The sequence below is a fragment of the Ascaphus truei genome, unplaced genomic scaffold (genome assembly GCF_040206685.1).
Source record: "Ascaphus truei isolate aAscTru1 unplaced genomic scaffold, aAscTru1.hap1 HAP1_SCAFFOLD_1331, whole genome shotgun sequence".
In the NCBI taxonomy this organism is placed as follows: domain Eukaryota; kingdom Metazoa; phylum Chordata; class Amphibia; order Anura; family Ascaphidae; genus Ascaphus; species Ascaphus truei.
In genome coordinates, this window is record NW_027454209.1 from 9511 (window position 1) to 81599 (window position 72089).

At 43.1% G+C, this 72089-nt stretch overlaps 3 long non-coding RNA genes across 3 annotated transcripts; all 3 read left to right on the top strand.

Annotated features, from left to right (window-relative positions):
- The first annotated feature begins 9458 nt into the window (after window positions 1–9458).
- On the top strand, window positions 9459–13734 carry LOC142475686 (uncharacterized). The gene is made up of 3 exons (XR_012791079.1): window positions 9459–9561; window positions 12505–12624; window positions 13645–13734. It is a non-coding gene; the product is annotated as an uncharacterized LOC142475686 (long non-coding RNA).
- Window positions 13735–16557: 2823 nt separating this feature from the next.
- On the top strand, window positions 16558–20285 carry LOC142475687 (uncharacterized). Its single transcript, XR_012791080.1, has 3 exons — window positions 16558–16631; window positions 19030–19149; window positions 20170–20285. It is a non-coding gene; the product is annotated as an uncharacterized LOC142475687 (long non-coding RNA).
- Window positions 20286–23051: 2766 nt separating this feature from the next.
- On the top strand, window positions 23052–47171 carry LOC142475688 (uncharacterized). The gene is made up of 7 exons (XR_012791081.1): window positions 23052–23156; window positions 25548–25667; window positions 26688–26783; window positions 28228–28331; window positions 29541–29651; window positions 32044–32163; window positions 46128–47171. It is a non-coding gene; the product is annotated as an uncharacterized LOC142475688 (long non-coding RNA).
- The last annotated feature ends 24918 nt before the right edge of the window (window positions 47172–72089 follow it).

Here is a 72089-nt window from a genome sequence, read left to right on the forward strand (position 1 = left end):
TGACATCATGAGCGCTATCCTGAGTGTCATAGAATGCTGAAATATATCCAAAGCTATGTATCCAATAAATTGAGCAGAAAGAGATAGGGGAAACTGTCCAAGCATTGCTGGAGTCAGAGGTAATATGGACCGCAGCCAGTTTGTTCAACTATCTGGGCTGTGGAAATACCAGATGGGTAGTGTAGGGTGGCTGTGCACTGTAGAACCCTAAACACAGTAGTGCCACTGTTGGTCGCTGTCATCGCTGACGTAGTTACTTTGGTGGAACATATGCTGTGAAGTATGTATATACAATTATACCAAGGTACAAAAATAGGAGAATGAGAAAAGGAACATAGAGTAGTACGTCTTTGGCTAAGAGAAGAAGAAACCACTTGATTGTCTCTCTCTCTCTCTCTCTCTTTTTATATATATATAAAAATATAAAAAAGTGTAAAATGGGGGGGTTTGCGAGGTGTGAAATAGGCCTTGCAACACTACCATTTGAGTAAAAGTTGTGCCCTAAAAAAAATGTCATGGTAGGTGTGCTATGGGGTAGGGAGGGGGGCCTGATCCTTGCATTTGTCCTGGGCCCCAAGATTTCTGCTGGCGGCCCTACTGACAAGGGATTCCTCAAATTGGGCCCAGCAGAAGCTACTTCCCAAGCAAGCAATTGCCTTTTTATATTATTTGTTCTGCTTTTTACTATTATCAGTATATATATGTAACATCGCCAAAAGAAGGGTCGTGCGGTCACTGCTGTATTTCATCTCCTGTCTGCACCGCTGATAAGAGGCATAGAGGAATTTGTGAGGGCGGACCCTCGCTCTCGCAGAGGGGAGGGGTTTGATGTCTGTCTGTGTGTGTGTGTGTGAGAGGGAGAGAGAGAGTGTGTGTGTAAGAGGGAGAGTGTGTGTGTGTGTGTGTGTGTGTGTGTGTGTGTGTGTGTGTGTGTGTGTGTGTGTGTGTGTCACCCACCCTGTTTCCCTCTGTCTCACTTTCTGTCGCCCTCTGTCTCACTTTCTGTCACCCTCTGTCTCACTTTCTGTCACCCTCTGTTTCCCCCTGTCACCCTCTGTCTCACCCTGTCACCCTCTGTCTCACCCTGTCACCCTGTGTCACACCATGTCACCCATTTTCTCCCTGTCAACCTCTGTATCTCTCGGTATCACCCTGTCATTCTCTGTCTCACCCTGTCACCCTCTGCCTCACCCTGTCACCCTCTGCCTCACCCTATCTCACACACTCTCTGTGTCTCACACACTCTCTGTGTCTCACACACTCTCTGTGTCTCACACACTCTCTGTGTCACACACACACGTACACTCTCTCTGTGTCACACACACACTCTTAACAAGGACTAATTGTAGTATAATGTAATACAATAAATAAACATGTCAAAAACGAATGTTGTTCTTACTAGGAATTTATTCAATTTTTTTTAAAGCGGGCCTGGGGCGGGGCTAGGTGATGAGTAGATTTTTTTGTTCAGCGAGTAGATTTTTGGGTGATTTGTCAACCACAATATATATATATATATATGTAAGGGGGCCACTCCCGGCTTCCCTGATGTTCCTTTGCCCCTTGCCTTACCCCTGTGGCAGTGGGGGAAGGGGATGGCGACTTTTCCCAGTTGGCGCCGCTATCTGTGCCGGCGCCGTCGGGGGCCCTGATGCTCGAGCATGCGCAGATAGCCACAGCGGCCATGTTGTGTTTGGTGCGAGGTTCGCGCAATACGCAGAGGTTGGCAAGGGTAGTGGTGGCCATTACAAGTGTACAGGAGATCTGGTAGGTTGCGCAGGTGCAGTTATGTGTAGCGGTGGCCACTACAGCTTTGCACAGGTGCAGTAGAGACCGCGCACACAGTCCCCATAGGAAAGAGGTTCTGAGTGGACTACATCCCCCAGCAGCCTCTGGTGAATGCCCTATGTTCCCTGTCACCTGCAACCAACCAGCCACTGAGACTTGCAGATTCTCTGCAGCAGGGAATTTGATACATTGTTTTGTGCAGTCAGGAAGCAGACTGGGAAGCACGTGAGTGAGTGAGACTTAGGGGACAAAGGGGGAAAGAAGGTGGGCAGAGAGCTGCGAGATTCTGCCCTAGGCCAGAAATCCCCAGGCTAGAGTTGAGGCCCTGACTTCCCACTAGTGAGGGTGGGTGGTCACAGGGACAGGCCCTAGTACAGGAACCTGTCACTTTAGAGAGAGAGAGAAGTGAAGGAAGCAGAGACTGTCGCAGCACCATTACAGAGGTTTAGGATCAGACCTCTTCAAGCACAGCAGCAACCAACCGGGTGGGATCGCCCTGGAAGGTAACCCTGACGTATCTTCACCGTCGGATCCTTTGCGAAGTCTGTTTGCAGGTCCTAGCGCTGGAGCGCTCGGCAGGTAACATCCATAAGTGCACCAACTATAAATCAGTACATAGTGGCTGTGCAGTCACACACACACATACCTTACTTTGGGGGTGGGGTTGTGGTGTGGGGAGTTGGACATGGTGTGGGTACACGGTGAGGGGTTGCATCCTGCGAGACACGTGAGTTACTGTGTCTCCTAGAAGAGAGACACTTAATGTATGACATGCATAGTTATGTTACTGTTAGAAAAGTCACTGTTCTTTTATATGCTGTGTGCGTGATATTATATTATTGTCCTGTGAGGAACAACTCCCGCTCTGCTTGGAGCCATCACAGGTGGAGGCGCTGCACCATATAGTATTGTTCAGGAGGATACACCCCAGGCTCTTATTGGCAGAGGCTCAGGCCTCCTGTGAGCCTCACAGGTAAAGCACCACACTGGGTAATACATATAGCTCCCCTCACATGCACCCTATCTGCGATTGGGTGGGGGAATATGGGTTACATATATATATATATATAAATATATATATATATATAGTACCGACACACTTTATTCGAGTGTGGCCGGTACCGCAAGCCGGGAGATTTCCCGGCTTGCTAGTGGCCGCCCCTCGGCGTGCCGCGCGTCATAGACGCGCGGTCACGTGTCTTCGGGAGCGTGCGCCCCCTGCACGCGCGTCCAGGGGCTCCCCGAGGGAGCCCTGGTGTCCCGCGATCGCGGGACAGCGGCAGGGGGTTCCGGGGGACCCGGCGGACCCGGCAGCGGTAGGGAGAGCGCCCCGATCGGAGGGCGCTCTTCCGCTGCTTCGGCGCGCGCCCGTCACTCTCGGGCGCGCGCCAGGCTACTGCTGCGGCCAAGAACGGGCAAATGCTCGAATAAACTTGGCCGCAGCAGTATATATATATATATATATATATACAGTGGTTGACAAATCACCAAAAAATCTACTCGCCACACAAAAAAATCTACTCGCCACCTAGTACCAAACGTGTGCTGCTTGGGCCAATATTTACTCGCCCGGGGGTTAAATCCACTCGCCCGGGGCGAGCAAATGTATAGGTTTGTCGAACACTGTGTATATATATATATATATATATATATATATATATATATATATATATATATATATATATATATATATATATATATATATATATATATATATATATATATATACTTATTATTAGGCTATAACTGCAGCACTGATTATTGTGCTACCTAGTTCTTGTTGGTTCTTAATAGATTGCTATGAGGGATATTGTTATATGCACTTATGATATAATACACCTCATTTAGCAATCAGGACGCCACACTCCATATATTTTAGCACCCTCCCCATCAGTTACATATGTTGCTGGTACCATGGTTTTTTACCTCACTACTTCTTATCGGGACTCACACTGGTACTGTCATTTAGCGCATGAATATTTATTTTGTTCTAACAAAATTAACACAGTATAGGAAAATATGCATTTGTCAGAGGGAAAGGCCAATAATCTGGAGTCAGGTCACCCTAATGTATATTAAAAATAAACACAGGCCTGTCTGATACTCCCTGATATTATAAAGTAAAGAGGCCACTCTATAATAAATATTTACACAGGCCTTTTTAAGTCTGTCCCTAATAATCTGTAATCAGGAGGTCATTATAAATGTTAAAACAGTAGTGGTACTGTGATATTAAAGTGACAATCCCATACAAGTTTAATTCAGCCCAAATCCACACAATAATGTTAATAAATGCATTATAAATATCACATGACCATATGTATACTGGCTTAGTTCATGGCTGTGTTATTACATCATTACATGTGTAATTAAATCCGTGACATTCTCAGGCTCCCCCCTTCTGTGACAATCATACAGCCGGGCCGTTACATTGCAACACACTAATCCCGCCCCTAGTGACATCACGTAATCAGTAACCAGTCAGAGAAGCTAGCAGGCAAAGAACTACATTTCCCACAATGCACCTCGTGGAGTGTGGCTAGCAGCTACACCTTCTCTCACTAGTTTGTCTCCTGCGAGCTTCCGTACACAGCGTCTTGTTAGAGTGGGGCGTGGACATGTGTAAACTTCAATGGTGGGAAAATGAGACAGTTTTAGCTGCTAGCTGAGCAGTGGTACAGCGCTCTGTAGAAGGCGCTCTCAGTCGGGTGAGTGATTTTTCAATGTGTGTGTTTATTTTATTTCATTTCTCATTTTACTTTCACTTTAAGTACTGCATGCTTATTTTTTTCTGTGGGCATTTAGGGATTTAAGTGCTCTGTGAGCCGAGTCCTCCATTGAAGGAGGAGCTATGAGGCCAACCTATCACAGCTACTGTACCATCTTCAGTTGCTTTCAGTATACTGATTAATCCACGGCACAGAATATGCAACTTCAAATACATCTATCAACTGTCTATATGTTAAGCCCCCGGACAAGCATTTGCTTGTTAGTTATACACTAGTTTCATACAAGCACTTCACACAGGGGGCTTCAACTTAGGTAGTACTTGACCGGCCGGTCTGAGTGTTCTCATTTCCATATATTTCTTGCCTCTACACTTTATTTACATACTTTGTACTTATTACTGCAGTGTAGCATTTTTCCCCACACCTTAAGGTTCAGTTTATAACAGCTTTGTAGGTCACCACTGCTCCTCATTTTAACCATTTATGTGTATGTGATTAATAAACCTTTATTGATACAATTTGTGTATGTTAGAGTGCTATTCAGGGGATTCTTTTTTTCTGTGTTAGTTTTCATATATATGTGTGTGTGTGTGTGTGTGTGTGTGTGTGTGTGTGTGTGTATATATGTATATATTTATGTATATATATTTGTGTGTGTGTGACCTTGGGCAAGTCACTTCATATCCTCTGTGCCTCAGGCACCAATGTCATAGATTGTAAGCTCTATGGGGCAGGGACTTGTGTCTGCAAAATGTCTCTGTATAGCGCTACGTAAAACTAGCAGCGCTTTAAAAGAACATGCTGTTATTATTATTATATATAAATGTGTATGTATTTATTTATATAGCACTATTAATGTATATAGCGTTTCACAGTAGTAATACATGTGAAAATCCTATAAATAACAAATACAAATATCAGGTCATGGGAATAAGTGATTTGGACATAAAAGTAACATTTCGGAAGTGTGGACAACTAATACATCTTGTAGATTGCCTTTACAGTGTGATGTCATTGATTCAGTAGATTGTGTGCAGACCAGGACTGCAGTACAGTGTCACTCACATGGATGACTTGCGTGGTAGAAGCTCAAGAACAAGGATGTCAAACTCCAGTCCTCGAGGGCAGCAAACAGGCCAGGTTTTCAGGATATCCCTACTGAAAACCTGGCCTGTTTGGGACCCTCGAGGACTGGAGTTTGACATGCATGCTCTAGAAGGAGCACAGCTGTGGGTGGGAGGTGGATTTGCTTTGCATCAAATGGTTTGGAGCAAGGTTTATTGTATGTATTATCATAATAACAATGCAATGCTTAACTTTTATTTTAGGAGGGATGACTGCAGAACAGAAGTGAATATTGAAGCCATGTGTTCCTTTTCTTGCAAAAGAGAAAATTTGAAGGACAGTTGAACAGAATGAAAATTACTACACAGAGACAGATAAGCAATGTGTATATTTCTCATTTACCATTTAGTATTTGTCGTTTTATTGACTCCACACAATCCGGCTGCTACGGGTTTCACATTGAACATTTTCATCTCTACTCTACCCCTTCCTGTGATCTGAACCATGCAAGTTTTCATTGATTCAATACATCATGAGTAGAGTGTGGCTACAGTATGAAGTAAAGACCCAAGGACCACATCTACTACCATTCATAACAAGAACATGTGCAGTAGCGCACAGCTGCAGTTCTATGTGATTGTTATGAAAGGTTGAGGTGGTTCAATTCTATGAATCTGGAGTGGGATGGATCCTGTTTGCATCACATGGTTTCATCTAGGCCAGTAGATTATATAACTCTCAGTACAGGTTACACATGGCATCAGTATTAGTGATGTAAAGAGGAGGAAAGCTTCAATGTGGAGAACAAAGCCAAGTAATGTTGAAGTTACTCCTTTTACCATTTACTTGGTCAGTCTGTACTGTCTACTCCCCACACAGCTGCTAAGGGTCTTCCATTTTAAATACTTTCACCTCCTATTCTGCACTGCTTTGCTGCCCATTATTTAGAGATGCGTTCCAGTCATGTTTACCACTCTGAATCTCTCTGCAGTCATTGATTCAGCACATCATGGGTAGAGCATGGCTACAGATACAGAAAGCTTTTATTATTTTACCGGCTGATCATCCATAATATTGCATTAAAACATAGAATATCACTTAATTTCCAAAAGATTCAGTGATGCTGATAATGCAGAATCTCACAACATTTCCCATCATAATGCCATAATGCACCAGAGGAAGAAATAATCCTTGCTATATCTGTACATTGTGTGACGTATTACCTCCATGACCATTGAGAGCAAGTACATCTTCTGTATAGAGCGGCTGTGTTATGATGCAGTTATTGATCATCATTGACATAATCACAAGAATCTTATGCAAAGGGAAATTGTCCGCAGCGAAGTGAGATGTGTGCCTGTTTTAAGTCCTCCAGCTTAACGCCCCTACACCTCCCACTACACAGACATACTTACTTATGCATACACTGACATCTGGCATACCTACACACACCCCAGGGCCACTTCCTTCCCCTGATGTCAGGGAGAGGATTGGCATGCAGAGTGCAGTAAGTCTCCACGTTACTCTGGCCAACAGTCTTGGCCTACCCCCAGCATCTGTCACCCACAACATCTGTTCCCTCCTTGTAAAGTGCTGAACTATCTCACCTGGGTCAGTGCTATAGCTGATCACAGTGCCCGATCATGATGTCACTGTGACAGGCAGCAGTGCAGATTGACCGGTCAATCAATGCAGTGCCGCACCATATGCACTAAATGAGATTTCCGTGCCCCCTGTCAGGTTACTCCCTGGGCAGTGACCCTGCTCACCCCCTCCCCTAGTTCCACCTCTGACCACAATTATCTCTCTTGGAGAGTGTAGCAAATTGGTGTTGGTGGAATCTCACCTCTGCCATGCATGGTCACAATCTGGGCACAGGACCCAAATAGTGGGCAATGTGGCACTTCTTACAGTAGAGAATAAGTAACTATATTCTTTACTTGTGTATTAAGGACCTTATTTGCATTAAAATTCAGTCCCCATGGGACCAAGACTTTCTGGCTTACTGAACAAAGTGGAATTGTTTCGTAGAGGGTGGAGAATTGTATTTTATCTGAAATTACCCCCTCTGCACAAAATACAAACAATTATACACATACATGTACCTTGTGGAAGTTGTTGCCCTCTATCTTCCTGTGGTCTCTCCCTGTTTCTCACCGTGCCTCCTCCCATTTCCTTGCACCTCTGCGTCTCCGCATATATCCCTATACTCAGAGCCGGCTCCGGTCAGTGACATGGGATGCCCAAATATGAGCATATCCATACATGGGCATCCATGCCACTGACCGGAGCCCACTCTGTTGCGGATATGGAGAGAGACTGGGAGATTTACATCCCCTTATAATTCATATGGTGCATAGTACCGGCACGTATTGTTTTACCGTTACTGTGTACCTTCCTACTTTCACACTGGTACAGTATGTGCTGCAGTGGGACTGAGAGGGATATATTGGTAACACATAGTTATTGTTGGGGGAATTCAATCCATTTTGAAAATAGTAATGCAATGTTTTATACTTTTTTTTTTGCAGTAATGAAGAATGAAAAAGTTCTGTTAAAATTGAATTGGAGGTGAACTGGAATCATCATCAACTCTGCACCAGTGTGAATTGATGTTCTTTAATGTTCTGATAAGGTACATGCAACATCTCTTCCTCAACCCCTACACCACTCTCTGCCTCTTGCCTCTCTCTCTCCACCTCCCTGCTAAGCGTATTAACCCATCTAATGTAATCCACATTCCATGTCTCACTTTACTCTTCACTTCTCACGTGCCCTCTGGAATGTCTGCTCTCTGACTAACAAGGTCTATTTGTACATGACCTCTTCTGCTCTCATCATCCACCACTTCTCATTCCCCTCACCCCTGTCCTACTCGATACCTCAGCTTAATTGAACTCTCTCCTCTGACATCTACCCTTATCTCTAACCTCTCCTCACTTTCTGCTTAAACTAACTATCTTGTTAACTTTTACAATGCTATCAACTCCTCCTCCTCCCTCCTCCCTCCTCCATTATATATTTATATGCCCCTTCTAGGCTCTGACACACTCATCCCTCTAAGGCCATGATTATCATGGGCACATGCTTGGTCATCCACAGTGCGTGCGAGCGATGCAGAGCCGCCTCGGACCTCACTGCAGGGATTGCTGCATACCCCAGCATCTGTCACCCACAAACAATACACACACTAATACTCCCCACAATACACACTATAATACCTCCTCAATACTAATCTCTCCAATAATATTATAGCTCCAAACACAATATACACAACACCCTTACACAAGATACACAATCTAGTACTCTCCTCTGCACCTCTACACACAATATAATACTCCCACACACACAATATACACACTACCCTCCTACCCCCATAAAATACAACCAATAATACACACACACTTTGTGGATGTTGGGACCAGCTCCCGGCATGCACCAGTGAAAGAGAGAGGCCAGCAGAAGCTCGGAAGAACTCCCTCTCTCCATCCGTGCCTCCCTCCGTTTCCCATCTTCTCCCTGTCTCTCTCCCTCCCTTTCCTTGCATCTCCCTGCGTCTTTACGTATACCCAGTCAGTGACGGCTCTGGTCACGTGATGCCTTAATATGGGCTTATCCATATATGTTCATCCACGTCACTAATGTGAAGCCCGCACTGTTGCGGAGCTGGTACTTACGACGCGCACTTATTGTTTTATCAGTACTGCGTACCTGACTCTACCGGCCTACTTTCAACACTAGTACAATAAGTGCTTCACTACGAGTGAGTGGGGAATATTGGCATCACACAGTCACTGTTGAATATGCCATTCAATCCATTTTGAAAATAGTAATGCAATGTGGTTTTGTTTTGTTTGCTTTTTGCAGTAATGAAGAATGTTATAAGTTATATTAAAATTAAATTGGAGGGGAACTGGATTCAGCATTTCATCATGAACTCTGCACTTGTGAGAATTTACCTTCTTGAATGCCCTGAGAGGTACACTACCGACACACTTTATTGAAGTGTGGTCGGTACCGCAAGCCGGGAAATCTCCCGGCTTGCTAGTGGCCGCCCCTCGGCGTGCCGCGCGTCATAGACGCGCGGTCACGCGTCATCGGGAGCGTGCGCCCCCTGCACGCGTGTCCAGGGGCTCCCCGAGGGAGCCCTGGTGTCCCGCGATCGCGGGACAGCGGCAGGGGGTTCCGGCGGACCCGGCAGCGGTAGGGAGAGCGCCCCGATCGGAGGGCGCTCTTCCGCTGCTCCGGCGTGCGCCTGTCACACTCGGGCGCGCGCCAGGCTACTGCTGCGGCACAGAACGGGCAAATGCTCGAATAAACTGTGCCGCAGCAGTACACGCAACTTTAAGACTATAATCTGCTGTGCAAGCTTTCGTGCTATACCTCCCCCTCAGGTTTTGATTTATACATTTGCTCCCTCAAGTCATGTCCTCTAATATTTGAAAGCTCTCTCCTAGCATTTTCTCTCTACCACAGAACGTCATCCCAATGTAACCTCTCTCTTGTTCTCTCTGCTTGCTGTTTCCTCACTTTTCTGTTAAACTTTTCTAATTTCTCTAACTTCCACACTCCTGCTTTTATCCACATGTTCTCCTCTTTCCTTCCCCTACCTTTGCATGTGTCTACACACTGCACCATTTGTACAGACCTCTATTGCAGCTATTTCTGCACTGCTCAATGAAAAGCACTCATGTACATCCTATTCTCTGCGCCCCCTCTCTCTCTGCGCCCCCTCTCTCTCTGCGCCCCCTCTCTCTCTGCGCCCCCTCTCTCTCTGCGCCCCCTCTCTCTCTGCGCCCCCTCTCTCTCTGCGCCCCCTCTCTCTCTGCGCCCCCTCTCTCTCTGCGCTCCCTCTCTCTCTGCGCCCCCTCTCTCTCTGCGCCCCCTCTCTCTCTGCGCCCCCTCTCTCTCTGCGCCCCCTCTCTCTCTGCGCCCCCTCTCTCTCTGCGCCCCCTCTCTCTCTGCGCCTATCTGTCTCATTCTCTCTACGTCCCTCTCTCTCTACATAGAGCTATCTCTGTCTCTCTCTACACCTATCTCTGTGTCTCCTTCTATGTTTGCTGATGTGTGGGATATCTCTTATAATCTTGAACCTGCTCATATACACATCGGGTCTCCCTGCCTCTGCCTCCCTGCTAAGAGTGTTAACCTATCTAATGTAATCCACATTCCTTTCCTTTCTTTTCTCTTCCCTTCTCCTATGCCCTCTGGAATGTCCGTTCTCTGACTAACAAGGCTCTAGTTGTACATGACCTCTTCTGCTCTCATCATTCACAATCAGTCATTCCCCTCACCCCATCTTACCTGTCCCACTGATTTTCCTCTGCTTAATTAAACTCTCCTCTGACATCTACTCTAACCTCTCTGCTCTCTCTCTCTCTTTCTGCTTAAACTGACAATCTTATTAACTCTTACAATGCTATCCTCTATATGCCCCTTCAAGCTCTGACACACACGTCCCTCTAACCCACACCCTTGGCTAAATTCCCAAACATGTTCATCACACTTCCACTCACTGTTCTTAATGCCTATGAAGGAAATCTCACACTTGATGTTTGATTTTTCTACAGTAAAAATGTCTCCAGTCCTGTATAAAGCTGCTCTCTGGGGCCAAACCACACTACTTTTTTTTCCACATTCATCAACACACAAATTTAATTTACGCTGTCTTTTTTCCCCTGTATTTGACTCCCTCCACTAACCTTCTTCTCACACTTGCCATCCTTCCTTCACTTCTCCTCAAGCATTTGACTACTTCAGAGGCAAGGTGGATGCCACCCACAAGGAGATTCCTTCTGTCCCTTCCCCCTTCTCTCCTTCTACCTAATTCTCCTTCTGCATTTGACTCCTTTTCTTCTCTTACAGAGCTGGAAGCTAATCATCTTCTCTTCTCCCTCTACCACATGCCCTCTAGATCGTATCCCCTCACACCTTACTGCATCTCTTAGTCCCCACTCTCACCCACATCTTCAAGTCCTCCCTATTCTCTGGCTCTTTACCCTCTTACTTTAAGCCTGTAGTGGTCACCCTTTTCTCAGAAACAACCTACACCCTATGTGCCTTACTAACTACCGCCCTATATCCCTCCTGCTGTTTGTCTCCTAATTGCTAGAATGTCAACATTCTTAAATCACATGCCCTCCTGGATCCTTTACAACCTGCCTTTCGTACAGCTCGTTCTACAGACTGTGCTTAAAGCAAATTCCCAAGGTCACTTTTCCCTACTAATCCTACTTGATCTATCTGCTGCGTTTGATGCTCTCAATCACTCTCCTCCTTCATATTCTAAACTCTCTCTTGGTATCCGTAACACAGTTCTATCCTGGTTTTCATCATAACTTTCCTGTCACACATTCTCCATCTCTGTTGCTAACATGTCTTCGTCTTCTATTGATCTGTCTGTGGGTATACATCAGGGCTCTGTTCTGAGATCTCTCTTTCTCTCTACATACTATCATTTGGTGACCTCATCAACTCTTTGTGACAATCCTATAAATAACAAATACAAATATCAGGTCATGGGAATAAGTGATTTGGACATAAAAGTAACATTTCGGAAGTGTGGACAACTAATACATCTTGTAGATTGCCTTTACAGTGTGATGTCATTGATTCAGTAGATTGTGTGCAGACCAGGACTGCAGTACAGTGTCACTCACATGGATGACTTGCGTGGTAGAAGCTCAAGAACAAGGATGTCAAACTCCAGTCCTCGAGGGCAGCAAACAGGCCAGGTTTTCAGGATATCCCTACTGAAAACCTGGCCTGTTTGGGACCCTCGAGGACTGGAGTTTGACATGCATGCTCTAGAAGGAGCACAGCTGTGGGTGGGAGGTGGATTTGCTTTGCATCAAATGGTTTGGAGCAAGGTTTATTGTATGTATTATCATAATAACAATGCAATGCTTAACTTTTATTTCAGGAGGGATGACTGCAGAACAGAAGTGAATATTGAAGCCATGTGTTCCTTTTCTTGCAAAAGAGAAAATTTGAAGGACAGTTGAAGAGAAGGAAAATTACTACACAGAGACAGATAAGCAATGTGTATATTTCTCATTTACCATTTAGTATTTGTCGTTTTATTGACTCCACACAATCCGGCTGCTACGGGTTTCACATTGAATATTTTCATCTCTACTCTACCCCTTCCTGTGATCTGAACCATGCAAGTTTTCGTTGATTCAATACATCATGAGTAGAGGGTGGCTACAGTATGAAGTAAAGACCCAAGGACCACATCTACTACCATTCATAACAAGAACATGTGCAGTAGCGCACAGCTGCAGTTCTATGTGATTGTTATGAAAGATTGAGGTGGTTCAATTCTATGAATCTGGAGTGGGATGGATCCTGTTTGCATCATATGGTTTCATCTAGGCCAGTAGATTATATAACTCTCAGTACAGGTTACACATGGCATCAGTATTAGTGATTTAAAGAGGAGGAAAGCTTCAATGTGGAGAACAAAGCCAAGTAATGTTGAAGTTATTCCTTTTACCATTTACTTGGTCAGTCTGTACTGTCTACTCCCCACACAGCTGCTAAGGATCTTCCATTTTAAATACTTTCACCTCCTATTCTGCACTGCTTTGCTGCCCATTATTCAGAGATGCGTTCCAGTCATGTTTACCACTCTGAATCTCTCTGCAGTCATTGGTTCAGCACATCATGGGTAGAGCATGGCTACAGATACAGCAAGCTATTATTATTTTACCGGCTGATCATCCATAATATTGCATTAAAACATAGAATATCACTTAATTTCCAAAAGATTCAGTGATGCTGATAATGCAGAATCTCACAACATTTCCCATCATAATGCCATAATGCACCAGTGGGAGAAATAATCCTTGCTATATCTGTACATTGTGTGACGTATTACCTCCATGACCATTGAGAGCAAGTACATCTTCTGTATAGAGCGGCTGTGTTATGATGCAGTTATTGATCATCATTGACATAATCACAAGAATCTTATGCAAAGGGAAATTGTCCGCAGCGAAGTGAGATTTCAGCCCCCAAACGTCTGTAATATTAATGCAATGTCTTACTTTTGTTGCAGTGAACACTGAAGAGACGGATCTACTACAACACTGTACAGGATGAGCATACGCTACAAGCAGCAAAATGATCTTGCAGTTGACAGTATGTTGTTCTGGTAATGTGCACAATTATTATTTATGGGCTACACACCACAATGCTGGACATATTCTGTTAACTTCAACTCTACTCCTAACATGGAGATGTCTTCCTGGTGTTACTGATTCAGTACATCATATGCACAGTGTGGTTATGATATGATGGATTGATTTAATGAACCCACCAACCAATGATGACATCTGCATCATCTTCTGTAAAGTGCAGCTACAGCATGATATTATCAGCATTTGGTGCGGTATAATCAGAGGTATCTATGTGCTTTTGTGCCTGTTTTAAGTCCTCCAGCTTAACGCCCCTACACCTCCCACTACACAGGCATACTTACTTATGCATACACTGACATCTGGCATACCTACACACACCCCAGGGCCACTTCCTTCCCCTGATGTCAGGGAGAGGATGGGCATGCAGAGTGCAGTAAGTCTCCACGTTACTCTGGCCAACAGTCTTGGCCTACCTCCAGCATCTGTCACCCACAACATCTGTTCCCTCCTTGTAAAGTGCTGAACTATCTCACCTGGGTCAGTGCTATAGCTGATCACAGTGCCCGATCAGGATGTCACTGTGACAGGCAGCAGTGCAGATTGACCGGTCAATCAATGCAGTGCCGCAACATATGCACTAAATGAGATTTCCGTGCCCCCAGTCAGGTTACTCCCTGGGCAGTGACCCTGCTCACACCCTCCCCTAGTTCCACCTCTGATCACAATTATCTCTCTTGGAGAGTGTAGCAAATTGGAGTTGGGGGAATCTCACCTCTGCCATGCATGGTCACAATCTGGGCACAGGACCCAAATAGTGGGCAATGTGGCACTTCTTACAGTAGAGAATAAGTAACTTTATTCTTTACTTGTGTATTAAGGACCTTATTTGCATTAAATTCAGTCCACATGGGACCAAGACTTTCTGGCTTACTGAACAAAGTGGAATTGTTTCGTAGAGGGTGGAGAATTGTATTTTATCTGAAATTACCCCCTCTGCACAAAATACAAACAATTATACCCATACAAGTACCTTGTGGAAGTTGTTGCCCTCTATCTTCCTGTGGTCTCTCCCTGTTTCTCACCGTGCCTCCTCCCATTTCCTTGCACCTCTGCGTCTCCGCATATATCCCTATACTCAGAGCCGGCTCCGGTCAGTGACATGGGATGCCCAAATATGAGCATACCCATATATGGGCATCCATGCCACTGACCGGAGCCCGCTCTGTTGCGGATATGGAGAGAGACTGGGAGATTTACATCCCCTTATAATTCATATGGTGCATAGTACCGGCACGTATTGTTTTACCGGTACTGTGTACCTTCCTACTTTCACACTGGTACAGTATATGCTGCAGTGGGACTGAGAGGGATATATTGGTAACACATAGTCATTGTTGGGGGAATTCAATCCATTTTGAAAATAGTAATGAAATGTTTTTTAATTTTCTTTTTTTTCAGTAATGAAGAATGAAACATTTCTGTTAAAATTGAATTGGAGGTGAACTGGATTCATCATCAACTCTGCACCAGTGTGAATTGATGTTCTTTAATGTTCTGATAAGGTACATGCAACATCTCTTCCTCAACCCCTGCACCACTCTCTGCCTCTTGCCTCTCTCTCTCCACCTCCCTGCTAAGCGTATTAACCCATCTAATGTAATCCACATTCAATGTCTCACTTTACTCTTCACTTCTCACGTGCCCTCTGGAATGACTGCTCTCTGACTAACAAGGTCTATTTGTACATGACCTCTTCTGCTCTCATCCACCACCTCTCATTCCCCTCACCCCTGTCCTACTCGATACCTCAGCTTAATTGAACTCTCTCCTCTGACATCTACCCTTATCTCTAACCTCTCCTCACTTTCTGCTTAAACTATCTATCTTGTTAACTTTTACAATGCTATCATCTCCTCCTCCCTCCTCCTCCTTCCTCCTCCCTCCTCCATTATATATATACCCCTTCTAGGCTCTGACACACTCATCCCTCTAAGGCCATGATTATCATGGGCACATGCTTGGTCGTCCACAGTGCGTGCGAGCGATGCAGAGCCGCCTCGGACCTCAGTGCAGGGATTGCTGCATACCCCCAGCATCTGTCACCCACAAACAATACACACACTAATACTCCCCACAATACACACTATAATACCTCCTCAATACTAATCTCCCCAATAATATTATAGCTCCAAACACAATATACACAACACCCTTACACAAGATACACAATCTAGTACTCTCCTCTGCACCTCTACACACAATATAATACTCCCACACACACAATATACACACTACCCTCCTACCCCCATAAAATACAACCAATAATACACACACACTTTGTGGATGTTGGGACCAGCTCCCGGCATGCACCAGTGAAAGAGAGAGGCCCGCAGAAGCTCGGAAGAACTCCCTCCATCCGTGCCTTCCTCCGTTTCACATCTTCTCCCTGTCTCTCTCCCTCCCTTTCCTTGCATCTCCCTGCGTCTTTACGTATACCCAGTCAGTGACGGCTCTGGTCACGTGATGCCTTAATATGGGCTTATCCATATATGTTCATCCACGTCACTAATGTGATGCCCGCACTGTTGCGGAGCTGGTACTTACGACGGGCACTTATTGTTTTATCAGTACTGCGTACCTGACTCTACCGGCCTACTTTCAACACTAGTACAATATGTGCTTCACTACGAGTGAGTGGGGAATATTGGCATCACACAGTCACTGTTGAATATGCCATTCAATCCATTTTGAAAATAGTAATGCAATGTGGTTTTGTTTTGTTTGCTTTTTGCAGTAATGAAGAATGGAAAAGTTATATTAAAATTAAATTGGAGGGGGACTAGATTCAGCATTTCATCATGAACTCTGCACTTGTGAGAATTTAACTTCTTGAATACCCTGACAGGTACACGCAACATTAAGACTATAATCTGCTGTGCAAGCTTTCGTGCTATACCTCCCCCTCAGGTTTTGATTTATACATTTGCTCCCTCAATTCATGTCCTCTAATATTTGAAAGCTCTCTCCTAGCATTTTCTCTTTACCACAGAACGTCATCCCAATGTAACCTCTCTCTTGTTCTTTCTGCTTGCTGTTTCCTCACTCCTCTGTTAAACTTTTCTAATTTCTCTAACTTCCACACTCCTGCTTTTATCCACATGTTCTCCTCTTTCCTTCCCCTACCTTTGCATGTGTCTACACACTGCACCATTTGTACAGACCTCTATTGCAGCTATTTCTGCACTGCTCAATGAAAAGCACTCTTTAATATCCTATTCTCTGTGCCCCCTCTCTCTGCGCCCCCTCTTTTGGCGCCTCCTCTCTCTGCGCCCCCTCTCTCTGCGCCTATCTGTCTCATTCTCTCTACGTCCCTCTCTCTCTACATAGAGCTATCTCTGTCTCTCTCTACACCTATCTCTGTGTCTCCTTCTATGTTTGCTGATGTGTGGGATATCTCTTATAATCTTGAACCTGCTCATATACACATCGGGCCTCCCTGCCTCTGCCTCCCTGCTAAGAGTGTTAACCTATCTAATGTAATCCACATTCCTTTCCTTACTTTTCTCTTCCCTTCTCCTATGCCATCTGGAATGTCCGTTCTCTGACTAACAAGGCTCTAGTTGTACATGACCTCTTCTGCTCTCATCATTCACAATCAGTCATTCCCCTCACCCCATCTTACCTGTCCCACTGATTTGCCTCTGCTTAATTAAACTCTCCTCTGACATCTACTCTAACCTCTCTGCTCTCTCTCTCTTTCCGCTTAAACTAACAATCTTATTAACTCTTACAATGCTATCCTCCTATCTATATGCCCCCTCTAGGCTCTGACACACTTGTCCCTCTAGCCCACACCCTTGGCTAAATTCCCAAACATGTTCATCACACTTCCACTCGCTGTTCTTAATGCCTATGAAGGAAATCACACAATTGATATTTGATTTTTCTACAGTAAAAATGTCTCCAGTCCTGTATAAAGCTGCTCTCTGGGGCCAAACCACACTACTTTTTTTTCACATTCATCAACACTCAAATTTAATTTACGCTGTCTTTTTTTCCCTGTATTTGACTCCCTCCACTAACCTTCTCCTCACACTTGCCATCCTTCCTTCACTTCTCCTCAAGCATTTGACTACTTCAGAGGCAAGGTGGATGCCACCCACAAGGAGATTCCTTCTGTCCCTTCCCCCTTCTCTCCTTCTACCTAATTCTCCTTCTGCATTTGACTCCTTTTCTTCTCTTACAGAGCTGGAAGCTAATCATCTTCTCTTCTCCCTCTACCACATGCCCTCTAGATCGTATCCCCTCACACCTTACTGCATCTCTTAGTCCCCACTCTCACCCACATCTTCAATTCCTCCCTATTCTCTGGCTCTTTACCCTCTTACTTTAAGCCTGTAGTGGTCACCCTTTTCTCAGAAACAACCTACACCCTATGTGCCTTACTAACTACCGCCCTGTATCCCTCCTGCTGTTTGTCTCCTAATTGCTAGAATGTCAACATTCTTAAATCACATGCCCTCCTGGATCCTTTACAACCTGCCTTTCGTACAGCTCGTTCTACAGACTGTGCTTAAAGCAAATTCCCAAGGTCACTTTTCCCTACTAATCCTACTTGATCTATCTGCTGCGTTTGATGCTCTCAATCACTCTCCTCCTTCATATTCTAAACTCTCTCTTGGTATCCGTAACACAGTTCTATCCTGGTTTTCATCATAACTTTCCTGTCACACATTCTCCATCTCTGTTGCTAACATGTCTTCGTCTTCTATTGATCTGTCTGTGGGTATACATCAGGGCTCTGTTCTGAGATCTCTCTTTCTCTCTACATACTATCATTTGGTGACCTCATCAACTCTTTGTGACAATCCTATAAATAACAAATACAAATATCAGGTCATGGGAATAAGTGATTTGGACATAAAAGTAACATTTCGGAAGTGTGGACAACTAATACATCTTGTAGATTGCCTTTACAGTGTGATGTCATTGATTCAGTAGATTGTGTGCAGACCAGGACTGCAGTACAGTGTCACTCACATGGATGACTTGCGTGGTAGAAGCTCAAGAACAAGGATGTCAAACTCCAGTCCTCGAGGGCAGCAAACAGGCCAGGTTTTCAGGATATCCCTACTGAAAACCTGGCCTGTTTGGGACCCTCGAGGACTGGAGTTTGACATGCATGCTCTAGAAGGAGCACAGCTGTGGGTGGGAGGTGGATTTGCTTTGCATCAAATGGTTTGGAGCAAGGTTTATTGTATGTATTATCATAATAACAATGCAATGCTTAACTTTTATTTCAGGAGGGATGACTGCAGAACAGAAGTGAATATTGAAGCCATGTGTTCCTTTTCTTGCAAAAGAGAAAATTTGAAGGACAGTTGAAGAGAAGGAAAATTACTACACAGAGACAGATAAGCAATGTGTATATTTCTCATTTACCATTTAGTATTTGTCGTTTTATTGACTCCACACAATCCGGCTGCTACGGGTTTCACATTGAATATTTTCATCTCTACTCTACCCCTTCCTGTGATCTGAACCATGCAAGTTTTCGTTGATTCAATACATCATGAGTAGAGGGTGGCTACAGTATGAAGTAAAGACCCAAGGACCACATCTACTACCATTCATAACAAGAACATGTGCAGTAGCGCACAGCTGCAGTTCTATGTGATTGTTATGAAAGGTTGAGGTGGTTCAATTCTATGAATCTGGAGTGGGATGGATCCTGTTTGCATCATATGGTTTCATCTAGGCCAGTAGATTATATAACTCTCAGTACAGGTTACACATGGCATCAGTATTAGTGATTTAAAGAGGAGGAAAGCTTCAATGTGGAGAACAAAGCCAAGTAATGTTGAAGTTACTCCTTTTACCATTTACTTGGTCAGTCTGTACTGTCTACTCTCCACACAGCTGCTAAGGATCTTCCATTTTAAATACTTTCACCTCCTATTCTGCACTGCTTTGCTGCCCATTATTCAGAGATGCGTTCCAGTCATGTTTAGCACTCTGAATCTCTCTGCAGTCATTGGTTCAGCACATCATGGGTAGAGCATGGCTACAGATACAGCAAGCTATTATTATTTTACCGGCTGATCACCCATAATATTGCATTATAACATAGAATATCACTTAATTTCCAAAAGATTCAGTGATGCTGATAATGCAGAATCTCACAACATTTCCCATCATAATGCCATAATGCACAAGTGGGAGAAATAATCCTTGCTATATCTGTACATTGTGTGACGTATTACCTCAATGACCAATGAGAGCAAGTACATCTTCTGTATAGAGCGGCTGTGTTATGATGCAGTTATTGATCATCATTGACATAATCACAAGAATCTTATGCAAAGGGAAATTGTCCGCAGCGAAGTGAGATTTCAGCCCCCAAACGTCTGTAATATTAATGCAATGTCTTACTTTTGTTGCAGTGAACACTGAAGAGACGGATCTACTACAACACTGTACAGGATGAGCATACGCTACAAGCAGCAAAATGATCTTGCAGTTGACAGTATGTTGTTCTGGTAATGTGCACAATTATTATTTATGCGCTACACACCACAGTGCTGGACATATTCTGTTAACTTTAACTCTACTCCTAACATGGAGATGTCTTCCTGGTGTTACTGATTCAGTACATCATATGCACAGTGTGGTTATGATATGATGGATTGATTTAATGAACCCACCAACCAATGATGACATCTGCATCATCTTCTGTAAAGTGCAGCTACAGCATGATATTATCAGCATTTGGTGCGGTATAATCAGAGGTATCTATGTGCTTTTGTGCCTGTTTTAAGTCCTCCAGCTTAACGCCCCTACACCTCCCACTACACAGGCATACTTACTTATGCATACACTGACATCTGGCATACCTACACACACCCCAGGGCCACTTCCTTCCCCTGATGTCAGGGAGAGGATGGGCATGCAGAGTGCAGTAAGTCTCCACGTTACTCTGGCCAACAGTCTTGGCCTACCTCCAGCATCTGTCACCCACAACATCTGTTCCCTCCTTGTAAAGTGCTGAACTATCTCACCTGGGTCAGTGCTATAGCTGATCACAGTGCACGATCAGGATGTCACTGTGACAGGCAGCAGTGCAGATTGACCGGTCAATCAATGCAGTGCCGCAACATATGCACTAAATGAGATTTCCGTGCCCCCAGTCAGGTTACTCCCTGGGCAGTGACCCTGCTCACACCCTCCCCTAGTTCCACCTCTGATCACAATTATCTCTCTTGGAGAGTGTAGCAAATTGGAGTTGGGGGAATCTCACCTCTGCCATGCATGGTCACAATCTGGGCACAGGACCCAAATAGTGGGCAATGTGGCACTTCTTACAGTAGAGAATAAGTAACTTTATTCTTTACTTGTGTATTAAGGACCTTATTTGCATTAAATTCAGTCCACATGGGACCAAGACTTTCTGGCTTACTGAACAAAGTGGAATTGTTTCGTAGAGGGTGGAGAATTGTATTTTATCTGAAATTACCCCCTCTGCACAAAATACAAACAATTATACCCATACAAGTACCTTGTGGAAGTTGTTGCCCTCTATCTTCCTGTGGTCTCTCCCTGTTTCTCACCGTGCCTCCTCCCATTTCCTTGCACCTCTGCGTCTCCGCATATATCCCTATACTCAGAGCCGGCTCCGGTCAGTGACATGGGATGCCCAAATATGAGCATACCCATATATGGGCATCCATGCCACTGACCGGAGCCCGCTCTGTTGCGGATATGGAGAGAGACTGGGAGATTTACATCCCCTTATAATTCATATGGTGCATAGTACCGGCACGTATTGTTTTACCGGTACTGTGTACCTTCCTACTTTCACACTGGTACAGTATATGCTGCAGTGGGACTGAGAGGGATATATTGGTAACACATAGTCATTGTTGGGGGAATTCAATCCATTTTGAAAATAGTAATGAAATGTTTTTTACTTTTCTTTTTTTTCAGTAATGAAGAATGAAACATTTCTGTTAAAATTGAATTGGAGGTGAACTGGATTCATCATCAACTCTGCACCAGTGTGAATTGATGTTCTTTAATGTTCTGATAAGGTACATGCAACATCTCTTCCTCAACCCCTGCACCACTCTCTGCCTCTTGCCTCTCTCTCTCCACCTCCCTGCTAAGCGTATTAACCCATCTAATGTAATCCACATTCCATGTCTCACTTTACTCTTCACTTCTCACGTGCCCTCTGGAATGACTGCTCTCTGACTAACAAGGTCTATTTGTACATGACCTCTTCTGCTCTCATCCACCACCTCTCATTCCCCTCACCCCTTTCCTACTCGATACCTCAGCTTAATTGAACTCTCTCCTCTGACATCTACCCTTATCTCTAACCTCTCCTCACTTTCTGCTTAAACTAACTATCTTGTTAACTTTTACAATGCTATCATCTCCTCCTCCTCCCTCCTCCTCCTCCCTCCTCCATCATATATATGCCCCTTCTAGGCTCTGACACACTCATCCCTCTAAGGCCATGATTATCATGGGCACATGCTTGGTCATCCACAGTGTGTGTGTGCGAGCGATGCAGAGCCGCCTCGGACCTCAGTGCAGGGATTGCTGCATACCCCCAGCATCTGTCACCCACAAACAATACACACACTAATACTCCCCACAATACACACTATAATACCGCCTCAATACTAATCTCCCCAATAATATTATAGCTCCAAACACAATATACACAACACCCTTACACAAGATACACAATCTAGTACTCTCCTCTGCACCTCTACACACAATATAATACTCCCACACACACAATATACACACTACCCTCCTACCCCCATAAAATACAACCAATAATACACACACACTTTGTGGATGTTGGGACCAGCTCCCGGCATGCACCAGTGAAAGAGAGAGGCCCGCAGAAGCTCGGAAGAACTCCCTCCATCCGTGCCTTCCTCCGTTTCACATCTTCTCCCTGTCTCTCTCCCTCCCTTTCCTTGCATCTCCCTGCGTCTTTACGTATACCCAGTCAGTGACGGCTCTGGTCACGTGATGCCTTAATATGGGCTTATCCATATATGTTCATCCACGTCACTAATGTGATGCCCGCACTGTTGCGGAGCTGGTACTTACGACGGGCACTTATTGTTTTATCAGTACTGCGTACCTGACTCTACCGGCCTACTTTCAACACTAGTACAATATGTGCTTCACTACGAGTGAGTGGGGAATATTGGCATCACACAGTCACTGTTGAATATGCCATTCAATCCATTTTGAAAATAGTAATGCAATGTGGTTTTGTTTTGTTTGCTTTTTGCAGTAATGAAGAATGGAAAAGTTATATTAAAATTAAATTGGAGGGGGACTAGATTCAGCATTTCATCATGAACTCTGCACTTGTGAGAATTTAACTTCTTGAATACCCTGACAGGTACACGCAACATTAAGACTATAATCTGCTGTGCAAGCTTTCGTGCTATACCTCCCCCTCAGGTTTTGATTTATACATTTGCTCCCTCAATTCATGTCCTCTAATATTTGAAAGCTCTCTCCTAGCATTTTCTCTTTACCACAGAACGTCATCCCAATGTAACCTCTCTCTTGTTCTTTCTGCTTGCTGTTTCCTCACTCCTCTGTTAAACTTTTCTAATTTCTCTAACTTCCACACTCCTGCTTTTATCCACATGTTCTCCTCTTTCCTTCCCCTACCTTTGCATGTGTCTACACACTGCACCATTTGTACAGACCTCTATTGCAGCTATTTCTGCACTGCTCAATGAAAAGCACTCTTTAATATCCTATTCTCTGTGCCCCCTCTCTCTGCGCCCCCTCTTTTGGCGCCTCCTCTCTCTGCGCCCCCTCTCTCTGCGCCTATCTGTCTCATTCTCTCTACGTCCCTCTCTCTCTACATAGAGCTATCTCTGTCTCTCTCTACACCTATCTCTGTGTCTCCTTCTATGTTTGCTGATGTGTGGGATATCTCTTATAATCTTGAACCTGCTCATATACACATCGGGCCTCCCTGCCTCTGCCTCCCTGCTAAGAGTGTTAACCTATCTAATGTAATCCACATTCCTTTCCTTACTTTTCTCTTCCCTTCTCCTATGCCATCTGGAATGCCCGTTCTCTGACTAACAAGGCTCTAGTTGTACATGACCTCTTCTGCTCTCATCATTCACAATCAGTCATTCCCCTCACCCCATCTTACCTGTCCCACTGATTTTCCTCTGCTTAATTAAACTCTCCTCTGACATCTACTCTAACCTCTCTCTCTCTTTCCGCTTAAACTAACAATCTTATTAACTCTTACAATGCTATCCTCCTATCTATATGCCCCCTCTAGGCTCTGACACACTTGTCCCTCTAGCCCACACCCTTGGCTAAATTCCCAAACATGTTCATCACACTTCCACTCGCTGTTCTTAATGCCTATGAAGGAAATCACACAATTGATATTTGATTTTTCTACAGTAAAAATGTCTCCAGTCCTGTATAAAGCTGCTCTCTGGGGCCAAACCACACTACTTTTTTTTCACATTCATCAACACTCAAATTTAATTTACGCTGTCTTTTTTTCCCTGTATTTGACTCCCTCCACTAACCTTCTCCTCACACTTGCCATCCTTCCTTCACTTCTCCTCAAGCATTTGACTACTTCAGAGGCAAGGTGGATGCCACCCACAAGGAGATTCCTTCTGTCCCTTCCCCCTTCTCTCCTTCTACCTAATTCTCCTTCTGCATTTGACTCCTTTTCTTCTCTTACAGAGCTGGAAGCTAATCATCTTCTCTTCTCCCTCTACCACATGCCCTCTAGATCGTATCCCCTCACACCTTACTGCATCTCTTAGTCCCCACTCTCACCCACATCTTCAATTCCTCCCTATTCTCTGGCTCTTTACCCTCTTACTTTAAGCCTGTAGTGGTCACCCTTTTCTCAGAAACAACCTACACCCTATGTGCCTTACTAACTACCGCCCTGTATCCCTCCTGCTGTTTGTCTCCTAATTGCTAGAATGTCAACATTCTTAAATCACATTCCCTCCTGGATCCTTTACAACCTGCCTTTCGTACAGCTCGTTCTACAGACTGTGCTTAAAGCAAATTCCCAAGGTCACTTTTCCCTACTAATCCTACTTGATCTATCTGCTGCGTTTGATGCTCTCAATCACTCTCCTCCTTCATATTCTAAACTCTCTCTTGGTATCCGTAACACAGTTCTATCCTGGTTTTCATCATAACTTTCCTGTCACACATTCTCCATCTCTGTTGCTAACATGTCTTCGTCTTCTATTGATCTGTCTGTGGGTATACATCAGGGCTCTGTTCTGAGATCTCTCTTTCTCTCTACATACTATCATTTGGTGACCTCATCAACTCTTTGTGACAATCCTATAAATAACAAATACAAATATCAGGTCATGGGAATAAGTGATTTGGACATAAAAGTAACATTTCGGAAGTGTGGACAACTAATACATCTTGTAGATTGCCTTTACAGTGTGATGTCATTGATTCAGTAGATTGTGTGCAGACCAGGACTGCAGTACAGTGTCACTCACATGGATGACTTGCGTGGTAGAAGCTCAAGAACAAGGATGTCAAACTCCAGTCCTCGAGGGCAGCAAACAGGCCAGGTTTTCAGGATATCCCTACTGAAAACCTGGCCTGTTTGGGACCCTCGAGGACTGGAGTTTGACATGCATGCTCTAGAAGGAGCACAGCTGTGGGTGGGAGGTGGATTTGCTTTGCATCAAATGGTTTGGAGCAAGGTTTATTGTATGTATTATCATAATAACAATGCAATGCTTAACTTTTATTTCAGGAGGGATGACTGCAGAACAGAAGTGAATATTGAAGCCATGTGTTCCTTTTCTTGCAAAAGAGAAAATTTGAAGGACAGTTGAAGAGAAGGAAAATTACTACACAGAGACAGATAAGCAATGTGTATATTTCTCATTTACCATTTAGTATTTGTCGTTTTATTGACTCCACACAATCCGGCTGCTACGGGTTTCACATTGAATATTTTCATCTCTACTCTACCCCTTCCTGTGATCTGAACCATGCAAGTTTTCGTTGATTCAATACATCATGAGTAGAGGGTGGCTACAGTATGAAGTAAAGACCCAAGGACCACATCTACTACCATTCATAACAAGAACATGTGCAGTAGCGCACAGCTGCAGTTCTATGTGATTGTTATGAAAGGTTGAGGTGGTTCAATTCTATGAATCTGGAGTGGGATGGATCCTGTTTGCATCATATGGTTTCATCTAGGCCAGTAGATTATATAACTCTCAGTACAGGTTACACATGGCATCAGTATTAGTGATTTAAAGAGGAGGAAAGCTTCAATGTGGAGAACAAAGCCAAGTAATGTTGAAGTTACTCCTTTTACCATTTACTTGGTCAGTCTGTACTGTCTACTCTTCACACAGCTGCTAAGGATCTTCCATTTTAAATACTTTCACCTCCTATTCTGCACTGCTTTGCTGCCCATTATTCAGAGATGCGTTCCAGTCATGTTTAGCACTCTGAATCTCTCTGCAGTCATTGGTTCAGCACATCATGGGTAGAGCATGGCTACAGATACAGCAAGCTATTATTATTTTACCGGCTGATCACCCATAATATTGCATTAAAACATAGAATATCACTTAATTTCCAAAAGATTCAGTGATGCTGATAATGCAGAATCTCACAACATTTCCCATCATAATGCCATAATGCACAAGTGGGAGAAATAATCCTTGCTATATCTGTACATTGTGTGACGTATTACCTCAATGACCAATGAGAGCAAGTACATCTTCTGTATAGAGCGGCTGTGTTATGATGCAGTTATTGATCATCATTGACATAATCACAAGAATCTTATGCAAAGGGAAATTGTCCGCAGCGAAGTGAGATTTCAGCCCCCAAACGTCTGTAATATTAATGCAATGTCTTACTTTTGTTGCAGTGAACACTGAAGAGACGGATCTACTACAACACTGTACAGGATGAGCATACGCTACAAGCAGCAAAATGATCTTGCAGTTGACAGTATGTTGTTCTGGTAATGTGCACAATTATTATTTATGGGCTACACACCACAGTGCTGGACATATTCTGTTAACTTCAACTCTACTCCTAACATGGAGATGTCTTCCTGGTGTTACTGATTCAGTACATCATATGCACAGTGTGGTTATGATATGATGGATTGATTTAATGAACCCACCAACCAATGATGACATCTGCATCATCTTCTGTAAAGTGCAGCTACAGCATGATATTATCAGCATTTGGTGCGGTATAATCAGAGGTATCTATGTGCTTTTGTGCCTGTTTTAAGTCCTCCAGCTTAACGCCCCTACACCTCCCACTACACAGGCATACTTACTTATGCATACACTGACATCTGGCATACCTACACACACCCCAGGGCCACTTCCTTCCCCTGATGTCAGGGAGAGGATGGGCATGCAGAGTGCAGTAAGTCTCCACGTTACTCTGGCCAACAGTCTTGGCCTACCTCCAGCATCTGTCACCCACAACATCTGTTCCCTCCTTGTAAAGTGCTGAACTATCTCACCTGGGTCAGTGCTATAGCTGATCACAGTGCCCGATCAGGATGTCACTGTGACAGGCAGCAGTGCAGATTGACCGGTCAATCAATGCAGTGCCGCAACATATGCACTAAATGAGATTTCCGTGCCCCCAGTCAGGTTACTCCCTGGGCAGTGACCCTGCTCACACCCTCCCCTAGTTCCACCTCTGATCACAATTATCTCTCTTGGAGAGTGTAGCAAATTGGAGTTGGGGGAATCTCACCTCTGCCATTCATGGTCACAATCTGGGCACAGGACCCAAATAGTGGGCAATGTGGCACTTCTTACAGTAGAGAATAAGTAACTTTATTCTTTACTTGTGTATTAAGGACCTTATTTGCATTAAATTCAGTCCACATGGGACCAAGACTTTCTGGCTTACTGAACAAAGTGGAATTGTTTCGTAGAGGGTGGAGAATTGTATTTTATCTGAAATTACCCCCTCTGCACAAAATACAAACAATTATACCCATACAAGTACCTTGTGGAAGTTGTTGCCCTCTATCTTCCTGTGGTCTCTCCCTGTTTCTCACCGTGCCTCCTCCCATTTCCTTGCACCTCTGCGTCTCCGCATATATCCCTATACTCAGAGCCGGCTCCGGTCAGTGACATGGGATGCCCAAATATGAGCATACCCATATATGGGCATCCATGCCACTGACCGGAGCCCGCTCTGTTGCGGATATGGAGAGAGACTGGGAGATTTACATCCCCTTATAATTCATATGGTGCATAGTACCGGCACGTATTGTTTTACCGGTACTGTGTACCTTCCTACTTTCACACTGGTACAGTATATGCTGCAGTGGGACTGAGAGGGATATATTGGTAACACATAGTCATTGTTGGGGGAATTCAATCCATTTTGAAAATAGTAATGAAATGTTTTTTACTTTTCTTTTTTTTCAGTAATGAAGAATGAAACATTTCTGTTAAAATTGAATTAGAGGTGAACTGGATTCATCATCAACTCTGCACCAGTGTGAATTGATGTTCTTTAATGTTCTGATAAGGTACATGCAACATCTCTTCCTCAACCCCTGCACCACTCTCTGCCTCTTGCCTCTCTCTCTCCACCTCCCTGCTAAGCGTATTAACCCATCTAATGTAATCCACATTCCATGTCTCACTTTACTCTTCACTTCTCACGTGCCCTCTGGAATGACTGCTCTCTGACTAACAAGGTCTATTTGTACATGACCTCTTCTGCTCTCATCCACCACCTCTCATTCCCCTCACCCCTGTCCTACTCGATACCTCAGCTTAATTGAACTCTCTCCTCTGACATCTACCCTTATCTCTAACCTCTCCTCACTTTCTGCTTAAACTAACTATCTTGTTAACTTTTACAATGCTATCATCTCCTCCCTCCTCCATCATATATATGCCCCTTCTAGGCTCTGACACACTCATCCCTCTAAGGCCATGATTATCATGGGCACATGCTTGGTCATCCACAGTGTGTGCGAGCGATGCAGAGCCGCCTCGGACCTCAGTGCAGGGATTGCTGCATACCCCCAGCATCTGTCACCCACAAACAATACACACACTAATACTCCCCACAATACACACTATAATACCTCCTCAATACTAATCTCCCCAATAATATTATAGCTCCAAACACAATATACACAACACCCTTACACAAGATACACAATCTAGTACTCTCCTCTGCACCTCTACACACCATATAATACTCCCACACACACAATATACACACTACCCTCCTACCCCCATAAAATACAACCAATAATACACACACACTTTGTGGATGTTGGGACCAGCTCCCGGCATGCACCAGTGAAAGAGAGAGGCCCGCAGAAGCTCGGAAGAACTCCCTCCATCCGTGCCTTCCTCCGTTTCACATCTTCTCCCTGTCTCTCTCCCTCCCTTTCCTTGCATCTCCCTGCGTCTTTACGTATACCCAGTCAGTGACGGCTCTGGTCACGTGATGCCTTAATATGGGCTTATCCATATATGTTCATCCACGTCACTAATGTGATGCCCGCACTGTTGCGGAGCTGGTACTTACGACGGGCACTTATTGTTTTATCAGTACTGCGTACCTGACTCTACCGGCCTACTTTCAACACTAGTACAATATGTGCTTCACTACGAGTGAGTGGGGAATATTGGCATCACACAGTCACTGTTGAATATGCCATTCAATCCATTTTGAAAATAGTAATGCAATGTGGTTTTGTTTTGTTTGCTTTTTGCAGTAATGAAGAATGGAAAAGTTATATTAAAATTAAATTGGAGGGGGACTAGATTCAGCATTTCATCATGAACTCTGCACTTGTGAGAATTTAACTTCTTGAATACCCTGACAGGTACACGCAACATTAAGACTATAATCTGCTGTGCAAGCTTTCGTGCTATACCTCCCCCTCAGGTTTTGATTTATACATTTGCTCCCTCAATTCATGTCCTCTAATATTTGAAAGCTCTCTCCTAGCATTTTCTCTTTACCACAGAACGTCATCCCAATGTAACCTCTCTCTTGTTCTTTCTGCTTGCTGTTTCCTCACTCCTCTGTTAAACTTTTCTAATTTCTCTAACTTCCACACTCCTGCTTTTATCCACATGTTCTCCTCTTTCCTTCCCCTACCTTTGCATGTGTCTACACACTGCACCATTTGTACAGACCTCTATTGCAGCTATTTCTGCACTGCTCAATGAAAAGCACTCTTTAATATCCTATTCTCTGTGCCCCCTCTCTCTGCGCCCCCTCTTTTGGCGCCTCCTCTCTCTGCGCCCCCTCTCTCTGCGCCTATCTGTCTCATTCTCTCTACGTCCCTCTCTCTCTACATAGAGCTATCTCTGTCTCTCTCTACACCTATCTCTGTGTGTCCTTCTATGTTTGCTGATGTGTGGGATATCTCTTATAATCTTGAACCTGCTCATATACACATCGGGCCTCCCTGCCTCTGCCTCCCTGCTAAGAGTGTTAACCTATCTAATGTAATCCACATTCCTTTCCTTACTTTTCTCTTCCCTTCTCCTATGCCATCTGGAATGTCCGTTCTCTGACTAACAAGGCTCTAGTTGTACATGACCTCTTCTGCTCTCATCATTCACAATCAGTCATTCCCCTCACCCCATCTTACCTGTCCCACTGATTTTCCACTGCTTAATTAAACTCTCCTCTGACATCTACTCTAACCTCTCTCTCTCTTTCCGCTTAAACTAACAATCTTATTAACTCTTACAATGCTATCCTCCTATCTATATGCCCCCTCTAGGCTCTGACACACTTGTCCCTCTAGCCCACACCCTTGGCTAAATTCCCAAACATGTTCATCACACTTCCACTCGCTGTTCTTAATGCCTATGAAGGAAATCACACAATTGATATTTGATTTTTCTACAGTAAAAATGTCTCCAGTCCTGTATAAAGCTGCTCTCTGGGGCCAAACCACACTACTTTTTTTTCCACATTCATCAACACACAAATTTAATTTACGCTGTCTTTTTTCCCCTGTATTTGACTCCCTCCACTAACCTTCTTCTCACACTTGCCATCCTTCCTTCACTTCTCCTCAAGCATTTGACTACTTCAGAGGCAAGGTGGATGCCACCCACAAGGAGATTCCTTCTGTCCCTTCCCCCTTCTCTCCTTCTACCTAATTCTCCTTCTGCGTTTGACTCCTTTTCTTCTCTTACAGAGCTGGAAGCTAATCATCTTCTCTTCTCCCTCTACCACATGCCCTCTAGATCGTATCCCCTCACACCTTACTGCATCTCTTAGTCCCCACTCTCACCCACATCTTCAATTCCTCCCTATTCTCTGGCTCTTTACCCTCTTACTTTAAGCCTGTAGTGGTCACCCTTTTCTCAGAAACAACCTACACCCTATGTGCCTTACTAACTACCGCCCTGTATCCCTCCTGCTGTTTGTCTCCTAATTGCTAGAATGTCAACATTCTTAAATCACATTCCCTCCTGGATCCTTTACAACCTGCCTTTCGTACAGCTCGTTCTACAGACTGTGCTTAAAGCAAATTCCCAAGGTCACTTTTCCCTACTAATCCTACTTGATCTATCTGCTGCGTTTGATGCTCTCAATCACTCTCCTCCTTCATATTCTAAACTCTCTCTTGGTATCCGTAACACAGTTCTATCCTGGTTTTCATCATAACTTTCCTGTCACACATTCTCCATCTCTGTTGCTAACATGTCTTCGTCTTCTATTGATCTGTCTGTGGGTATACATCAGGGCTCTGTTCTGAGATCTCTCTTTCTCTCTACATACTATCATTTGGTGACCTCATCAACTCTTTGTGACAGTCCTATAAATAACAAATACAAATATCAGGTCATGGGAATAAGTGATTTGGACATAAAAGTAACATTTCGGAAGTGTGGACAACTAATACATCTTGTAGATTGCCTTTACAGTGTGATGTCATTGATTCAGTAGAGTGTGTGCAGACCAGGACTGCAGTACAGTGTCACTCACATGGATGACTTGCGTGGTAGAAGCTCAAGAACAAGGATGTCAAACTCCAGTCCTCGAGGGCAGCAAACAGGCCAGGTTTTCAGGATATCCCTACTGAAAACCTGGCCTGTTTGGGACCCTCGAGGACTGGAGTTTGACATGCATGCTCTAGAAGGAGCACAGCTGTGGGTGGGAGGTGGATTTGCTTTGCATCAAATGGTTTGGAGCAAGGTTTATTGTATGTATTATCATAATAACAATGCAATGCTTAACTTTTATTTCAGGAGGGATGACTGCAGAACAGAAGTGAATATTGAAGCCATGTGTTCCTTTTCTTGCAAAAGAGAAAATTTGAAGGACAGTTGAAGAGAAGGAAAATTACTACACAGAGACAGATAAGCAATGTGTATATTTCTCATTTACCATTTAGTATTTGTCGTTTTATTGACTCCACACAATCCGGCTGCTACGGGTTTCACATTGAATATTTTCATCTCTACTCTACCCCTTCCTGTGATCTGAACCATGCAAGTTTTCGTTGATTCAATACATCATGAGTAGAGGGTGGCTACAGTATGAAGTAAAGACCCAAGGACCACATCTACTACCATTCATAACAAGAACATGTGCAGTAGCGCACAGCTGCAGTTCTATGTGATTGTTATGAAAGGTTGAGGTGGTTCAATTCTATGAATCTGGAGTGGGATGGATCCTGTTTGCATCATATGGTTTCATCTAGGCCAGTAGATTATATAACTCTCAGTACAGGTTACACATGGCATCAGTATTAGTGATTTAAAGAGGAGGAAAGCTTCAATGTGGAGAACAAAGCCAAGTAATGTTGAAGTTACTCCTTTTACCATTTACTTGGTCAGTCTGTACTGTCTACTCTCCACACAGCTGCTAAGGATCTTCCATTTTAAATACTTTCACCTCCTATTCTGCACTGCTTTGCTGCCCATTATTCAGAGATGCGTTCCAGTCATGTTTACCACTCTGAATCTCTCTGCAGTCATTGGTTCAGCACATCATGGGTAGAGCATGGCTACAGATACAGCAAGCTATTATTATTTTACCGGCTGATCACCCATAATATTGCATTAAAACATAGAATATCACTTAATTTCCAAAAGATTCAGTGATGCTGATAATGCAGAATCTCACAACATTTCCCATCATAATGCCATAATGCACAAGTGGGAGAAATAATCCTTGCTATATCTGTACATTGTGTGACGTATTACCTCAATGACCAATGAGAGCAAGTACATCTTCTGTATAGAGCGGCTGTGTTATGATGCAGTTATTGATCATCATTGACATAATCACAAGAATCTTATGCAAAGGGAAATTGTCCGCAGCGAAGTGAGATTTCAGCCCCCAAACGTCTGTAATATTAATGCAATGTCTTACTTTTGTTGCAGTGAACACTGAAGAGACGGATCTACTACAACACTGTACAGGATGAGCATATGCTACAAGCAGCAAAATGATCTTGCAGTTGACAGTATGTTGTTCTGGTAATGTGCACAATTATTATTTATGGGCTACACACCACAGTGCTGGACATATTCTGTTAACTTCAACTCTACTCCTAACATGGAGATGTCTTCCTGGTGTTACTGATTCAGTACATCATATGCACAGTGTGGTTATGATATGATGGATTGATTTAATGAACCCACCAACCAATGATGACATCTGCATCATCTTCTGTAAAGTGCAGCTACAGCATGATATTATCAGCATTTGGTGCGGTATAATCAGAGGTATCTATGTGCTTTTGTGCCTGTTTTAAGTCCTCCAGCTTAACGCCCCTACACCTCCCACTACACAGGCATACTTACTTATGCATACACTGACATCTGGCATACCTACACACACCCCAGGGCCACTTCCTTCCCCTGATGTCAGGGAGAGGATGGGCATGCAGAGTGCAGTAAGTCTCCACGTTACTCTGGCCAACAGTCTTGGCCTACCTCCAGCATCTGTCACCCACAACATCTGTTCCCTCCTTGTAAAGTGCTGAACTATCTCACCTGGGTCAGTGCTATAGCTGATCACAGTGCCCGATCAGGATGTCACTGTGACAGGCAGCAGTGCAGATTGACCGGTCAATCAATGCAGTGCCGCAACATATGCACTAAATGAGATTTCCGTGCCCCCAGTCAGGTTACTCCCTGGGCAGTGACCCTGCTCACACCCTCCCCTAGTTCCACCTCTGATCACAATTATCTCTCTTGGAGAGTGTAGCAAATTGGAGTTGGGGGAATCTCACCTCTGCCATGCATGGTCACAATCTGGGCACAGGACCCAAATAGTGGGCAATGTGGCACTTCTTACAGTAGAGAATAAGTAACTTTATTCTTTACTTGTGTATTAAGGACCTTATTTGCATTAAATTCAGTCCACATGGGACCAAGACTTTCTGGCTTACTGAACAAAGTGGAATTGTTTCGTAGAGGGTGGAGAATTGTATTTTATCTGAAATTACCCCCTCTGCACAAAATACAAACAATTATACCCATACAAGTACCTTGTGGAAGTTGTTGCCCTCTATCTTCCTGTGGTCTCTCCCTGTTTCTCACCGTGCCTCCTCCCATTTCCTTGCACCTGTGCGTCTCCGCATATATCCCTATACTCAGAGCCGGCTCCGGTCAGTGACATGGGATGCCCAAATATGAGCATACCCATATATGGGCATCCATGCCACTGACCGGAGCCCGCTCTGTTGCGGATATGGAGAGAGACTGGGAGATTTACATCCCCTTATAATTCATATGGTGCATAGTACCGGCACGTATTGTTTTACCGGTACTGTGTACCTTCTTACTTTCACACTGGTACAGTATGTGCTGCAGTGGGACTGAGAGGGATATATTGGTAACACATAGTCATTGGTGGGGGAATTCAATCCATTTTGAAAATAGTAATGCATTGTTTTTTACTTTTTTTTTGCAGTAATGAAGAATGAAAAAGTTCTGTTAAAATTGAATTGGACGTGAACTGGATTCAGCATTTCATCATCAACTCTGCACCAGTGTGAATTGACGTTCTTTAATGTTCTGACAAGGTACATGCAACATCTCTTCCTCTACCCCTACACCACCCTCTGCCTCTTGCCTCTCTCTCCACCTCCCTGCTAAGCGTATTAACCCATCTAATGTAATCCACATTCCTTGTCTCACTTTACTCTTCCCTTCTCACGTGCCCTCTGGAATGTCTGCTCTACGACTAACATGGTCTATTTGTACATGACCTCTTCTGCTCTCATCATCCACCACTTCTCATTCCCCTCACCCCTGTCCTACTCGATACCTCAGCTTAATTGAACTCTCTCCTCTGACATCTACCCTTATCTCTAACCTCTCCTCACTTTCTGCTTAAACTAACTATCTTGTTAACTCTTACAATGCTATCATCTCCTCCTCCCTCCTCCTCCATCATCTATATGCCCCTTCTAGGCTCTGACACACTCATCCCTCTAAGGCCGTGATTATCATGGGCACACGCTTGGTCGTCCACAGTGCGTGCGAGCGATGCAGGGCCTCCCCGTCGCCTCGGACCTCAGTGCGGGGATTGCTGGAGCGACAGGCATGCGCTAACTTTGCCTTCTGTTGTGTGCTTACTATAGACGCAGCCTAAACCATGCATTGGTTTAATTCACAAGCACGCTCTCATCACACTTCATCACATCACACTGCTGCTCTTAACACCTATGGAGGAAATCTCAGTCTGATTTTCTACACTAAACCTTTGTCCTGTTCTGTAAAACTCTGCTCCTTTTTTTAAGGTCAAACACTACTTTTTCCTCACTCATCAACACTCCAATTTCATTCACACTGTCTTCTATGTATTTGAGTCCCACCACTGACTTTCTCCTCCCACTTAACATCCATCCTTTATTTCTCCTCAAGCCTTTGCTCACTTGAGGCAAGGTGGATGCCATCCACAAGTAGATTCGTTCTCTCCCTTCCCCCTCTCTCTTTTTCTATCTAGATCTCATTGCACTCTTGACTCCTTTTCTCCTGTCACAAAGCTGGAACCTGATCTTCTCTTCTCCCTCTACCACATGCCCTCTCAATCCTATATTCTCACTCTCACCCACATCTTCAATTCCTCCATATCCTTTGGCTCTTTCAACTCTTCCTTTTAAGCATGCAGTGGTCACCCCTATTCTCAAAAATAACCTTGACCTTGTGTGAATTTCTAACTATCGCCCTGTATCCGTCCTACCATTTGCCTCCTAATTGCTAGAACGTCTTGTGATCTCCCGTTTGATCAACATTCTTAAATCACATGCTCCTCTGGGCCCTTCACAATCTGCCTTTCCCAATGTAACCAATTATGTACATAAAGAAAATTCCCAAGGTCCATTTTACTTACTAATCCTGCTTGATCTCTCTTCTGCTTTTGATACTGTCAATCACTCTTCTCATTCATATTCTAAACTCTTTCTTCGTATCCGCAGCAAACTTATATCCTGGTTTTCATCATACTTCTCCATCACACATTCTCCATCTCTGTTGCTAACGTGTCTTTGTCTCCTGTTGTTTTGTCTGTTGGTATACCTCAGGACTCTGTTCTGGGACCTCTCTCACTACATACTATCACTAGTTGACCTTATCAACTATTTTGGCCCTTGATATCATCTCTATGCAGATGATACACACACCTATCCACCCTACCGTCACTCCTGCCATTTAGTTCCTAGTTTCGGGTCGCCTCCTGGCTATATCCTCCATGGATGACACTCTTCTGCCTTAAACCTAATGTCTAAAACTGAGCTCCTCATATTTCCCCCTAAATCTGGCCTAATATCACCTTTCTCCATCGCAGTAAACAGTACTACCATCATCCTGTCATGAAAGCACATTGCCTAGGAGTAACATTTGACTCTTCCCTTTCCATCTTCATTCACGACACTGGCTAAAGTTTGTCGATTCTTTCTCTGTAATATTTCCAAGATTTGCCCTTTTCTCTGTCAATCTACTGCTAAAACGCCAATGCATGCCCTTATCGTATGGGTTAACATACTGCTAACAGGGCTCCCTGCTTCACAACTTTCTCATTTGCAATCTATCCAAAACTCTGCTGCTTGAATAATTTCCCTTTCTCCCACAACAGTATCTGCTCATCTCCTCCTCCTCCTTAAATCCCTCTCCTTGCTTCCCATCAAGTTTCAGATCACCTACAAAGTTCTCCTCCTTACCTTTTTGTTAAGGTTCTCTATTAGTGGTGTACCGAGTACCCGGCGTTACCCGACACATTTCCAGCTACCCGGACATTACTCGAAACCGGCCACTGAGAAGTGGACTTGGCCGGGTAATACCCGGCGTCGGGTAATGTCAGGGCAGCTGGAAATAATCTTTTATACTTACCTTTCCTAAGACATCTAGGATCAGCAGCAGCAGTCCTCTGATGTTGGCAGCATCAGAGGTGTCTTCACCTGGCGGGGGGAGCTGCAGGAATCACTTCCACAGCACCGAAGCAGGTAAGCTGTGTCTGTGAGCCTGCAGCTCCCCCGCCGGCTGAAGACACCACAGATGCTGCCACCGTCACAGGACTGCTGCTGATCCTAGATGTCACCGCCACCCGGAAGGTAAGTGCCAAACCGTGTACCCGACCGGGTAGAACCTTTCATTTTGGCCGGGTACCCGTTACCCATTTTTTTATAGTTGAGGACCCAGTCCAACACTATTCTCTATTCATCTGCTCCTTCCTACATATCATCTTTGGTCTCGTTATGCCCTTCCTCGTCTCCTAAGCTCTACTAATAACTGTCTCCATTATACTTCTTACACCTCTACTGCGCACTCGCTCTCTTGCCTGAAACCCTTTCCCATCAATTTACCTGTGAAACTCACACACACTCAGTATATGCCAACATACCCTCTTCCACCCACATTTAAGATCAACCTTAAAATTCACAACTTAAATGAAGCATTTCAATAGCTTTTACTCGTTGCTACTGTCACTCATTCAGTCACTAACTATTGTTCCCAAGAAGTGCTTTATACTACAAGTACCCACCATTAAGGACAAGCATTGTCATCTACTGCACTTGTTCCCCCACCTGTTGTCTCTCTGTAAGTCTCCTTACATTTCTCTTAGATTGTAAACTACCCAGGACAGGGATTTACTTTCCTATTGTCTGTTTTTGTTTGTTGAACTTATTGTATAATAATTTCCTGTACTTTTTGGTCTCTCTTGTAAAGCGCTGAGTACACAATGGGTGGTATATAAATAGAGATATATGCAGAGTCTAGAGACAAGGCACACGTGTATAGGTAGCTACAGTTTATCCGGGACCGTATGCATCCTTGAAGTGCCTGTCCCAGTTATTTTCTATTGATTGCAATGTAGGAGTGTCTGTCCTGTCTTATTTTTTTTATTATTATTATCATTATTATTATTATATATACAAAGATATATACAAAGATTGTTTCCTGTCGTTAGCATGACATTGTGTGACACAGTGTGATGTCATTGATTCAGTAGATTGTGTGCAGACCGGGACTGCAGTACAGTTTCACTGACATGAATAACTTGTGTGGTAGAAGCTCTAGAAGGAGCACAGCTGTGGGAGGGAGGTGGATTTGCTTTGTATCACATGGTTTGGAGCAAGGTTCATTGTATGTATCGTCAATAATAATTATAATAATAATAATGCAATGCTTAACTTTTTTATTTCAAGAGGAAAGACTGCAGAACAGAAGTGAATATTGAAGCCATGTGTTCATTTTCTTGCAAAATAGAAAATTGAAGGACAGTTGAAGAGGAGGAAAATGACTACACAGAGACAGATAAGCAATGTGTATATTTCTCATTTAGTATTTGTCGTTTTATTGACTCCAAAAAATCCGGCTGCTAAGGGTTTCGCATTGGACATATTCACCTCTACTCCACCCCTTCCTGTGATCTGTACCATGCAGATTTTTGTTGATTCAATACATCATGAATAGAGTGTGGCTACAGTATGAAGTACTGACCCAAGGACCACATCTACTACCATTCATAACAAGAACATGTGCAGTAGCGCACTGCTGCAGTTCTATGTTATTGCTATGAAAGGTTGAGGTGGTGCAATCATATGAATCTTGAGTGGGAGGGATCCTGTTTGCATCATTTAATTTGATCTAGGCCAGTAGAGTATATAACTCTCAGTACAGGTTACATATGGCATCAGTATTAGTGATTTAAAGAACAGAAAAACAGGAGTGGAGAACAAAACCAAGTAATGTTGAAGTTACTACTTTTTACTATTTACTTGGTCAGTCTGTACTGTCTACTCCCCACACAGCTGCTAAGGGTTTCCATTTGAGATACATTCACCTTCTACTCTGCACTACTGTGCTACCCTCTATTCAGAGATGAGTTCAAGTCATGTTTACCACTCTAAATCGCTCTGCAGTCATTGATTCAGCACATCATGGGTAGAGCATGGCTATAGATACAGCAAGCTTTATTTTACCCTAATATTGCATTAAAAAATAGAATATCACTCAGTTTCCTACAGATTTACTGATGCTGATAATGCAGAATCTCACCCTCCCATCATAATACACCAGAGGAAGAAATAATCCTTGCTATATATGTACATTGTGTGACATATTGCCTCCATGACCATTGATGGCAAATACATATTCTGTATAGAGCAGCTGTGTTATGATGTAGTTGTTATTGATCATCATTGAGATATAATCACAAGAATCTTATGCAAAGGGAAACTGTCATTAGCATAGTGGGATTTCAGCCCCCAAACTTCTGTAATATTAATGCAATGTCTTACTTTTATTGCAGTGAACACCGAAGAGACGGATCTACTACAACACTGCACAGGACAAGAGTATACACTACAAGCAGCAAAATGATCATGCAGTTGACAATATGTTGTTCTGGTAATGTGCACAATTATTATGTATGGGCTCCACACCACAGTGCTGGACATATTTTGTTAACTTCAACACTACCCCTACCATGGAGATGTCTTCCTGTGATTGGTGTTACTGATTCAGTACATCATATGCACAGTGTGGCTATTATATGATGGATTGATTTAATGAACCCACCAAACACTGATGACATCTGTATCATCTTCTGTAAAGTGCATCTACAGCAGGATATTATCAGCATTTGGGGTGATATAATCAGAGGCATCTATGTGCTTTTGTGCTGGGTAAAGTCCTCCAGCTGAACCGCACCCCGCCCCCCACCCCCCTACACCTCCTGCCACACAGGCAAACTTACTTACACACACAGCACACTTACTTATGCACACTGACACTTGGCATACCTACACACACACACCCCACAGCCACTGGCATGCATGCAGAGTCCTGGGCATGCAGGATGGGCATGCAGAGTACAGAATATCTCCACCTTGCTCTGGCCCGTACTCTTGGCCTACCCCCAGCATCTGTCACCCACAACCTCTGTTCCCTCCCTGTAAATTGCTGCACTAACACACCTTGGTCAGCGCTGCAACCGATCACAGCACCGGATCATGTCACTGTGATAGGAAGCAGTGCTAATTGACCGGTCAATCAATGCCACGTGGCAACATACGCACCAAAAGAGATTTCCATGCCCCCTGACAGGCTACTCCCTGGGCAGTGACCCTGCTCATCTTCCACCTCTGATCACAATATTCTCTCTTGGAGAGTGTAGCAAATTGGAGTTGGGGGAATTTCACCTCTGCAGTGCATGTAGAGTCCTGTATGCAGAGTACAGAAAGTCTCCACCTTAGTCTGGCCCGTACTCTTGGCCTACCCACAGCATCTGTCACCCACAAATAATACATACACTAATACTCCCCACAATACACACTTTAATACCTCCTCAATAATAATCTCCCCAATAATATTATAGTCTTAAACACAATATACACAATACCCCCTAACACAAGATACCCAATCTAACACTCTCCTCTGCACCTCAACATAATATACACACTATAATACCCTACACACAATATAATACTCCCACACACACACACAATATACACACTATCCTCCTACCACCATAAAACACAACCAATAATACACACACACTTTGTGGATGTTGGGACCAGCTCCTTGCATGCACCAGTGAAAGAGAGAGGCCCGCCATCCGTGCCTCCCTCCGTTTCCCATCTTCTCCCTGTCTCCCTCCCTTTCTTTGCATCTCCCTGCATCTTTGCGTATACCCAGTCAGTGACGGCTCCGGTCACGTGATGCCTTAATATGGGCTTATCCATATATCTGTTGCAGAGATGGAGAGAGACCTGGAGATTTTACATTTCCTTATAATTCATATTGGTACTTAGTACGGGCACTTATTGTTTTATCAGTACTGGGTACCTGACCGTACTGGCCTACGAGTGAGAAGGCAATATTGGCATCACACAGTTACTGTTGAATATGTCATTCAATCCATTTTGAAAATAGTAATGCAATGTGGTTTTGTTTTGTTTGCTTTTTGCAGTAATGAAGAATGAAAAAGTTATATTAAAATTAAATTGGAGGGGAACTGGATTCAGCATTTCTTCATGAACTCTGCACTTGTGAGCATTGACCTTCTTGAGTGCCCTGACAGGTACACGCAACTTTAAGACTATAATCTTCATCAACTGCTGTGCAAGCTTTCGTGCTATACCTCCCCCTCCGGTTTTGATTTATACATTTGCTCTCTCAATTCATGTCCTCTAATATCTGGAGGCTCTCTCCTAGCATTTCTCTCTACCACAGCACGTCATCCCAATGTAACCTCTCTCTTGTTCTTTCTGTTTACTGTTTCCTCACTCCTCTGTAAAACTTTTCTAATTTCTCTAACTTCCACACTCCTGCTTTTATCCACATGTTCTATACACTTTCCTTCCCCTACCTTTGCATGTGTCTACACAAAGCACCATTTGTACAGACCTCTATTGCAGCTATTTCTGCACTGCTCAATGAAATGCACTCCTGCACATCCTATTCTCTTCCACCTTCCCTCATTCTCTACGCCCCCCTCTCAAAGCCCCCTCTCTCTATGTCTCCTCTCTCTACGCCTATCTGTCTCATTCTCTTGACGCCCTTCTCTCTCTACATATCCCTATCTCTGTCTCTCTCTACACCTATCTCTGTGTCTCCTTCTATGCTCGCTGATGTTGGGGGATATCTCTTATAATCTTGGACCGGCTCATATACACATCAGGCCTCCCTACTAAGAGTGTTAACCTATCTAATGTAATCCACATTCCTTTCCTTACTTTTCTCTTCCCTTCTCCTGTGCCCTCTGGAATGTCCACTCTTACTAACAAGGCTCTAGTTGTACATAACCTCTTCTGCTCTCATCAGTCACAATCAGTCATTCCCCTCACCGCATCTTACCTGTCCCACTGATTTGCCTCTGCTTAATTAAACTCTCCTCTGACATCTACTCTAACCTCTCTTCTCTCTTCTCTCTCTTTCTTTCTGCTTAAACTAACAATCTTATTAACTCTTACAATGCTATCCTCCTATCTATATGCCCCCTATAGGCTCTGACACACTCATCCCTCTAACCCACACCTTTGGCTAAATTCCCAAACACACTCATCACACTTCCACTCGCTGTTCTTAATACCTACGGAGGAAATCTCACACTTCGTTTGATTTTTCTACAGTAAAAATGTCTCCTGTCCTGTATAAAGCTGCTCTCTAGGGCTAAATACACTACTTTTTTCCACACTCATCAACACTCAAATTTAATTTACGCTGTTTTTTTTCTCTGTATTTGACTCCCTCCACTGACCTTCTCCTCCCACTTGCCATCCTTCCTTCACTTCTCCTCAAGCATTTGACTACTTCAGAGGCAAGGTGGATGCCACCCAAAAGGAGATTCCTTCTGTCCCTTCCCCCTTCTCTCCTTCTACCCAAATCTCCTTCTACACTTGACTCCTTTTCTTCTCTTACAGAGCTGGAAGCTAATCATCTTCTATTCTCCCTCTACCACATGCCCTCTAGATCGTATCCCCTCACACCTTACTGCATCTCTTAGTCCCCACTCTCACCCACATCTTCAATTTCTCCCTATTCTCTGGATTTTTGCCCTCTTACTTTAAGCCTGTAGCGGTCACCCTTTTGTCAGAAACAAACTACACCCTATGTGCCTTACTAACTACCGCTCTGTATCCCTCATGCTGTTTGCCTTCTAATTGCTAGTGTCAACATTCTTAAATCACATGCCCTCCTGGATCCTTTACAACCTGCCTTTCGTACAGCACGTTCTACAGACTGTGCTTAAAGCTAATTCCCAAGGTTTTTCCCTACTAATCCTACTTGATCTATCGGCTGCGTTTGATGCTCTCAATCACTCTCCTCCTTCATATTCTAAACTCTCTCTTGGTATCAGTAACAAAGTTCTATCCTGGTTTTCATCATAACTTTCCTGTCACACATTCTCCATCTCTGTTGCTAACATGTCTTCGTCTTCTATTGATCTGTCTGTGGGTATACATCAGGGGTCTGTTCTGAGATCTCTCTTTCTCTCTACATACTATCATTTGGTGACTTCATCAATGCTTTTGGCCTTAGATATAATCTCTATGCGGATGATACACACACAAATCTATCCACCCCTGTTCTCACTCCTGCAATCAAGTCCCTACTCTTGGGTTGTCTCCTGGCTATATGCTCATGGATGGCACTCCACTGCCTTAAACTTAATGTCTAACACTGGGCTCATATTATCCCCTTTCTCCATCACAGTAAACAGTACTACCATCTATCTTGTCATCAAACATGTTGCATAGGAGTAACATTTGGCTCTTCAATTCCATCTCCATTCACATGCACGGCTATGGGTAAAATGTGTTGCCTCTTTCTCTGTAATATTGCCAAGATCTTCCCTTTCCCCTCTCAACCTACTGCTAAAACTCCAATGTATACTGTTATCCTATAGGTTATTTTAACATACTACTAACAGGCCTCCATGCTTCACAACTTTCTCCTATGCAAAACTCTGCTGCTTGAATTATCTCACTTTCTCCCACAACAGTCTCTGCTCATCTCCTTAAATCCCTGTCCTGGCATCCCATCAAGTTTTTGTATCACCTACAAAGTTCTCCTCCTTACCTTTTTGTTAAGGCTCTCCATTAATCTGCTCCTTCTTGCATATCATCTTTGATCTCTCGTTATGCCCTTGCTTGTCTCTTGCACTATAACCATAACTGTCTCCTGTAAACTTCTTTCACCTCTACTGTTCTCTCACTTGCCTGAAACCATTTTCCATCACTGCACCGTACATGTGAAACTTCCTCACACTCAGTATATGCCAACATAACCTCTTCCACCCACATGTAAGACCAATCTTAAAATTCACGACTTAAATCAAGCATTTCAAAAACTTTGACTCGTGGCTACTGTCCCACACCCACAGTCACTGCTAACAACTATTGTTCCCAAGATGTGCTTTCTACTAATTGTACCCACCATTAAGGACAAGCATTGTCATCTACTGCACTTCTTCCCCCAACTGCTGCCTCTCTTTAAGTCTTCTAACATTTCTATTAGATTGTAAAGTTCCCAGGGCAAGGATTTACTTTCCTATAATCTGTTTTTATTTGTCGCACTTATTTTTTAATTATTTTTCCCCTCCCCCTAATGATATACATATAGGTTTTCCTGTCATTTGCATGACAGAGTTATTATGGTTAACTATTGCATCATGTAGACTGCCTTTTCAGTGTGATGTAATTGATTCAGTACTTTGTGTGCAGACTGTGACTGCAGTACAGTGTCACGAACATTAATGACTTGTGTGGTAGAAGCTCTAGAAGGAACACAGCTATGGGAGGGAGGTGGATTTACTTTGGATCACATGGTTTGGCGCAAGGTTCATTGTATGTATGATCATAACCATGCAATGCTTAACTTTTATTTCAGGAGGGAAGAACAGTGAATATTGAAGCCATGTGTTTCTTTTCTGTCAGAAGAGAAATTTTGAAAGACAGTTGAAGAGGAGGAAAATGACTACACAGAGACAGATAAGCAATGTGTATATTTCTCATTTAGTATTTGTCGTTTTGTTGACTCCACACAATCCAGCTGCTAAGGGTTTCGCATTGGACATATTCCCCTCTACTCTACCCTTCCTGTGATCTGTACCATGCAGGTTTTTGTTGATTCAATACATCATGAGTAGAGTGTGGCTGCTGTATGAAGTATTGACCCAAGGACCACATCTACTACCATTCATAACAAGAACATGTGCAGTAGCGCACTGCTGTAGTTCTATGTGTTTTATTAAAGGTTGAAGTGGTGCAATCATATGAATCTGGAGTGGGATGAATCCTGTTTGCATCATATGGTTTCATCTAGGCCAGTAGAGTATATCTCTCAGTACAGGTTACACATGGCATCAGTAGTAGTGATTTAAAGAACAGAAAAAACAAGAGAAACTTCAATGTTGATAACAAAGCCAAGTAATGTTGAAGATACTCCTTTAACTATTTATTTGATCAGTCTGTACTGTCTACTCCCCACACAGCTACTAAGTCTTCCATTTGAGATACATTCACCTCCTACTCTGCACTGCTGTTCTGTCCTCTATTCAGAGATGAGTTCCAGTCATGTTTACCACTCTGAATCACTCTGCAGTCATTGATTCAGCACATCATGGGTAGAGCATGGCTACAGATACAGTAAGCTTTATTTTACCGGCTGATCATCCATAATATTGCATTAAAACATAGAATATTACTCAGTTTCCAAAAGATTCAGTGATGCTAATAATGCAGAATCTTACAACACATCCCATCATAATGCACCAGAGGAAAAAATAATCCTTGCTACACTACCGACACGTTTTATTGAAGCACGGCTAGCACCGCAAGCCGGGGGATGCCCCGGCGTGCTAGCCGCACTCCCTCAGCGTGCCGCGCATCACCGATGCACGGTCACGCGTCATCGGGTGCCTGCGCCCCCTGCACGCGCGTCCAGGGCTCCCCGAGGGAGCACTGGTGTCCCGCGATGTGGGGGACAGCGGCAGGGGGTTCCGGGGGACCCGACGGACCCGGCAGCGGAAGGGAGAAAGCCCCGATCGGAGGGCGCTCCTCCGCTGCTTCGGCGTGCGCCCGGCACCCTCCGGCGCGCGCCAGGTTACTGCTGCGGCCAAGAACGGGCAAATGCTCGAATAAACTCGGCCGCAGCAGTATATCTGTACATTGTGTGACGTTTGGCCTCCATGACCATTGATAGCAAATACATATTTTGTATTGAGCGGCTGTGTTATGATGTAGTTGTTATTGATCATCATTGAGATATAATCACAAGAATCTTATGCAAAGGGAAAATGTCTGCAGCATAGTGGGATTTCAGCTCCCAAACTTCTGTAATATTAATGCAATGTCTTACTTTTATTGCAGTGAACACTGAAGAGACAGATCTACGACAACACTGCACAGGACAAGAGCAAACACTACAAGCAGCAAAATGATCTTGCAGTTGCAAGTATGTTCTGTAATGTGCACAATTATTATTTATGGGCTACACACCACAGTGCTGGACATATTCTGTTAACTTCTACCCCTACCATGGAGATGTCTTCCTGTGATTGATTCAGTACATCATATGCACAGTGTGGCTATGATATGATGGATGGATTTAATGAACCCACCACCCACTGACATCTGCATCATCTTCTGTAAAGTGCAGCAGGATATTATCAGCATTTGGGGTGGTATAATCTGGGGCATCTATGTGCTTTTGTGCCTGGATAAGTTCCTCCAGCTGAACCACCCCCCTATACCTGCCACACAGGCATACTTACAGAGCACACTTACTTATGCACACTGACACTTGGAATACACACACACACACACACACAGACACTGTCATGCATGCAGTGTCCTGTATGCAGAGTACAGAAAGTCTCCACCTTACTCTGGCCCGTACTCATGGCCTATCCCCAGCATCTGTCATCCACAACCTCTGTTCCCTCCCTGTAAAGTGCTGCACTAACACACCTGGGTCAGCGCTGCAGCTGATCACAGTGCCGGATCATGATGTCAATGGGATAGGCAGCAGAGCTGATTGACAAGTCAATCAATGCAGCTCCGCAATATATGCACCAAAAGAGATTTCTGTACCCCCTGTCAGGCTACTCCCTGGGCAGCGACCCTTCTCACCCCTCTCATTCCACCTCTGATCACAATAATCTCTCTTGGAGTGTGTAGCAAATTGGAGTTGGGGGAATCTCACCTCTGTAGTGCATGGTCACAATCTGGGCACTGTACCCAAATATTGGGCAATGTGGCACGTCTTACAGTAGAGAATAGAATAAGTAACTATATTCTTTACTTGTGTATTAAGGAACTTATTTGCAATAAAAATTCAGTCCACCTGGGACCAAGACTTTCTGGTTTTCTGAACAAAGTGGAATTGTTTTCCTATAATTTTATATTCTCTGAAATGTAACATCACAATAAAGTACTCCTATTTTTTTCCTTTGTGCTTTTTTATGGACTATTCCTTTATGTATTTCACTTAATGGGACTAATTACCTTACGATTAGATTTCACTTGTATTTTCTTGGGTTACTCTTTGGAATTTCTCTCTGTGTTCATTTATACTATCTTATTTAGAGCAGTCTTTGCCATTGGACCCCATTTCTTGCCAGAGAGATCTGTAACACAGAGTATTGAAGAGAGTACAGAACAGTGGTGAAGTAGATTTTTATGCTTCTAGGCAGCCTCCCTTCTCACCATGTATTCTGCCCCCGACGGTCTCTTGCACTGCTCCCTCCTACACCCACTCTCCTCACTCTTCCCTCCCCTCCCCGCTATCACTCAATGACCCCCTCTCATTCAATCCTGCTCCCTTACTCCCCCCTCACTCATTCTTCCTTCTGCACACACAATCCTCCCGAATATCACTCCCAAACAACACACACACTAATTCTCCCCACAATACACACTATAATACCTCCTTGTGACGATAGCTTCCACAGGCTTATTAATATTACACAAAAATAATTGGGTTTGAACTGAACGAGGCTTAAGATATAATAAATTGTATTTATTCCTTAGAATATAGGTGAACACAACAGATAATACAGTAACGAACAAGAAGTACACTTACTTAAGGGTTGGGGAATGAGAAGTATGATGTAGCATTTCTTTCAGCAGTGAGGAAATCATTCAGGTGATATCAGGTAACCATATCAGCAAACGAAGACAAAGGATATATGGGTGGACAGCAGTTTATAAACCATTCTCCTTCTATTCTTAACCTTAAGCACAGGGGATTGGTTTACAATTACCTCCAGCCACTCACTAACGTGGGAAAGCATTCTGACCCATGCCCCCCTGCTAGTTGGCACATGCGCAGTAGAACTCTGGGGGTCTCATTTCTGAAGCCCCACATTTACGTCAGGAATGCCAGACAGTCTACCATTTGGAGTTCTGGCAGGAAAACCTTTGTTGAAAGGTGTTAACTGGAACACTTAAGACCTGCCCTGGTTTGGGCTTCGGATAAACAGTGAGGGTGATAAAACTCTTTGAACAGCACTTAAATCCTAGACATAGCGGCGTCCCCAGGGCCATCTGCTACCTTATGGCCCAAAAGAATCTCTTCTGGGTCTTTGTCCATACCTTAAGATACACTATTAAGCATAAAACATAAACGTATTAAAATATCCGGTTCCGTTAGGTTTAGCAGGTCCAAACTTCCCAGTTCGCATTGCCAGAACTGGGACACCATATGGTCCAAAAAGCGACTTGCTACGACCTAAGAAACCGGAGTTACACCAATGCACATTAAATCATTTTAATACAAAAATCTCCATTGAAAAAGAAATCTCAGCTTTTCACTAAATCCCCATTGAAAACAACGGGCAGCTCCGCCATAGACTTTCAATGGTAAATCGCCGCCATTGAAGTCAATGGGGGTTTTCTGCCATTGAAGTTTATGGGAAAAGTCCCGAACTTCAAGGGGGTCCATACTCCGTCGGGTTGGTCCAAGCGGGTCAAGGATGGTTCTGCAGCGATGCCGGAGCAGTGGCTACAGATACCCCAAACCCTGATCTGCTGAACCCTCCGGAACCGGAGATATGGATTCCTAAAATTCAGCATTTCTCACTTAGTCATTTTTCTGAGCCGTTTCTGCCGCCGCCGGCAAAGCCTATGGCGCGACCCGCTCTATCTGGTTCGACCCTTATCGGGGGTCCAGGATTCGGGGACCCGGTGGTGGTCGAGTGGGGGGACGCTTAGGAACTAGGGGCAAAAAGAATTTTATCCCTAGGTGCCCTAAAACAGTTTATTTCCCCGCTAATTGACGTTGAACTTGACCCAGTGATTTTAGCTCTTTTGAAGGACATTGTATCCGCTTTGCGGTTTGCGGTCTGGACGGCAGCCAACTAGGTTACCTCGAGGCATCTCCATTGAAGTCAATGAGCCCATTGACTTTCAATGGGAAACCGCCGCTCTCCCTCTCGGACGCCACCTGCTGGTCACTACAGGAAACAGGACGAAAACAGCACAAATTCCTATTGAAATGCATTGAGCCCTAATGGCGGCCAATGGGGACCTGCAAAATGGTGCCCGAAAAGGCGGGAAACTTACACAAAGAGCTATAATCATTAAAGAATTATTAACCCTTGTGCTCCCGGATGGATTCTAGTGTGTGTGTGATGCAAACACTGAGTAACCAGACATTACAATGGAACAGGGGAAAATACATTTACATGTCATAACAAGGGTTACATCACATTTCTGGACCTCAGCCCAGTTAACCCCTTGTCTCCCTGGTGCGGTCAGGGGTGGCCAAATGGGGTGCAACCCCTTTAATACCGGGCCACCCCCTCTCTCCCTCTACACCTCCCCTTCTTAATGCGTGTCCTGTGGCCCACTGGCCCTGACGGGGAGTGGGGCACTGCTGGCACCATTAATGAATTCAGTCTCAGAGGGATAGTCCTGGCGTGAAAGTCCATCAGCATTGCTGTTTTCACTACCCTTTTTGTGCTGAATGGTGAATTCAAATTCTTGCAAAGCCAAGCTCCATCTCAGCAGTTTGGCATTTTCCCCTGATACCCTCTGTAGCCAGCTCAGGGGATTGTGGTCGGTAATGACCGTGAAAGCCCTCCCATAGACATAGGGCTGGAGCTTTTTGAGTGCCCACACAATGGCCAAGCACTCCTTTTCAATGGTGGCATATGCCACCTCCCTGGGGAGCAGTTTGCGACTGAGATACACCACAGGGTGCTCTTTGCCGTCGTCCCCCACCTGGCTCAACACAGCCCCCACACCAAAGTCTGAGGCATCAGTCTGAATAAGAAAATGCTTGGTATAATCTGGGGCAGCCAGGATGGGGGCCTCAGCAAGCGCAGCTTTCAGTGCCTGGAAAGCAGTTTCACAGCAGGAGACCAGGTAATAAGCACAGGCAGTTGCTTCTTAGTCAGATCAGTCAGGGGTTTGGCCACGGCGCTGTACTGTGGGACAAATTTCCTGTAGTACCCTGCGGTGCCCAAAAAGGCCATGACCTGTTTCTTGGTTTTTGGAACAGGCCACTGAACTATGGCTTCTACCTTGGCTGGCTCTGGCTTGAAATGCCCTCCACCCACCCTGTGCCCTAAGTACAGGACTTCTGCCATACCTACCATACACTTAGTGGGTTTTAAGGTAAGCCCAGCCTCCCTGATTCTATCCAGCACCGCAGCTACATGTCCTATGTGGGATTCCCAGGAATTACTAAAGACAGCAATGTCATCTAAGTAAGCCCTGGCATAGCTCTGCATCCCTTCCAGTAACCTATTGACCAGGCGTTGGAAGGTAGCCGGGGCATTCTTCATCCCAAATGGCATCACCAAAAACTCATAGAGGCCACTTGGAGTGAAGAATGCTGACTTCTCCCTAGCCTCCAGGGTCAGGGGAATCTGCCAGTAGCCTTTGCTCAGATCCATGGTGGTCAGATACTTTGCCCCCGCGAGTTCATCTAGTAACTCATCCATGCGGGGCATGGGGTAAGCATCTGACACCGTCCCAGCGTTGAGCAACCGGTAGTCCACACAAAACCGGGTGGTTTTGTCCTTCTTAGGCACTAGGACTACTGGACTTGCCCAAGGGCTCTGGGACGGAGTAATTACCCCTAGGGTCAGCATCTCCTCAATCTCTCTCTCCATACTTGTCTTGACCTTTGCTGACACTCTATAAGCGTGCTTATGCAGAGGCTGCAGGTCCCCTGTGTGTACTGGGTGTTTGGTGAGATGTGTGGTCCCTGGCATGTCAGTGAAGAGGGCGCTATACTGAGCTAGCATGTCCCTGGCTTCTCCCTTCTGCCTAGCACTCAACTGTGCCCCGATCTCTACCTGCTCAACAGTGTTTCCTTGCTTTGCCTCCCCTAGGAGATCAGGCAGAGCATTGCTCGCCGGATCCTCCAGCAGTGGGCTACAAATGGCCATTACTGCTCCCATACTCGGTGCTCTGTATTCCTTTAACATATTAATGTGATATGTCTTGTGCCTCTCAGGCGCTACCTGTACAACATAGTTGCACTCATTCACCTTTCGGATAACCGGGTACGGTCCCGACCAGGCAGCCATCAGCTTGTTCTCCCGAGTGGGTTTGAGAACAAGCACCTGCTGTCCTGGGATGAATTCTCTGCTACGGCCTGCTGGTCATACCATTGCTTCTGCTTGGTCTGAGCAGCCCTGAGGTGGTCCTGGGCCACCCCCATAAGCATCTCTAACCGGTCTCTGAGATCTACTACATACTGGATCACTGAAGCATCAGTAGCAGTAGTCTTCCCCTCCCATCCCTCACGGAAGAGGTCCAGAGGTCCACGTACCCTGCGGCCATATAGTAGCTCGAAGGGGGAGAAGCCTGTAGATTCTTGCGGTACCTCTCGGTATGCAAACAGCAAGTGCTGCAGGTGAATCTCCCAGTCTTTCCCCTCCGCCTCTATAAAGGTCCGAAGCATCTGCTTCAGGGTACCATTAAACCTCTCACATAATCCGTTTGTTTGGGGATGGTAAGGGGTAGTGCGCTGGTGCTGTACACCGCAGGCATCCCAGAGACAATGTAACAGTTCACTCATGAACTGCGACCCCTGATCAGTTAGGATCTCACTAGGGAAACCTACCCTAGCAAAAATGTTCAGCAAAGCTGCTGCCACTGTCTTGGCACTTATGGTGCCCAGCGCTACCGCCTCAGGGTACCGGGTGGCAAAATCCACCACCGTGAGGATGTAGCACTTCCCTGACCTGCTAGGAATCATGAGGGGTCCTATCAGGTCCATCGCTACCTTCTGGAAGGGTTCCCCTATTATCGGTAGGGGTCTCAGGGGTGCCTTCACACGGTCGCCCGCCTTACCTACTCGCTGGCAGGCATCACAGGAGCGGCAGAAATCATCCGCATCCCTGGATGCCCCCGGCCAGAAATAACGCTGCAATAACCGGGCTCGCGTTCTGGTGACCCCCTGATGTCCCGCTAACGGAATAGAGTGAGCTACCCATAACAATTGCTGTCGGTACCCCTGGGGTACTACTAGCTGTCGCTTACCGGTCAATCCCTTCTCTATTCTCGGGTTCCCTTCTTCTCTGTATAGGAGTCCCTTATGCCATAGGCAGCGCTCAGTGCCCTCCCCTGCCTGAGATTCGGACGCCCGAAGTCTCACGCCGGCCAGGGTAGGGTCTGCCTTCACTGCCTCCCTAAACTGGGCTCCTAAATCTGCCCCCCCCCAGTCATGTCATTGTCAGGGGAAGGGGACACGGTAAGGGGGAACAGTAAGTCAGCCTGTGGTTGCAACTGATCCTGGCTTACCTCCCTGGGCTCCTCTGTGCCCTCCGCTAACGTTGGTCCCAAAGGCTGGGGGACTGGGGTGGCCACCGCCGACATTGCCGCGGTCTGGCTCTGGGTAACCGCCGCCACTGCAGCGGGCTGGGGCACACGGTCGTAGGTGCAGGTCATCGGTCCCAGGTCATTGCCCAAAAGAATTTCAGCATCCAAACCTGGTAAAACCCCCACCTCCCGCACACCCTTGCCCACCCCCCAATCCAAAAAAATGCGGGCCACCTGCAGGAAACGTGGCTCTCCGTCAGCCACAGTGATCTGTATCCCAGGGCCTGGGATCAATTCCTCTGGCCGGACCATATCAGGTCGGACCAGGGTCACTGCAGCTCCTGAATCAAGTAAGCCAACTGCTTGCCGGTCACCGACTGTGACCGGGGTGAGATGCTTGCTCCTGCCGTCCGTCTGCTGCAGGTCTGCGCTGTGATGTCCTCCGCTCCTGGCTGTAGGCACTGAAGAAACCGGGGTAGGGGTGACATGGGACGTCTCGCTGGGAGTTGTTTCCATGACCGGTCCTGGTTCTTTGGTGGAAGCCACCCGCACGCGGGCTACCGGCTTTGCAGCTGGGGTGCGTTGCCCTCGATAGGGTCCGTTGGAACGCAGGGGTTCCGGGCAATCTGGTCTGATGTGACCAGTGCTGTTGCAATTGTAGCACCGGCGCTCATGCCGGAGCTCTCCCGCCTTCTGTGACCCGCTGCCCGCAGGCGGCTTTTGGGTCCACTGGGGGGTACTCACAGCTTTCTTGGCCGGCGCCGGTGGGGTTACCGCTTTGGCTGGTACCTTGGCGGTCATCTGGGACCGGCTGACCACATAGTCATCTGCCATCCTCGCCGCCTCGGTGTAGGTCTTGGGCTTTTTATCATACACAAAAGCCCTCACCGCCGGCGGGCACTGCTGCATGAGCTGCTCCTGAAAGATGAGGTCCAGCAGGCGTTGGTAAGTCTTGGTCTCAGAGCCCTCCACCCAGTGTAACCCATACAAAGCCATGCGGGTCACATAAGTGACATAGGTCTCCTGAGGGTGCCTCTCCTCCAGCCGGAACTTACCCCGGTAAGCTTCAGGGGTAAAACCATGCTGAAACAGCAAAAGTTCTTTCAGGTGGTCATAGTCATCAGCAAACTCCTCTGTAAGCGCCATCAAAGTCTGTTTAGCCAAGCTGGAAGTAGCGGGTCCAGGCGTGCAACCCTATGCTGGGGAAGCACCCCGTACCGCCGGCACTGCGTTTCAAAGTTCCTTAGAAACATGTCAATCCGATCAGTGCCCTCCACATACTTGGTGAGACTGTGCTTGTCCAGTTGGAGTCCATCTCTGGGGGGTCGGACCGGGGGGCAATAAGCGGGTCTGTTCATTGCCATAGAGATAAACGTTAGGGTTAGGGTTAGGGTTATAGGGGAATACGAAAATTTAGGAATGTGACTCATTTGGGTACTAACCAATCAGAGAAGAGTTAGGGTTGAAAGTTAGGGTTGAAAGTTAGGGTTGAAAGTTAGGGTTGAAAGTTAGGGTTGAAAGTTAGGGTTGACACTTAGGATTATTTTTCTATTTTTGTTTGGCCCAGGGTTATAGGGGAATACGAAAATTTAGGTATGTGACTCATTTGGGTACTAACCAATCAGAGAAGAGTTAGGGTTAAAAGTTAGGGTTGAAAGTTAGGGTTGACAGTTAGGATTATTTTTCTATTTTTGTTTGGCCCAGGGTTATAGGGGAATACGAAAATTTAGGTATGTGACTCATTTGGGTACTAACCAATCAGAGAAGAGTTAGGGTTGAAAGTTAGGGTTGAAAGTTAGGGTTGAAAGTTAGGGTTGACACTTAGGATTATTTTTCTATTTTTGTTTGGCCCAGGGTTATAGGGGAATACGAAAATTTAGGTATGTGACTCATTTGGGTACTAACCAATCAGAGAAGAGTTAGGGTTGAAAGTTAGGGTTGAAAGTTAGGGTTGAAAGTTAGGGTTGACACTTAGGATTATTTTTCTATTTTTGTTTGGCCCAGGGTTATAGGGGAATACGAAAATTTAGGTATGTGACTCATTTGGGTACTAACCAATCAGAGAAGAGTTAGGGTTGAAAGTTAGGGTTGAAAGTTAGGGTTGAAAGTTAGGGTTGACACTTAGGATTATTTTTCTATTTTTGTTTGGCCCAGGGTTATAGGGGAATACGAAAATTTAGGTATGTGACTCATTTGGGTACTAACCAATCAGAGAAGAGTTAGGGTTGAAAGTTAGGGTTGAAAGTTAGGGTTGAAAGTTAGGGTTGAAAGTTAGGGTTGAAAGTTAGGATTATTTTTCTATTTTTGTTTGGCCCAGGGTTATAGGGGAATACGAAAATTTAGGTATGTGACTCATTTAGGTACTAACCAATCAGAGAAGAGTTAGGGTTGAAAGTTAGGGTTGAAAGTTAGGGTTGAAAGTTAGGGTTGAAAGTTAGGGTTGACACTTAGGATTATTTTTCTATTTTTGTTTGGCCCAGGGTTATAGGGGAATACGAAAATTTAGGTATGTGACTCATTTGGGTACTAACCAATCAGAGAAGAGTTAGGGTTGAAAGTTAGGGTTGAAAGTTAGGGTTAGGGTTAGGGTTAGGGTTAGGGTTAGGGTTAGGGTTATAGGGGAATACGAAAATTTAGGTATGTGACTCATTTGGGTACTAACCAATCAGAGAAGAGTTAGGGTTGAAAGTTAGGGTTGAAAGTTAGGGTTGAAAGTTAGGGTTGAAAGTTAGGATTATTTTTCTATTTTTGTTTGACCCAGGGTGATAGGGGAATACGAAAATTTAGGTATGTGACTCATTTGGGTACTAACCAATCAGAGAAGAGTTAGGGTTGAAAGTTAGGGTTGAAAGTTAGGGTTGAAAGTTAGGGTTGAAAGTTAGGGTTGACACTTAGGATTATTTTTCTATTTTTGTTTGGCCCAGGGTTATAGGGGAATACGAAAATTTAGGTATGTGACTCATTTGGGTACTAACCAATCAGAGAAGAGTTAGGGTTGAAAGTTAGGGTTGAAAGTTAGGGTTGAAAGTTAGGGTTGAAAGTTAGGGTTGAAAGTTAGGGTTGAAAATTAGGGTTGAAAGTTAGGATTATTTTTCTATTTTTGTTTGGCCCAGGGTTATAGGGGAATACGAAAATTTAGGTATGTGACTCATTTGGGTACTAACCAATCAGAGAAGAGTTAGGGTTGAAAGTTAGGGTTGAAAGTTAGGGTTGAAAGTTAGGGTTGACACTTAGGATTATTTTTCTATTTTTGTTTGGCCCAGGGTTAAAGGGGAATACGAAAATTTAGGTATGTGACTCATTTGGGTACTAACCAATCAGAGAAGAGTTAGGGTTGAAAGTTAGGGTTGAAAGTTAGGGTTGAAAGTTAGGGTTGAAAGTTAGGGTTGAAAGTTAGGGTTGAAAGTTAGGGTTGAAAGTTAGGGTTGAAAGTTAGGGTTGACACTTAGGATTATTTTTCTATTTTTGTTTGGCCCAGGGTTATAGGGGAATACGAAAATTTAGGTATGTGACTCATTTGGGTACTAACCAATCAGAGAAGAGTTAGGGTTGAAAGTTAGGGTTGAAAGTTAGGGTTGAAAGTTAGGGTTGAAAGTTAGGGTTGAAAGTTAGGATTATTTTTCTATTTTTGTTTGGCCCAGGGTTATAGGGGAATACGAAAATTTAGGTATGTGACTCATTTGGGTACTAACCAATCAGAGAAGAGTTAGGGTTGAAAGTTAGGGTTAGGGTTAGGGTTAGGGTTAGGGTTAGGGTTAGGGTTATAGGGGAATACGAAAATTTAGGTATGTGACTCATTTGGGTACTAACCAATCAGAGAAGAGTTAGGGTTGAAAGTTAGGGTTGAAAGTTAGGGTTGAAAGTTAGGGTTGACACTTAGGATTATTTTTCTATTTTTGTTTGGCCCAGGGTTATAGGGGAATACGAAAATTTAGGTATGTGACTCATTTGGGTACTAACCAATCAGAGAAGAGTTAGGGTTGAAAGTTAGGGTTGAAAGTTAGGGTTGACACTTAGGATTATTTTTCTATTTTTGTTTGGCCCAGGGTTATAGGGGAATACGAAAATTTAGGTATGTGACTCATTTGGGTACTAACCAATCAGAGAAGAGTTAGGGTTGAAAGTTAGGGTTGAAAGTTAGGGTTGAAAGTTAGGGTTGAAAGTTAGGGTTGACACTTAGGATTATTTTTCTATTTTTGTTTGGCCCAGGGTTATAGGGGAATACGAAAATTTAGGTATGTGACTCATTTGGGTACTAACCAATCAGAGAAGAGTTAGGGTTGAAAGTTAGGGTTGAAAGTTAGGGTTGAAAGTTAGGGTTGAAAGTTAGGGTTGAAAGTTAGGGTTGACACTTAGGATTATTTTTCTATTTTTGTTTGGCCCAGGGTTATAGGGGAATACGAAAATTTAGGTATGTGACTCATTTGGGTACTAACCAATCAGAGAAGAGTTAGGGTTGAAAGTTAGGGTTGAAAGTTAGGGTTGAAAGTTAGGGTTGACACTTAGGATTATTTTTCTATTTTTGTTTGGCCCAGGGTTATAGGGGAATACGAAAATTTAGGTATGTGACTCATTTGGGTACTAACCAATCAGAGAAGAGTTAGGGTTGAAAGTTAGGGTTGAAAGTTAGGGTTGACACTTAGGATTATTTTTCTATTTTTGTTTGGCCCAGGGTTATAGGGGAATACGAAAATTTAGGTATGTGACTCATTTGGGTACTAACCAATCAGAGAAGAGTTAGGGTTGAAAGTTAGGGTTAGGGTTAGGGTTAGGGTTAGGGTTAGGGTTATAGGGGAATACGAAAATTTAGGTATGTGACTCATTTGGGTACTAACCAATCAGAGAAGAGTTAGGGTTGAAAGTTAGGGTTGAAAGTTAGGGTTAGGGTTAGGGTTAGGGTTAGGGTTAGGGTTAGGGTTATAGGGGAATACGAAAATTTAGGTATGTGACTCATTTGGGTACTAACCAATCAGAGAAGAGTTAGGGTTGAAAGTTAGGGTTGAAAGTTAGGGTTGAAAGTTAGGGTTGAAAGTTAGGGTTGACACTTAGGATTATTTTTCTATTTTTGTTTGGCCCAGGGTTATAGGGGAATACGAAAATTTAGGTATGTGACTCATTTGGGTACTAACCAATCAGAGAAGAGTTAGGGTTGAAAGTTAGGGTTGAAAGTTAGGGTTGAAAGTTAGGGTTGAAAGTTAGGGTTGAAAGTTAGGGTTGACACTTAGGATTATTTTTCTATTTTTGTATGGCCCAGGGTTATAGGGGAATACGAAAATTTAGGTATGTGACTCATTTGGGTACTAACCAATCAGAGAAGAGTTAGGGTTGAAAGTTAGGGTTGAAAGTTAGGGTTGAAAGTTAGGGTTGAAAGTTAGGGTTGACACTTAGGATTATTTTTCTATTTTTGTTTGGCCCAGGGTTATAGGGGAATACGAAAATTTAGGTATGTGACTCATTTGGGTACTAACCAATCAGAGAAGAGTTAGGGTTGAAAGTTAGGGTTGAAAGTTAGGGTTGAAAGTTAGGATTATTTTTCTATTTTTGTTTGGCCCAGGGTGATAGGGGAATACGAAAATTTAGGTATGTGACTCATTTGGGTACTAACCAATCAGAGAAGAGTTAGGGTTGAAAGTTAGGGTTGAAAGTTAGGGTTGAAAGTTAGGGTTGAAAGTTAGGGTTGAAAGTTAGGGTTGACATTTAGGATTATTAGGGTTAGGGTTAGGGTTAGGGTTAGGGTTAGGGTTAGGGTTAGGGTTAGGGTTAGGGTTAGGGTTATAGGGGAATACGAAAATTTAGGTATGTGACTCATTTGGGTACTAACCAATCAGAGAAGAGTTAGGGTTGAAAGTTAGGGTTGAAAGTTAGGGTTGAAAGTTAGGGTTGAAAGTTAGGGTTGAAAGTTAGGGTTGACACTTAGGATTATTTTTCTATTTTTGTTTGGCCCAGGGTTATAGGGGAATACGAAAATTTAGGTATGTGACTCATTTGGGTACTAACCAATCAGAGAAGAGTTAGGGTTGAAAGTTAGGGTTGAAAGTTAGGGTTGAAAGTTAGGGTTGAAAGTTAGGGTTGACACTTAGGATTATTTTTCTATTTTTGTTTGGCCCAGGGTTATAGGGGAATACGAAAATTTAGGTATGTGACTCATTTGGGTACTAACCAATCAGAGAAGAGTTAGGGTTGAAAGTTAGGGTTGAAAGTTAGGGTTGAAAGTTAGGGTTAGGGTTAGGGTTAGGGTTAGGGTTATAGGGGAATACGAAAATTTAGGTATGTGACTCATTTGGGTACTAACCAATCAGAGAAGAGTTAGGGTTGAAAGTTAGGGTTGAAAGTTAGGGTTGAAAGTTAGGGTTGAAAGTTAGGGTTGACACTTAGGATTATTTTTCTATTTTTGTTTGGCCCAGGGTTATAGGGGAATACGAAAATTTAGGTATGTGACTCATTTGGGTACTAACCAATCAGAGAAGAGTTAGGGTTGAAAGTTAGGGTTGAAAGTTAGGGTTGAAAGTTAGGGTTGAAAGTTAGGGTTGAAAGTTAGGGTTGAAAGTTAGGGTTGAAAGTTAGGGTTGAAAGTTAGGGTTGACACTTAGGATTATTTTTCTATTTTTGTTTGGCCCAGGGTTATAGGGGAATACGAAAATTTAGGTATGTGACTCATTTGGGTACTAACCAATCAGAGAAGAGTTAGGGTTGAAAGTTAGGGTTGAAAGTTAGGGTTGAAAGTTAGGGTTGAAAGTTAGGGTTAGGGTTAGGGTTAGGGTTAGGGTTAGGGTTAGGGTTAGGGTTAGGGTTAGGGTTATAGGGGAATACGAAAATTTAGGTATGTGACTCATTTGGGTACTAACCAATCAGAGAAGAGTTAGGGTTGAAAGTTAGGGTTGAAAGTTAGGGTTGAAAGTTAGGGTTGAAAGTTAGGGTTAGGGTTAGGGTTAGGGTTAGGGTTAGGGTTAGGGTTAGGGTTATAGGGGAATACGAAAATTTAGGTATGTGACTCATTTGGGTACTAACCAATCAGAGAAGAGTTAGGGTTGAAAGTTAGGGTTGAAAGTTAGGGTTGAAAGTTAGGGTTGACACTTAGGATTATTTTTCTATTTTTGTTTGGCCCAGGGTTATAGGGGAATACGAAAATTTAGGTATGTGACTCATTTGGGTACTAACCAATCAGAGAAGAGTTAGGGTTGAAAGTTAGGGTTGAAAGTTAGGGTTGAAAGTTAGGGTTGAAAGTTAGGATTATTTTTCTATTTTTGTTTGGCCCAGGGTTATAGGGGAATACGAAAATTTAGGTATGTGACTCATTTGGGTACTAACCAATCAGAGAAGAGTTAGGGTTGAAAGTTAGGGTTGAAAGTTAGGGTTGAAAGTTAGGGTTGACACTTAGGATTATTTTTCTATTTTTGTTTGGCCCAGGGTTATAGGGGAATACGAAAATTTAGGTATGTGACTCATTTGGGTACTAACCAATCAGAGAAGAGTTAGGGTTGAAAGTTAGGGTTGAAAGTTAGGGTTGAAAGTTAGGGTTGAAAGTTAGGGTTAGGGTTAGGGTTAGGGTTATAGGGGAATACGAAAATTAGGGTTAGGGTTAGGGTTAGGGTTAGGGTTAGGGTTAGGGTTATAGGGGAATACGAAAATTTAGGTATGTGACTCATTTGGGTACTAACCAATCAGAGAAGAGTTAGGGTTGAAAGTTAGGGTTGAAAGTTAGGGTTGAAAGTTAGGGTTGAAAGTTAGGGTTGAAAGTTAGGGTTGAAAGTTAGGGTTGACACTTAGGATTATTAGGGTTAGGGTTAGGGTTAGGGTTAGGGTTATAGGGGAATACGAAAATTTAGGTATGTGACTCATTTGGGTACTAACCAATCAGAGAAGAGTTAGGGTTGAAAGTTAGGGTTGAAAGTTAGGGTTGAAAGTTAGGGTTAGGGTTAGGGTTAGGGTTAGGGTTAGGGTTAGGGTTAGGGTTAGGGTTATAGGGGAATACGAAAATTTAGGTATGTGACTCATTTGGGTACTAACCAATCAGAGAAGAGTTAGGGTTGAAAGTTAGGGTTGAAAGTTAGGGTTGAAAGTTAGGGTTGAAAGTTAGGGTTGAAAGTTAGGATTATTTTTCTATTTTTGTTTGGCCCAGGGTTATAGGGGAATACGAAAATTTAGGTATGTGACTCATTTGGGTACTAACCAATCAGAGAAGAGTTAGGGTTGAAAGTTAGGGTTGAAAGTTAGGGTTGAAAGTTAGGGTTGACACTTAGGATTATTTTTCTATTTTTGTTTGGCCCAGGGTTATAGGGGAATACGAAAATTTAGGTATGTGACTCATTTGGGTACTAACCAATCAGAGAAGAGTTAGGGTTGAAAGTTAGGGTTAGGGTTAGGGTTAGGGTTAGGGTTATAGGGGAATACGAAAATTTAGGTATGTGACTCATTTGGGTACTAACCAATCAGAGAAGAGTTAGGGTTGAAAGTTAGGGTTGAAAGTTAGGGTTGAAAGTTAGGGTTGACACTTAGGATTATTTTTCTATTTTTGTTTGGCCCAGGGTTATAGGGGAATACGAAAATTTAGGTATGTGACTCATTTGGGTACTAACCAATCAGAGAAGAGTTAGGGTTGAAAGTTAGGGTTGAAAGTTAGGGTTCAAAGTTAGGGTTCAAAGTTAGGGTTGACACTTAGGATTATTTTTCTATTTTTGTTTGGCCCAGGGTTATAGGGGAATACGAAAATTTAGGTATGTGACTCATTTGGGTACTAACCAATCAGAGAAGAGTTAGGGTTGAAAGTTAGGGTTGAAAGAAAGGGTTGAAAGTTAGGGTTGAAAGTTAGGGTTGAAAGTTAGGGTTGAAAGTTAGGGTTGACACTTAGGATTATTTTTCTATTTTTGTTTGGCCCAGGGTTATAGGGGAATACGAAAATTTAGGTATGTGACTCATTTGGGTACTAACCAATCAGAGAAGAGTTAGGGTTGAAAGTTAGGGTTGAAAGTTAGGGTTGACACTTAGGATTATTTTTCTATTTTTGTTTGGCCCAGGGTTATAGGGGAATACGAAAATTTAGGTATGTGACTCATTTGAGTACTAACCAATCAGAGAAGAGTAAGGGTTGAAAGTTAGGGTTGAAAGTTAGGGTTGAAAGTTAGGGTTGAAAGTTAGGGTTGAAAGTTAGGGTTGAAAGTTAGGGTTGACACTTAGGATTATTTTTCTATTTTTGTTTGGCCCAGGGTTATAGGGGAATACGAAAATTTAGGTATGTGACTCATTTGGGTACTAACCAATCAGAGAAGAGTTAGGGTTGAAAGTTAGGGTTGAAAGTTAGGGTTGACACTTAGGATTATTTTTCTATTTTTGTTTGGCCCAGGGTTATAGGGGAATACGAAAATTTAGGTATGTGACTCATTTGGGTACTAACCAATCAGAGAAGAGTTAGGGTTGAAAGTTAGGGTTGAAAGTTAGGGTTGAAAGTTAGGGTTGACACTTAGGATTATTTTTCTATTTTTGTTTGGCCCAGGGTTATAGGGGAATACAAAAATTTAGGTATATGACTCATTTGGGTACTAACCAATCAGAGAAGAGTTAGGGTTGAAAGTTAGGGTTGAAAGTTAGGGTTGAAAGTTAGGGTTGACACTTAGGATTATTTTTCTATTTTTGTTTGGCCCAGGGTTATAGGGGAATACGAAAATTTAGGTATGTGACTCATTTGGGTACTAACCAATCAGAGAAGAGTTAGGGTTGAAAGTTAGGGTTGAAAGTTAGGGTTGAAAGTTAGGGTTGAAAGTTAGGGTTGACACTTAGGATTATTTTTCTATTTTTGTTTGGCCCAGGGTTATAGGGGAATACGAAAATTTAGGTATGTGACTCATTTGGGTACTAACCAATCAGAGAAGAGTTAGGGTTGAAAGTTAGGGTTGAAAGTTAGGGTTGAAAGTTAGGGTTGACACTTAGGATTATTTTTCTATTTTTGTTTGGCCCAGGGTTATAGGGGAATACGAAAATTTAGGTATGTGACTCATTTGGGTACTAACCAATCAGAGAAGAGTTAGGGTTGAAAGTTAGGGTTGAAAGTTAGGGTTGAAAGTTAGGGTTGAAAGTTAGGGTTGACACTTAGGATTATTTTTCTATTTTTGTTTGGCCCAGGGTTATAGGGGAATACGAAAATTTAGGTATGTGACTCATTTGGGTACTAACCAATCAGAGAAGAGTTAGGGTTGAAAGTTAGGGTTGAAAGTTAGGGTTGAAAGTTAGGGTTGAAAGTTAGGGTTGAAAGTTAGGATTATTTTTCTATTTTTGTTTGGCCCAGGGTTATAGGGGAATACGAAAATTTAGGTATGTGACTCATTTGGGTACTAACCAATCAGAGAAGAGTTAGGGTTGAAAGTTAGGGTTGAAAGTTAGGGTTGAAAGTTAGGGTTGACACTTAGGATTATTTTTCTATTTTTGTTTGGCCCAGGGTTATAGGGGAATACGAAAATTTAGGTATGTGACTCATTTGGGTACTAACCAATCAGAGAAGAGTTAGGGTTGAAAGTTAGGGTTAGGGTTAGGGTTAGGGTTAGGGTTATAGGGGAATACGAAAATTTAGGTATGTGACTCATTTGGGTACTAACCAATCAGAGAAGAGTTAGGGTTGAAAGTTAGGGTTGAAAGTTAGGGTTGAAAGTTAGGGTTGACACTTAGGATTATTTTTCTATTTTTGTTTGGCCCAGGGTTATAGGGGAATACGAAAATTTAGGTATGTGACTCATTTGGGTACTAACCAATCAGAGAAGAGTTAGGGTTGAAAGTTAGGGTTGAAAGTTAGGGTTCAAAGTTAGGGTTCAAAGTTAGGGTTGACACTTAGGATTATTTTTCTATTTTTGTTTGGCCCAGGGTTATAGGGGAATACGAAAATTTAGGTATGTGACTCATTTGGGTACTAACCAATCAGAGAAGAGTTAGGGTTGAAAGTTAGGGTTGAAAGAAAGGGTTGAAAGTTAGGGTTGAAAGTTAGGGTTGAAAGTTAGGGTTGAAAGTTAGGGTTGACACTTAGGATTATTTTTCTATTTTTGTTTGGCCCAGGGTTATAGGGGAATACGAAAATTTAGGTATGTGACTCATTTGGGTACTAACCAATCAGAGAAGAGTTAGGGTTGAAAGTTAGGGTTGAAAGTTAGGGTTGACACTTAGGATTATTTTTCTATTTTTGTTTGGCCCAGGGTTATAGGGGAATACGAAAATTTAGGTATGTGACTCATTTGAGTACTAACCAATCAGAGAAGAGTAAGGGTTGAAAGTTAGGGTTGAAAGTTAGGGTTGAAAGTTAGGGTTGAAAGTTAGGGTTGAAAGTTAGGGTTGAAAGTTAGGGTTGACACTTAGGATTATTAGGGTTAGGGTTAGGGTTAGGGTTAGGGTTATAGGGGAATACGAAAATTTAGGTATGTGACTCATTTGGGTACTAACCAATCAGAGAAGAGTTAGGGTTGAAAGTTAGGGTTGAAAGTTAGGGTTGAAAGTTAGGGTTGAAAGTTAGGGTTGAAAGTTAGGGTTGAAAGTTAGGGTTGACACTTAGGATTATTAGGGTTAGGGTTAGGGTTAGGGTTAGGGTTATAGGGGAATACGAAAATTTAGGTATGTGACTCATTTGGGTACTAACCAATCAGAGAAGAGTTAGGGTTGAAAGTTAGGGTTGAAAGTTAGGGTTGAAAGTTAGGGTTAGGGTTAGGGTTAGGGTTAGGGTTAGGGTTAGGGTTAGGGTTAGGGTTATAGGGGAATACGAAAATTTAGGTATGTGACTCATTTGGGTACTAACCAATCAGAGAAGAGTTAGGGTTGAAAGTTAGGGTTGAAAGTTAGGGTTGAAAGTTAGGGTTGAAAGTTAGGGTTGAAAGTTAGGATTATTTTTCTATTTTTGTTTGGCCCAGGGTTATAGGGGAATACGAAAATTTAGGTATGTGACTCATTTGGGTACTAACCAATCAGAGAAGAGTTAGGGTTGAAAGTTAGGGTTGAAAGTTAGGGTTGAAAGTTAGGGTTGACACTTAGGATTATTTTTCTATTTTTGTTTGGCCCAGGGTTATAGGGGAATACGAAAATTTAGGTATGTGACTCATTTGGGTACTAACCAATCAGAGAAGAGTTAGGGTTGAAAGTTAGGGTTAGGGTTAGGGTTAGGGTTAGGGTTATAGGGGAATACGAAAATTTAGGTATGTGACTCATTTGGGTACTAACCAATCAGAGAAGAGTTAGGGTTGAAAGTTAGGGTTGAAAGTTAGGGTTGAAAGTTAGGGTTGACACTTAGGATTATTTTTCTATTTTTGTTTGGCCCAGGGTTATAGGGGAATACGAAAATTTAGGTATGTGACTCATTTGGGTACTAACCAATCAGAGAAGAGTTAGGGTTGAAAGTTAGGGTTGAAAGTTAGGGTTCAAAGTTAGGGTTCAAAGTTAGGGTTGACACTTAGGATTATTTTTCTATTTTTGTTTGGCCCAGGGTTATAGGGGAATACGAAAATTTAGGTATGTGACTCATTTGGGTACTAACCAATCAGAGAAGAGTTAGGGTTGAAAGTTAGGGTTGAAAGAAAGGGTTGAAAGTTAGGGTTGAAAGTTAGGGTTGAAAGTTAGGGTTGAAAGTTAGGGTTGACACTTAGGATTATTTTTCTATTTTTGTTTGGCCCAGGGTTATAGGGGAATACGAAAATTTAGGTATGTGACTCATTTGGGTACTAACCAATCAGAGAAGAGTTAGGGTTGAAAGTTAGGGTTGAAAGTTAGGGTTGACACTTAGGATTATTTTTCTATTTTTGTTTGGCCCAGGGTTATAGGGGAATACGAAAATTTAGGTATGTGACTCATTTGAGTACTAACCAATCAGAGAAGAGTAAGGGTTGAAAGTTAGGGTTGAAAGTTAGGGTTGAAAGTTAGGGTTGAAAGTTAGGGTTGAAAGTTAGGGTTGAAAGTTAGGGTTGACACTTAGGATTATTTTTCTATTTTTGTTTGGCCCAGGGTTATAGGGGAATACGAAAATTTAGGTATGTGACTCATTTGGGTACTAACCAATCAGAGAAGAGTTAGGGTTGAAAGTTAGGGTTGAAAGTTAGGGTTGACACTTAGGATTATTTTTCTATTTTTGTTTGGCCCAGGGTTATAGGGGAATACGAAAATTTAGGTATGTGACTCATTTGGGTACTAACCAATCAGAGAAGAGTTAGGGTTGAAAGTTAGGGTTGAAAGTTAGGGTTGAAAGTTAGGGTTGACACTTAGGATTATTTTTCTATTTTTGTTTGGCCCAGGGTTATAGGGGAATACAAAAATTTAGGTATATGACTCATTTGGGTACTAACCAATCAGAGAAGAGTTAGGGTTGAAAGTTAGGGTTGAAAGTTAGGGTTGAAAGTTAGGGTTGACACTTAGGATTATTTTTCTATTTTTGTTTGGCCCAGGGTTATAGGGGAATACGAAAATTTAGGTATGTGACTCATTTGGGTACTAACCAATCAGAGAAGAGTTAGGGTTGAAAGTTAGGGTTGAAAGTTAGGGTTGAAAGTTAGGGTTGAAAGTTAGGGTTGACACTTAGGATTATTTTTCTATTTTTGTTTGGCCCAGGGTTATAGGGGAATACGAAAATTTAGGTATGTGACTCATTTGGGTACTAACCAATCAGAGAAGAGTTAGGGTTGAAAGTTAGGGTTGAAAGTTAGGGTTGAAAGTTAGGGTTGACACTTAGGATTATTTTTCTATTTTTGTTTGGCCCAGGGTTATAGGGGAATACGAAAATTTAGGTATGTGACTCATTTGGGTACTAACCAATCAGAGAAGAGTTAGGGTTGAAAGTTAGGGTTGAAAGTTAGGGTTGAAAGTTAGGGTTGAAAGTTAGGGTTGACACTTAGGATTATTTTTCTATTTTTGTTTGGCCCAGGGTTATAGGGGAATACGAAAATTTAGGTATGTGACTCATTTGGGTACTAACCAATCAGAGAAGAGTTAGGGTTGAAAGTTAGGGTTGAAAGTTAGGGTTGAAAGTTAGGGTTGAAAGTTAGGGTTGAAAGTTAGGATTATTTTTCTATTTTTGTTTGGCCCAGGGTTATAGGGGAATACGAAAATTTAGGTATGTGACTCATTTGGGTACTAACCAATCAGAGAAGAGTTAGGGTTGAAAGTTAGGGTTGAAAGTTAGGGTTGAAAGTTAGGGTTGACACTTAGGATTATTTTTCTATTTTTGTTTGGCCCAGGGTTATAGGGGAATACGAAAATTTAGGTATGTGACTCATTTGGGTACTAACCAATCAGAGAAGAGTTAGGGTTGAAAGTTAGGGTTAGGGTTAGGGTTAGGGTTAGGGTTATAGGGGAATACGAAAATTTAGGTATGTGACTCATTTGGGTACTAACCAATCAGAGAAGAGTTAGGGTTGAAAGTTAGGGTTGAAAGTTAGGGTTGAAAGTTAGGGTTGACACTTAGGATTATTTTTCTATTTTTGTTTGGCCCAGGGTTATAGGGGAATACGAAAATTTAGGTATGTGACTCATTTGGGTACTAACCAATCAGAGAAGAGTTAGGGTTGAAAGTTAGGGTTGAAAGTTAGGGTTCAAAGTTAGGGTTCAAAGTTAGGGTTGACACTTAGGATTATTTTTCTATTTTTGTTTGGCCCAGGGTTATAGGGGAATACGAAAATTTAGGTATGTGACTCATTTGGGTACTAACCAATCAGAGAAGAGTTAGGGTTGAAAGTTAGGGTTGAAAGAAAGGGTTGAAAGTTAGGGTTGAAAGTTAGGGTTGAAAGTTAGGGTTGAAAGTTAGGGTTGACACTTAGGATTATTTTTCTATTTTTGTTTGGCCCAGGGTTATAGGGGAATACGAAAATTTAGGTATGTGACTCATTTGGGTACTAACCAATCAGAGAAGAGTTAGGGTTGAAAGTTAGGGTTGAAAGTTAGGGTTGACACTTAGGATTATTTTTCTATTTTTGTTTGGCCCAGGGTTATAGGGGAATACGAAAATTTAGGTATGTGACTCATTTGAGTACTAACCAATCAGAGAAGAGTAAGGGTTGAAAGTTAGGGTTGAAAGTTAGGGTTGAAAGTTAGGGTTGAAAGTTAGGGTTGAAAGTTAGGGTTGAAAGTTAGGGTTGACACTTAGGATTATTTTTCTATTTTTGTTTGGCCCAGGGTTATAGGGGAATACGAAAATTTAGGTATGTGACTCATTTGGGTACTAACCAATCAGAGAAGAGTTAGGGTTGAAAGTTAGGGTTGAAAGTTAGGGTTGACACTTAGGATTATTTTTCTATTTTTGTTTGGCCCAGGGTTATAGGGGAATACGAAAATTTAGGTATGTGACTCATTTGGGTACTAACCAATCAGAGAAGAGTTAGGGTTGAAAGTTAGGGTTGAAAGTTAGGGTTGAAAGTTAGGGTTGAAAGTTAGGGTTGACACTTAGGATTATTTTTCTATTTTTGTTTGGCCCAGGGTTATAGGGGAATACAAAAATTTAGGTATATGACTCATTTGGGTACTAACCAATCAGAGAAGAGTTAGGGTTGAAAGTTAGGGTTGAAAGTTAGGGTTGAAAGTTAGGGTTGACACTTAGGATTATTTTTCTATTTTTGTTTGGCCCAGGGTTATAGGGGAATACGAAAATTTAGGTATGTGACTCATTTGGGTACTAACCAATCAGAGAAGAGTTAGGGTTGAAAGTTAGGGTTGAAAGTTAGGGTTGAAAGTTAGGGTTGAAAGTTAGGGTTGACACTTAGGATTATTTTTCTATTTTTGTTTGGCCCAGGGTTATAGGGGAATACGAAAATTTAGGTATGTGACTCATTTGGGTACTAACCAATCAGAGAAGAGTTAGGGTTGAAAGTTAGGGTTGAAAGTTAGGGTTGAAAGTTAGGGTTGACACTTAGGATTATTTTTCTATTTTTGTTTGGCCCAGGGTTATAGGGGAATACGAAAATTTAGGTATGTGACTCATTTGGGTACTAACCAATCAGAGAAGAGTTAGGGTTGAAAGTTAGGGTTGAAAGTTAGGGTTGAAAGTTAGGGTTGAAAGTTAGGGTTGACACTTAGGATTATTTTTCTATTTTTGTTTGGCCCAGGGTTATAGGGGAATACGAAAATTTAGGTATGTGACTCATTTGGGTACTAACCAATCAGAGAAGAGTTAGGGTTGAAAGTTAGGGTTGAAAGTTAGGGTTGACACTTAGGATTATTTTTCTATTTTTGTTTGGCCCAGGGTTATAGGGGAATACGAAAATTTAGGTATGTGACTCATTTGGGTACTAACCAATCAGAGAAGAGTTAGGGTTGAAAGTTAGGGTTGAAAGTTAGGGTTGAAAGTTAGGGTTGACACTTAGGATTATTTTTCTATTTTTGTTTGGCCCAGGGTTATAGGGGAATACGAAAATTTAGGTATGTGACTCATTTGGGTACTAACCAATCAGAGAAGAGTTAGGGTTGAAAGTTAGGGTTGAAAGTTAGGGTTGAAAGTTAGGGTTGACACTTAGGATTATTTTTCTATTTTTGTTTGGCCCCGGGTTATAGGGGAATACGAAAATTTAGGTATGTGACTCATTTGGGTACTAACCAATCAGAGAAGAGTTAGGGTTGAAAGTTAGGGTTGAAAGAAAGGGTTGAAAGTTAGGGTTGAAAGTTAGGGTTGACACTTAGGATTATTTTTCTATTTTTGTTTGGCCCAGGGTTATAGGGGAATACGAAAATTTAGGTATGTGACTCATTTGGGTACTAACCAATCAGAGAAGAGTTAGGGTTGAAAGTTAGGGTTGAAAGTTAGGGTTGACACTTAGGATTATTTTTCTATTTTTGTTTGGCCCAGGGTTATAGGGGAATACGAAAATGTAGGTATGTGACTCATTTGGGTACTAACCAATCAGAGAAGAGTTAGGGTTGAAAGTTAGGGTTGAAAGTTAGGGTTGAAAGTTAGGGTTGAAAGTTAGGGTTAGGGTTAGGGTTAGGGTTAGGGTTAGGGTTAGGGTTAGGGTTAGGGTTATAGGGGAATACGAAAATTTAGGTATGTGACTCATTTGGGTACTAACCAATCAGAGAAGAGTTAGGGTTGAAAGTTAGGGTTGAAAGTTAGGGTTGAAAGTTAGGGTTGAAAGTTAGGGTTGAAAGTTAGGATTATTTTTCTATTTTTGTTTGGCCCAGGGTTATAGGGGAATACGAAAATTTAGGTATGTGACTCATTTGGGTACTAACCAATCAGAGAAGAGTTAGGGTTGAAAGTTAGGGTTGAAAGTTAGGGTTGAAAGTTAGGGTTGACACTTAGGATTATTTTTCTATTTTTGTTTGGCCCAGGGTTATAGGGGAATACGAAAATTTAGGTATGTGACTCATTTGGGTACTAACCAATCAGAGAAGAGTTAGGGTTGAAAGTTAGGGTTAGGGTTAGGGTTAGGGTTAGGGTTATAGGGGAATACGAAAATTTAGGTATGTGACTCATTTGGGTACTAACCAATCAGAGAAGAGTTAGGGTTGAAAGTTAGGGTTGAAAGTTAGGGTTGAAAGTTAGGGTTGACACTTAGGATTATTTTTCTATTTTTGTTTGGCCCAGGGTTATAGGGGAATACGAAAATTTAGGTATGTGACTCATTTGGGTACTAACCAATCAGAGAAGAGTTAGGGTTGAAAGTTAGGGTTGAAAGTTAGGGTTCAAAGTTAGGGTTCAAAGTTAGGGTTGACACTTAGGATTATTTTTCTATTTTTGTTTGGCCCAGGGTTATAGGGGAATACGAAAATTTAGGTATGTGACTCATTTGGGTACTAACCAATCAGAGAAGAGTTAGGGTTGAAAGTTAGGGTTGAAAGAAAGGGTTGAAAGTTAGGGTTGAAAGTTAGGGTTGAAAGTTAGGGTTGAAAGTTAGGGTTGACACTTAGGATTATTTTTCTATTTTTGTTTGGCCCAGGGTTATAGGGGAATACGAAAATTTAGGTATGTGACTCATTTGGGTACTAACCAATCAGAGAAGAGTTAGGGTTGAAAGTTAGGGTTGAAAGTTAGGGTTGACACTTAGGATTATTTTTCTATTTTTGTTTGGCCCAGGGTTATAGGGGAATACGAAAATTTAGGTATGTGACTCATTTGAGTACTAACCAATCAGAGAAGAGTAAGGGTTGAAAGTTAGGGTTGAAAGTTAGGGTTGAAAGTTAGGGTTGAAAGTTAGGGTTGAAAGTTAGGGTTGAAAGTTAGGGTTGACACTTAGGATTATTTTTCTATTTTTGTTTGGCCCAGGGTTATAGGGGAATACGAAAATTTAGGTATGTGACTCATTTGGGTACTAACCAATCAGAGAAGAGTTAGGGTTGAAAGTTAGGGTTGAAAGTTAGGGTTGACACTTAGGATTATTTTTCTATTTTTGTTTGGCCCAGGGTTATAGGGGAATACGAAAATTTAGGTATGTGACTCATTTGGGTACTAACCAATCAGAGAAGAGTTAGGGTTGAAAGTTAGGGTTGAAAGTTAGGGTTGAAAGTTAGGGTTGAAAGTTAGGGTTGACACTTAGGATTATTTTTCTATTTTTGTTTGGCCCAGGGTTATAGGGGAATACAAAAATTTAGGTATATGACTCATTTGGGTACTAACCAATCAGAGAAGAGTTAGGGTTGAAAGTTAGGGTTGAAAGTTAGGGTTGAAAGTTAGGGTTGACACTTAGGATTATTTTTCTATTTTTGTTTGGCCCAGGGTTATAGGGGAATACGAAAATTTAGGTATGTGACTCATTTGGGTACTAACCAATCAGAGAAGAGTTAGGGTTGAAAGTTAGGGTTGAAAGTTAGGGTTGAAAGTTAGGGTTGAAAGTTAGGGTTGACACTTAGGATTATTTTTCTATTTTTGTTTGGCCCAGGGTTATAGGGGAATACGAAAATTTAGGTATGTGACTCATTTGGGTACTAACCAATCAGAGAAGAGTTAGGGTTGAAAGTTAGGGTTGAAAGTTAGGGTTGAAAGTTAGGGTTGACACTTAGGATTATTTTTCTATTTTTGTTTGGCCCAGGGTTATAGGGGAATACGAAAATTTAGGTATGTGACTCATTTGGGTACTAACCAATCAGAGAAGAGTTAGGGTTGAAAGTTAGGGTTGAAAGTTAGGGTTGAAAGTTAGGGTTGAAAGTTAGGGTTGACACTTAGGATTATTTTTCTATTTTTGTTTGGCCCAGGGTTATAGGGGAATACGAAAATTTAGGTATGTGACTCATTTGGGTACTAACCAATCAGAGAAGAGTTAGGGTTGAAAGTTAGGGTTGAAAGTTAGGGTTGACACTTAGGATTATTTTTCTATTTTTGTTTGGCCCAGGGTTATAGGGGAATACGAAAATTTAGGTATGTGACTCATTTGGGTACTAACCAATCAGAGAAGAGTTAGGGTTGAAAGTTAGGGTTGAAAGTTAGGGTTGAAAGTTAGGGTTGACACTTAGGATTATTTTTCTATTTTTGTTTGGCCCAGGGTTATAGGGGAATACGAAAATTTAGGTATGTGACTCATTTGGGTACTAACCAATCAGAGAAGAGTTAGGGTTGAAAGTTAGGGTTGAAAGTTAGGGTTGAAAGTTAGGGTTGACACTTAGGATTATTTTTCTATTTTT